At 38.7% G+C, this 60948-nt stretch overlaps 1 protein-coding gene, 1 non-coding gene and 1 pseudogene across 2 annotated transcripts; 1 reads left to right on the top strand and 2 right to left on the bottom strand.

The window, feature by feature from the left end:
- Positions 1–10233: 10233 nt before the first annotated feature.
- Positions 10234–26546, bottom strand: LOC133041076 (guanylate-binding protein 5-like). The gene is made up of 11 exons (XM_061121447.1): positions 26346–26546; positions 20120–20323; positions 19477–19604; positions 18230–18339; positions 17776–17972; positions 16967–17209; positions 15425–15705; positions 13253–13465; positions 12379–12481; positions 11899–12074; positions 10234–10459 (listed from the first exon to the last, which is right to left on the bottom strand). Exons 2-11 carry the CDS (start codon positions 20313–20315, stop codon positions 10346–10348), a joined length of 1761 nt encoding a protein of 586 aa, XP_060977430.1. The 5' UTR covers positions 20316–20323; positions 26346–26546; the 3' UTR covers positions 10234–10345.
- On the top strand, positions 20474–20580 carry LOC133041754 (U6 spliceosomal RNA). Its single transcript, XR_009689329.1, has one exon. It is a non-coding gene; the product is annotated as a U6 spliceosomal RNA (small nuclear RNA).
- A 16110-nt stretch (positions 26547–42656) lies between the features above and the next one.
- On the bottom strand, positions 42657–51792 carry LOC133040244 (guanylate-binding protein 6-like; annotated as a pseudogene).
- Positions 51793–60948: the final 9156 nt, after the last annotated feature.

Below are 60948 nucleotides of genomic sequence, written 5' to 3'. Positions count from 1 at the left end.
AAATCAAGAAGGGATGTTATAGCCCTCCTGCTTGGGGAAGAGGCGAACCGAAAGAAGAGCTCATTTTGTGGTTTAACTGTCGGAGTTTTTAACGTTGGTGGTTTTGTTTTTTCATTTTTTTAAAAATTGGGGAACGGATTAAGGGATGAGGCTGGTGACAAGTCGGCTTGGCTCCTCTACACCTGGCACTGGAAACCCAGGTATCCCCAAAACAGACCTGGCCCGTTTTTTACGGTTGGCTTGGGTTTCTTTGGCCTCGCAATACAGAGCAGCAGCCGTGAATGTGACAAAGTAACTGTGGGGTGCAATAGGTCAACAGACCGTTTCTCAGGGGTGCTTTGCCAGGAAAGAGGTTTGGGGTTTTGTTTGCCTGAATGGTTAATTTTGGTAATTTTTGCTTAGGCATTTCTTGTCTGTTTTCTGTTAGTTAACATACCTACTCTATTCATAACAATAAAAATACGTGCAGTATGTTCGTGCATATATGAAACCTTGATATTATAGATTACCCAAAGATAATCACTACGATTTTGATGTACATTCTTCCTGATTTTTTTTCTTTCTTATATTAAGGTATATCTGTATTTTGATATCCTGAAGCTTATATAATTTAGAGTTCTGCCTTAAAGAAAATAAAAAATAAAAATTCAAAAAAAATTAAAATTAGCAAATAAATTCTAAGTAACATTTTCTTAAAGCCGAGAGGGCTACAGAACTTTATATTACCTTCTTTTTTTTTTTTTTGCACTTCTTAGAGTACTTCCTTCTTATTTCTTCTTATCATATTTGAATTTCATTGTGCACACTAATTTCTGGCATTCTTAATAATGTTGCGCCCTACAGAAGAAACATTTTTAGTGCATTTTAAAATTTCATTTCATTATACTGAGCAACTGAATGACAGTTATAATTAAATTGACCTTTTACTATTTTTGTTGTCTTCTGAATAGTTATAGGTAGGAGCTGTTTTGCTAGAACAGCGTGGTCTTTGGTTCACTAGCTAGCTTTCTTTTTTAATTTATTTTTTAATTGGAGGATAATTGCTTTACAATGTTGTGTTGGCTTCTGCCATAAACAATGTGAATCAATCATTTTAAATATATATATATACTCCCTCTTGAGCCTCCCCCCATCCTGTCCCTCTACGGTCACAGAGCACAGAGGCTGAACTCACTGTGTTATAAAGCAGCTTCCAACTAGCTATTTTACTCATGATAATGTATATATGGCAATGCTACTTTCTTAGTTTCTCCCACCCTCTCCTCCTGCTGCTGTGTCCACAAGTCTGGACACATGACTCCACCCCTTCATCTGTCTTATGGTTCTTTAGATCTTTAGTGGTAGATCTTTTCCAGAAGGTTCCAGTTTTTTTCATCCATGGTTGTTCTGCAAATGGTTATGACTTTGGTATACCTATCAGAGGAGGTGAGCTCAGATGAGTGTCTTTCTACTCTATCATCTTGTGTGGTCTCCTGAATTTAATATTGAGGTATAAAAATCCTTTTTTCTTTTATATTTGATGTAATGCTATTCATCACATTTTCTTAGGAAAGTTTACCTTTAAGTTGTGATTATATACCATCTTTCCTAATGTTAAAGCTAAAATGTACTTGTCCAATATAGTATCATGGTGAAATTAGATGATAAGTGCTTTCTTTTTAAAAAAAACTTTACAAAATGTATGAAGTAAACATAATTTTCTATTTCAACATTGCCAGTATTTCATCTTTTGACATTAGTCCACTCAGAGTCTGAAAGGACTTTGGGAATTCTGTTAGTTTTTCTTAGCTGCAGTTTATTTATCTCTAAGTGGATTTAGCTAATCTCTAGTATTTGTTTGTACTTTTCCAATTTATGATACTAAAATCAATGCAGATTTTCAATTCACTTAACTCTAAGTTGGCAATAAAAATATTATTCACTCAATATGTACCTCAAAGGTTTGCTACATATGTAAGCTTTTAGAATGAATCTTCCAAGCAATAATTGGCATTAAACTGTAAGCTGTATTTATTTTTTTTTAAACTATTTCAATATTTGGTATGTACCCACAAAGATGGACTCTTTAATCTTTTAGTCAGTTTAAAAAAATCAGTACAAGTAAATGAGTAATAAATGTGATTGATTCTATATTGATTCAGTTCAATTTGACAGACATTTAATTGCATAATTATTATATGCTTATAATAGATATAGACTGTGACATGGTCCCAGATATTGAAGTGTTTACAGTCTTGAAAGGTGAAAGTTTTATAAGAAAAACATACAAAGGAAATCTGGTGGTGGTTTAGTTGCTAAGTCACATCTGATACTAATTCAAATAATAATTAGTATATGAATATGTATGTGTTAACATGAATGTATACACATGAATGAGTATATGCATATAAAATTTCAGGTGAAAATGAAGAATGGTAACAAGTATATGGGTAACGGGCATAGAGGGTAGCTATTCTAGCTCTGTTAGTCAAAAAAGGATTCTCTGAGGAGGTAAATACATAAAAGTTGTAAATAAAGGGAGGGGGTAAACCATTTGAAGAGGTAGTGGAATAGTGTTTCAGGCAGGAGATCGGCAGGTTGCTGAAGTGAAAACAAGCTTGGTGTGCTCAGGAAACCATGAGATAATTTTGTTATAACACCAAAAATATATGCAACAAAATATCACAGACAAATTTTTTTAATGAATCCTGAAACAGTTTGGCCATTTTGAAAGTTGAACCCAAGCTGGGCTAAGTATAGTGGCCCTGTACTTCTGAGACACAGAGATTGATGTAGAAGGAGGGTGGGCACATGACCCAGACCTGAATAATAATAGTCCTTTATCTCCTCACTGGATCCAAGAAGTCCTCCTTTCTCTCTTATGTTTTTAGCTTTATTTTTAATATGCTTTATTGAGGCTATAAAGATGGGTTTCTAAAAAAAGAATAGTCTAAGGAGAGTTAGTTCTTTTTGAATGTAAACAAGATATTTTTAATATTTAATAATGGAGGCAAAAATAAATTCAGATTCTTTCAGATTCCATGATTTGTAAATGTTCCAAAGAATATTTTTTTAATTACACTCAAAAGTTCAGTTATAAGAGTATAATATTGGTAAAGGAAATTTTATTAAAATGGCTTATTAAACTGGTAGAATTTAATGGGGCTGTATTTAAGTGATATGAAATTTTTCATATTCTATTAGTGAATTCCAGAAAAAAATGGTCTAGCATCTTGTTTTAGAAATGGTGGGGTTCTTTGAAACCTAGGGTACTCGGCTATTGGGCATAATGAAAATATTCAGACAGGAGCAATCTCATTATTCAACATCCTGCTACACAAAGTTTGGGAAAGTTGGAAAAGCTGACCTCCATCAGGTGCTCACAGAAAATATTAAGTGTAGGATGGGAGGCATGAGGGAGCTGCCTTGGTGGGGCAGGCAGGCTGGACATTTCTTGGTTTGAGGTTATGCCTCTGTACCTAGAGAAGAGAGATGACTGATGTTGTCACTAGGAGACTTGAGCTGAATTACAGGTAATTGCAGCCCACCATTGGGATAGGAATAAGATCATAAAGAAATAAAAGACCCATATGATGCAGGTGTTCAGAGTCTGCTAAAATTGGGAGTAGAACAGCAATACTGAGAAAAACCTTTTGACACTCCAGGTTTTACATAACGAACAATGTAATTGCAGAACTCCATTGGAGAAATTTGAGGCTTTATTCACTTAAATTAGCTATAGAATAAACAAAATCCATGTCTACCTGAACTGCAACTATACTGAATCATCTTAACAGAAAAGAGATGTACCCATTTCTAAGCATAAGTACTATGTCAGTCCCAACTATTTTTTACACAGTCACCAGCATTCAGTAAAAAATTGTGAGACACAGAAAAAAAATGAAGTAAAAGCTATCCATTGTGAAGACATAAAGCAAGCAGCAGAAATAGAGATAGACCAAGTGCTGGAACCATCAGACAGCCCTTTTATTTATTTATTTATTTATTTTTTCCACTCTTTTTTTTTTTTTTTTTTACTAGTTGGAGGCCAATCACTTCACAACATTTCAGTGGGTTTTGTCATACATTGATATGAATCAGCCATGGATTTACACGTATTCCCCATCCTGATCCCCGCTCCCACCTCCCTCTCCACCCGATCCCTCTGGGTCTTCCCAGTGCACCAGGTTGGAGCACTTGTCTCATGCATCCCACCTGGGCTGGTGGAGATCACCAGCCCAGGTGGGAAGATCACCAGACAGCCCTTTTAAAATCACTATAATTATTATGTTAAAGTATCCAGTGGGAAGATAAACACAGTAGACAGATGTGAATTTTCAGTGGAGAACTGGAAACTATTAGTAGAGTCAGATGGAAATACTGTAAATGACAATTAAGGTGTCCTTTATAGCCTTGTGGGCTATAGTCCATGGGGTCCGAAAGAGTCGGACACGACTGAGCGACTAACACACACTTTAATGGGTTTAGCAGATGACCGAATGAGTACACAGTGGAGGAAAGAATCAGAGAACTTTAGATAGGTCAATAGAATTTAAACTGAACCGTGAAGTTATTCAAGGAGTGAAAGAAATAGTTGAGCATCCAGTAGCTCAGTTATAAAACAATATCAAAAGATTTGCTATACATGTAATATTAAAAAATCAAAAGGAAAGAGAACCTTCCAAAATTACTGAAAGACAGCACACTACAAGTTCAGAAGTTCAGAGAAACCCAAGCAGGATAAATACAAAGAAAAACACAATATAGGCAGAGCAATGAGATCTAAACAAAAAGATCTTGAAGGCTATGAGAAAAACAGATGCTGCTGCTGCGGAGTCACTTCAGTCGTGTTTGACTCTGTGCAACCCCATAAATGTCAGCCCACCAGGCTCCCCCATCCCTGGGATTCTCCAGGCAAGAGTACTGGAGTGGGGTGCCATTGCCTTCTCCAAAAACAGACGCTACATACAGGGAAACAAGGGTAAGAATATGAACAACTTCTTTCTGGAAACTCTGCAAGTTAGGGAAAGTGGAAAAACATTTCTAAAGTACTAAATAAAAACAATACTAACTCAGATTTCTTTACTCAGTAAAAAAAGTCTCCAAATGGATATAAAAATCCAGAGATTTTCATAGCACAGCTGATAGAAATATATTTTAATGGACTCAATGTAAATCCAATGAAAATTTATGCTATTTTTGGTGGAAGAAAGGTGACTTTAAAATTTATATGAAGATTTCTTATTTGTAGGATAGATACAAGAAAGTATCCCTCTAAATGTGGCATCACATATTTGTGAATGTGAAGAAGACAAAAGGCTCTCTTCTGTCACTCCTTGAGAGGCACTGATGTTCCTTCTGTCCCTTTTCCTTCAACACAGGTTCAGCTGTTCTTTTCTAAGGCTGAGTATATTCCTGTTAAGCCACATCATTGATGGTGACCATAAGCACTACTGCAGATACAGCCCTGGAGTCTTGAGTGTTCCTCATTTGCCCTAACACCATCCTACAAGAACAGATTTGGTGGAGAGGGTGTGGAGAAAAGGGAACCCTCTTACACTGTTGGTGGGAATGCAAACTAGTACAGCCGCTATAGAAAACAGTGTGGAGATTTCTTAAAAAACTGGAAATAGAACTGCCATATGACCCAGCAATCCCACTTCTGGGCATACACACTGAGGAAACCAGATCTGAAAGAGACACGTGCACCCCAATGTTCATCGCAGCACTGTTTATAATAGCCAGGACATGGAAGCAACCTAGATGCCCATCAGCAGATGAATGGATAAGGAAGCTGTGGTACATATACACCATGGAATATTACTCAGCCATGAAAAAGAATTCATTTGAACCAGTCCTAATGAGATGGATGAAGCTGGAGCCCATTATACAGAGTGAAGTAAGCCAGAAAGATAAAGAACATTACAGCATACTGACACATGTATATGGAATTTAGAAAGGTGATAACGATAACCCTATATGCAGAACAGAAAAAGAGACACAGAAATACAGAACAGACTTTTGAACTTTGTGGGAGAATGTGATGGTGGGATATTTCAAAAGAACAGCATGTATACTATCTATGGTGAAACAGATCACCAGCCCAGGTGGGATGCACGAGACAAGTGCTCCGGCCTGGTGCACTGGGAAGACCCAGAGGAATCGGGTGGAGAGGGAGGTGGGAGGGGAGTTCGGGATTGGGAATACATGTAAATCCATGGCTGATTCATATCAATGTATGACAAAAACCACTGGAAAAAAAAAAAATAATAATAAAAATTAAAAAAAAAAAAAAAGAACAGATTTGGTGCCTCTCAATTGAGGCCAATTGGAAGTAGTATCTTCACCTCTTGGTCTTAAGATCCAATCTGTGAAATTAAAACAACAGTTATATAATTTGGCTTCCTTTGTTACCTGTGACATCTATTTCCAAAGGTGAAGATGTATATGAGAAGATTATCATAAATTTGAAAGTGTCCATTATACATTTCTAAAACATTTCAAGGCTACTTCATTTTAGGTTAAGAAATTTTCAAATTTTTGACTTGGGCCTCATGTCACTCAAACTTCTCTGTCAAAAGCAATTGATTTGCATCTTGCCTATTGCTTCCCTGGTGGCTCAGATGGTAAAGTGTCTGCCTGCAATGGTGGAGACCCAGGTTCAATCTCTGGGTCGGGGAAGATCCCCTGGAGAAAGAAATGGCAACCCTCTCCGTATACTCTTGCCTGGGAAATTCCATGGACTGAGGAGCCTGGTAGGCTACAGTCCATGGGGTCGCAAAGAGTCAGATAAGACTGAGCAATTTCACTTTCACTTTCATTTATATGTCGTTATTATAGCTCCAGTGCCATCAAAACCAGCATTTGTATTGATAAACAGAGTTAATAGACACAGCATAGTCTATTGCTGTGTCTTACTTAAGAGCAGTAAGTATACTGGAGATCTGAGTGTTTGTAATATGCTCTATGTTAACAGTACCAAACTTGGAACTTTCGATAAGTGACTTAATTTTACCCAATCTCAGCTTTTAGAAATCTCTATAAGAGAAGTAATAATGAAATCAGTATTGATTTTGAAGGTACTGTTCTTTTCAACCAAGACAGTTCCTTGGATATTAAATTGTACATTATCATTTTCCTTTATGAATTGTACAGCTTGCAAAGGCAGTTATAAAGTATTATTAGTAAGTGCTCCAGCAAAATAGGCTGTGGTCTTTGGTACCTTTGAAAGTTCAGTTCAAGTCTGGAAGTACAGCTAAACAGTAAGAACAAGACCCTATCTGATTATGGGAAAGTCAGCATAATAAAACTCAGCAAAGAACAGGAAAAAAGACAGATGTTAAAATATTTGCTTTTCTTCCTTTAATAATAAATCATATTTTGAGCAACTAAAAAATTTCAGACTCCTATAATGTAACCCAATTGGGTAATTCATATAAAACCTCACCAGGGCTTCCCTGGTGGCTCAGTGGTAAGAATCTGCAAATTGCAATGCAGGAGATCCTGGTTCAGTCCCTGGGTCAGAAAGATGACCTGGAGAAGGAAATGGCAACCCAGTTCAGTATTCTTGCCTGGAGAATCCCATGGACAGAGGAGTCTGGTGGGCTACAGTCCATGGGGTCGCAAAGAGTCCAGACACACTGACCTGCTACGTTTCACTTTTTGTGTAATTTTTCTATAGGCTTCCCAGGTGGTGCTAGTGGTAAAGAACCTGCCTGCCAATACAGTAGACATAAGAAATGTGGGTTCCATCCCTGCGTTGGGAAGATCCCCTGGAAGAGGGCATAGCAACCCACTCTAGTATTCTTGCCTGGGAAATCTGTAGACTGAGACGTCTGGTGGACTACAGTCCAAAGGGTTGCAGAGTCAGATATGACTGAAGTGACTTAGCACACATGCACCATAATATTTCTATAACTTTTAAGACCTATTTTGCTGGAACTCCTTTTTTCATGAACTTCTTATTGCAAAATTCAGACTTAAATAGAAGAAAGTAGGGAAAACCACTAGATGATTCAGGTATGACCTAAATGAAATACCTTATGATTATATAGTGGAAGTGAGAAATAGATTCAAGGGATTAGATCTGATAGAGTGCCTGAAGAACTATGGATGGAGGTTTGTGACATTACACAGGAGGCAGTGATCAAGACCATCCCCAAGAAAAAGAAATGCAAATGGCAAAATGGTTGTCTGAGGAGGGCTTACAGAGTTGAGAAAAGAAGAGAAGCAAAAGGAATAGGAGAAAAGGAAAGATATGCCCATTCGAATGCAGAGTTCCAAAGAATAGCATGGAGAAATAAGAAAGCCTTCCTCAGTGATCAATGCAAAGAAAAAGAGGAAAACAATACAATGGGAATGATTAGAGATCTCTTCAAGAAAATTAGAGATACCAAGGGATCTTTTCATGCAAAGATGGGCACAATAGAGGACAGAAATGGTATGGACCTAACAGAAGCAGAAGATACTAAGAAGAGGTGGCAAGAATACACAGTAGTCGTGTATGGATGTGAGAGTTAAGCTATAAAGAAAGCTGATCACCGAAGAATTGATGCTTTTGAAATGTGGTGGTGGAGAAGACTCTTGAGAGTCCCTTGGACTGCAAGGAGATCCAACCTGTCAATCCTAAAAGAAATGAGTCCTGAATATTCATTGGAAGGAATGATGCTGAAGCTGAAACTCCAGTATTTTGGCCACCTGATGTGGAGAACCAACTCATTGGAAAAGACCGTGATGCTGAGAAAGATTGAAGGCTGGAGGAGAAGGGGATGACAGAGAATGAGAATGAGATGGTTGGATGGCATCCCTGGGTTGATGGACATGAGTTTGAATAAGCTCCAGAGTTGGTGATGGACAGCAAAGCCTGGCATGCTGCAGACCATGGGATCACAAAGAGTTGGACATGACTGAGTGACTGTACTGAACTGATTATACTGGAGATAAAATAAAAAAAACTAAAAGGAAATAAAATGTGTAAGAAAATATTTAATTTTTACTATTAAAATAATTTTCAGTCATTTTAGGGAAATACAGAAATCCCTGAAGATGTAACTATTGGGAGAAAAAAGCCAAAGTGGTAGAATTATTTTTTTAAAATTTATGGTTATTCACAGCTAAAATATGTATATACATATATTTATAAAACCTATAGTTTTTAAATAAAAATCAGTAGGCGTTCATATATGATTGCAGTTACACTCAGTTCATTTTAGTACTGTAAAGTGAAAGAATTGTCAGTCATTTTAGGGAAATACAGAAATCCCAATAGATGTAACTATTGGGAGAAAAAAAGCCAAAGTGGTAGAATTATTTTTTAAAATTTTATGGTTATTTACATTTAAAATATATATATGTATATATATTTATAACCTATACTTTTTAATAAAAATCAGTAGGCTTTCATATATGATTGCAAGCAGTTGTACTCATTTAATTTTAGTACTGTAAGCAAGGCTCAAAATTAAATGCCAATATTTGGGGCTTAAAATTAAATGAGCCCCATCATATTGTTTGTCACATTATGTTGCATTCCTTTTACTATTTATTTACAGACTTAAAGGATTATAAACAAAATCCAATAGAAACTGGTTCATAATATAAAATATCCTATTTAAGTTATGCCCTTGGTGAGGATAAAAGGAGGGTTAGACTTCTTTAGCTTTTCAACTTTTGACATAATTTCCATGCTGGTAGTTCTTTCCATCTTCTAGAGTACTTCTGTTTCATTAAGATGTTATTTGCTTACAGCTTAGAGTAATCTAAGCTGATTGTCCATTAACCATGACCAGGAATCATATAATTGCCCATAAACTGTGTGTCCTCCATCCAGTTGGGAACCATACATTGTATACTGTCTGCACTAAGAAGCTAGGTTAGTTTTTGTTTGTTTTTATCATTGATGCCTCTCCCTGATGGCCTCCAGCACAAAACCATTTGGCAAGAGTGATGTCCACCTGAGTTCAATCAAGATCCTTGTGATTTGGGTTATTATAGAAATATTCCCCACTCCAGGTCACTTCCAATCCCCACTGAGAAAATATGGAAAATTAGAGGTACAAGAGAAAGTTTCCCTGATACAACCTGCCCAATATCACTGCCAAGAGGCAATGATAAAATGTCCCTTATAATAAAAGTCATAATCTTTTTAAGGAAGCAATCAATACTTAAACTATTTGTGCATTTACTAAGAAATTAGTAAAATGCACGTTTTACCCATTGAGTATCATAACTTAATAATTCAGTACAAAAGTTCAATATAATTATCGAAGTTTATTTAAATGATGATTGTATCAAGTTCTATAGTTTCTTGTTCCTTTGCATCTTCAGTGAAAATGAATAAGTAAATGAAATTCTAGTGTTCAGCTCTTTAGAGTAAGATGCATGTAACATCTGGTGAGTCATTCCTCGGAAGATTCTGGAGCTCATTGAGAAGTTGTCTGTTCTCAGCTTGGAATCTCTCCTTGAGCCTTTTCACCTCTTCCTAAAGAGAGATACATAAAACAAAAGAGCTGAGCAAAAAGTGGTGTCCAGATCATTGTTTAGGGAAAGTCCCAGTCACTGACTTTCCCTTACTTATTTTAAACAATCAGTAATAAAAGACGGTCCCTAATTCCTCCTTTCCATTCATATTCATTTTACCTCTTACTCTTGGTTTCCTACTTGTGTAATTCCTATTCCCAGTCTGTTCCTATAGCTGCAGAAACATCATCTCTCAATCCCTGAAATATTGGTATCCCAAGAATTATATCCTAAGGCTCCTTCTCCCTTTGTCCTTACGCAATCTGAATCACATCTTGACTTCAGTTCTCATGTACACACAAAGGAACCTCAGATCTAGTATTACAAGGAGAGGTTGAAATTAGTAAAATGCACATTTTATCCATTATGAATATCAATATCACAACTTTATAACTCATTACAAAAGTTCAACTGGGTGGTCTAGGTGATATCCTCAATCAGGTGACGGATCTGAGCCTTAGATAAGGGAATTTGTTCTGGGTCTCCACAGTAACGGGGTTAAAATAGAAGGAAAGGATGAGATCAGAAACCCTAGATTGAGAATACTGCCCTTCGGTGCGGGTCTGTAATCTCAAAATTGTCTTGAAACAGTCCCTGGAAAACAAGGACCTACAGGTAGATCAGCCATGATGGGAAGGATGCCCTTTGTCTCACAGAAGAATGTAAGACTAGGTTTGCAAATATGAAAGCATTGCAGATCCCACACACTGAGAAGACTGTTTTGATAACTTGCTAGGCTGTGTGATAGTGGCATTAATTATCTCTTTGGAACTTAATTTTTCTAATCAGAAAAATGGGGACATAATGGCCCTGATTCACTGAATAGACTAGGCTAAAGAATGTGTGTATGGTGCTTTGTACAGTGCTTGGTAGATAGAAACCACTGCCAACTGAGTGATGATAATAGCAGAGGACTGGATGAAACAAACTCTACAAGTTAAAGGTCTTCAGAACCAGCAACAATTAAGGTAAAGACAGGGACATGGACATAGTAATATGAGATTAATTCAACAAGGTAATCTATGACCAAAGGAAAAGACTAGCTAGAAAAATGAACAAAATAACAAAAAGACTAATCACTGTGGGTTAGAAATGTCCTTGGATTTTGCTTAACAAATTATAGTGCTTATGCTGTGCCAAGCACCATTCTAAACTCAAATATTGACTCATTTAAGCTTCAAAATAGCCCTATAAAATAAGCAATATTAATATAACTATCTCCAAACAATGTATTTAGTAAGAGGTAGAGCTGGGTTTCTCACCCACACTATTTGATTCCAGAGTCTTTGCCCTAGGCCACAATATTATGCTGCCTCTTCCATGTTGTTGTTGCTTCATGTTCTCATTGATACAGAGAAGGGAGTGTGACTAAAATCCCGAGAAGAAATAATTGATGAGTACCTGGAGCTGACGTTCCATGGCCCTCTGTTGCAGGGCCTCCTGGTATACTCTGTTTGTCTCCATTAGTCTCACTTGTTCCTGATGGACTGTCTTCCTTGGCTCCATCATTTGCTGATGCTGCGTTAGACTTTGCATCAACCTTTGTGCTGCAGCCTTCATAAACTCTTCTCTTAAACCTACCTCAGAGAGGAAGAAAATGACAAACCTCTCTAGGATTAAAGTACCCTTCCTTCTGCCCCCCTCCCTTATTTGTTATTGCCGCTACTTCGTAGATAAAATTTCCTGGTCACTTTTTCTCCCTGCAAGTAATCTTATGGTAGCTGAGGGTATATGCCCTATTCAGGTATAGACTGAGGAGCTAAGAATGGTACATCTTTGCCATTCTAGCTCTAGTTTAATGATCCCAGGTTTAACCAGGTCAAATTAACTTAAAATGTGTAGAATTTCTGTGTTGCATTTTTTTTTCCATTTTTTTCTCACCTTTGATCTCCTTTTCGCTTGCTGTGAGAGCAAGGTCTGTCTGCAAAATCATAACACTCACAGACTCCTTGGACTCTAAATATTTCTGAAGAGCTTCCTCAGCCTAAGAACCCGAAAAAATATAATCAGAAGTAAAAAATGATTAGAAATGTTGTAAACCTCTTTATTTCCTTTTCTTCCCAACATCTTTTCCTCCCTAGAAGTGCTCAGCCTGTACTTAGTGAAACTGTCAGTCAAGCTTCTTCTGTCAAGGAGTGGACACAAGCTCCAGGCTGGCCTGTTGGAGTACCCAAAGCCACTTGATGCAGAAGATTTGGGTATAGGTGGGAAAATACTGCAACTTGAGTGTTTTAAAGACTGATATGGATGCCGGAAAAGATATCTTCTCTCCCATGAGACTGAGGTCATGAAGGACTAGTTAAGCTGGGAGCTGTCGGTGTCATCTTTTCTGCCCTGTGGGGTGAGGCTGCCTGAGAATGAAGTCAATGGTGAGGAAAACAGAAAAAGCTGGATTTTGGATAGGAAAGAAAGAAGGAAAGGGGAACATTGATTACATTGTTACATATAATCAACTGATTAAACTCTTGGACATATCTATATTAATACTTACAACTAAATTTAAACATTTTGCCTTTAGTTTATGTGCATCAATGAATTGTTTTCTTAGGTTAGTTCATTTACTGGGATTCTGTCCTGTGTATCCAAAAACATCCTTTTGTTGCAATGAATGTTGATGGTTGTAATAAAAGTCTGGTGATTATGGCAATAGTCTAGTTTAATTCCACCACTATTATTCTTCCTGTCTGTCATCATTGATTCTTCAAAGAAGACCCTCTACAGTTCCCCCATAATTAATACATAAAATCAAGGATACCTGTATTCCTTTCCTGGGCTCCTGATTGTACTTTTCCTTCAGCTCTTCTATCTTCTGAATGAAGAGACAATGCCCCCCAGGTTTTGCATAAACCCCTTGCTTCACATTTTCTTCTAGAGGATGAAAAATATCCTGAAGTAAAGCTGAGCAACGATTCAGTGATGCCTCCGAGTTTCGTTTATGAAAGTCATTCAGTTTGGCTGCTAGCTGCATCTTTAAGGGGACAAAGACCCACGGAAAAGGTATTACCAACACGTCAGTATTTTTAGAAATGATTCACAAAGAGAATCTCTGTATTTGGGTGGGGTAGGGGGGATTCAAAGACTACAAGCAATACTATATTCTTCCTACCAAACCTATTGTAAAAAAGTTCCATGGATAATACACTGTAGAAAAGTGACTTTACTTTTATACTTGAAGTCTCTGGACACCCCTTTCTTTTGCCTCTTCTACTTTAGATAGAATCTTCAGACTACAGATCTCTAGCCTCAAGCCCTAATTTTAAATGCAACCTACTGTTACAACAGACTGGTTCCAAATAGGAAAAGGAGTACATCAAGGCTGTATATTGTCACCCTGTTTATTTAACTTCTATGCAGAGTACATCATGAGAAATGCTGGGTTGGAAGAAACACAAGCTGGAATCAAGATTGCCAAGAGAAATATCAATAACCTCAGATATGCAGATGACACCACCCTTATGGCAGAAAGTGAAGAGGAACTAAAAAGCCTCTTGATGGAAGTGAAAGAGGAGAGTGAAAAAGTTGGCTGAAAGCCAACTTTCAGAAAACTAAGATCATGGCATCTGGTCCCATCACCTCATGGGAAATAGATGGGGAAACAGTGGAAACAGTGTCAGATTTTATTTTGGGGGGCTCCAAAATCACTGCAGATGGTGATTGCAGCCATGAAATTAAAAGACACTTACTACATGGAAGAAAAGTTATGCCCAACCTAGATAGCATATTAAAAAGCAGAGACATTACTTTGCCAACAAAGTTCCGTCTAGTCAAGGCTATGGTTTTTCCAGTGGTCATGTATGGATGTGAGAGTTGGACTGTGAAGAAAGCTGAGTGCCAAAAAAATTGATGCTTTAAACGATGATGTTGGAGAAGACTCTTGAGAGTCCCTTGGACTCCAAGGAGATCCAACCAGTCCATCCTAAAGGAGATCAGTCCTGGGTGTTCACTGGAAGGACTGATGCTAAAGCTGAAACTCTAATACTTTGGCCATCTCATGCGAAGAGTTGGCTCATTGGAAAAGACCCTGATGCTGGGAAGGATTGGGGGCAGGAGAAGGGGACGACAGAGGATGAGATGGCTGGATGGCATCACCGACTTGATGGACATGAGTTTGAGTAAACTCCGGGAGTTGGTGATGGACAGGGAGGCCTGGCACGCTGCGATTCATGGGGTCACAAAGAGTCAGACACGACTGAGTGACTGAACCGAACTGAACTGATGTTACTACTGTTTCAATATTATATTGGGTCTGGGATTTCCAGATCCTGGGATTTCCAGGAGGTAGAATGGATAATTAGCCTGAATAATGAGCATATGCTATTAAACCTGAGGAGATAATCTTTTAGTAGAGCCTTTGGCAATTCTGTATGTTTGATTAATAAAAAAGGAAAGTTAATACTTTATGAATACAAATTTTTAAGGGATAAGATTGCTTTTAAAAAAACTAGTCTATGGGCATAACATAATAAGATGAGTTATCTGTGTGTGAAACTTTCAGAATCTATAGTGTCTAGGGGCTTCCCTGGTGGCTCAGTAGTAAAGAATCTACCTGCAGTGCAGGAGATGCAGATTCGATCCCTCTGTTGGGAAGAGATCGCCTGGAGAAGGAAATGGCCACCCACTCCAATACTGTTGTCTGGGAAATCCCATGGACAGAGGAGCCAGGAGGGCTACAGTCCATGGGGTTGCAAAGAGTCGGACATGACTTAAGACTAAATAATGACAATAACAGTAGTGTCCAGGGTAGTTATAAGCTTTTTTGTTGTTACTTGTCTTCAGAATAATAGTGAAATCTTGGTCACATAAGTGATAGTCATTATCTCTCAGTCTAGTAAGAATTGTTTTTCTTAAGTCCACATTTTGTATTTCATAGCAACATTTTGCCTTTTATTGTGCCTAAGTCCCATGACTATAGCAAAAACTTAATCACCTCTAATTTTTTCTGGTACCCTTGGTCCTCATCCTTGAAAGAGTTCTTCATGAAGACTTCAATGGCCTCTTTCTCACTGGCCCTGTGCAGGTCCAGCAGTTCCTGGCGGGTTTCTGTGGGCAGCTGCAACTTCTGGTCCATCTGCTGGTCATAATGGGCAATGGCCTTTTGCACTGCAGCCGAGTTCTTAATCTGGGCCAAGGTCAGGACTTCACTTTCCATGCAGGGCAGATCCCCACTGTTGATGGCATTGACATAGGTCTGCACTAGGTTCTTTAGATCTTCACAGGGGGGAAAGATGCTTGAATTATTTGCAGAGAAAAAGTACATGCTCTGAACTAATTCTGAGAATGTTAATTTAGCATATTCAGCCTTATGCACAGTGTTTACATGGCCCAAGTAAGTTCCTTTGGGAAATTATGTGATCAAGAAGACAGATATTTCATTCTCTGAGAAAGGAAAGTGTTCAAAGGAGAAAATTGAAGATTTGTGTGATGATCCACATTTCATCCCTTTCTAATTGAGCAATGAGAAGATAGTTATACAAACTTGTGTGTATTCATTTATTTAGAATACTATAGACTTTTTGCCTGTCTACTCTTCCCTTTCTTTCTCTCTTCCTCAGGTTTCTATTCCCTTTAGAATTCCCTTTTCTCTTCCATTCAACATGTAAAGCTGGTGTGAGTGTTACCCTCACCCAAAAAAGCACAGAGTAGGCAAATTAAGTCAGGTCACCTTACTCTTTGTTGGAACTTTCCTGTTTGTCTTCCTATGCCTTTGCCTACTTACGTTTGCCCTCATCTTTCCTTTAGATTGTAGCAATAATTTACAATATGGACTTCCCTAGTAGCTCAGACTGTAAAGCATCTGCCTACAATGCAGGAGACCCGGGTTTGATCCCTGGGTTGGGAAGATGCCTTGGAAAAGGAAATGGCAACCCACTCCAGTATCCTTGCCTGGTAAATTCCATGGACAGGGGAGCCTGGCGGGCTATAGTCCTTGGGGTCGCAAAGAGTGGATATGACTGAGTGACTAACACACAATAATTTACAAAGTTCCAAGACATAGAATATTTAGGAACAATTGGATTGAGAAGTCTGCTTAGATTTCTTGAAGGGTTTTAGACAATCTGGGCATCTGTTTGTTTAATGTTTATGTTAAGTATGTTCCATTTCTACAATGAATGTCTTCCCATTTTCTGCCTATCTAAGGCTGTGGCACTGAACAAGTACCCACTGTATTGGTGGGACAAATGCTGCCAACCCATGCGGGTTAGTCTAGGTCAACAGTGGATCGTTTATAGGCGTAACTTTTTTAACTTGACCTTTTCTTCAGGTTATTCTTCCTATTTTATCTTATTTTGCAAGCATTACTAAAAACATCTAGAAATATTTTTTGAAATATTTAATAAATGTGATACCTATGATTTTCTTGGTAATATCTGACTATGCATTTTTAGCATTGACAGATGGAAGGAGAAATTACAACAGTGCTCTCATTCTCTATTTTGAATTGAGGGAAAACCCTTGAAAAGGTACTCACGAGATCCACTGGCCTGGATACCTCCTGAAAGAGTTTTAGTCTTGGAATAGCTAAAGATGTAGGAACAGAATTCTGCCACTTGTTGTACAAACTTAGGATCCAGATCATCATTATGCAGTGTCTCAAGCTGGGCAAGCTTCTTCTGGTGAGTGGGCAAGTCAAAAATAAAGCATTTCTTTACTGGAAAGAATTTCTGTATACACAGACGGGGCAGATTAAAATTCTGAAAATGTTGGTTGGTGCCTGAGGAGGGAAAAAATAGGATTTATTTAGTATCGAATTACATTCATTTTAATCTGTTCCCCACAAATAAATGTGTCCTCTACCTGATGTTGGGCTTCCCTTCTTCAGCTGGTAAAGAATCTGCCTGCAATGTGGGAGAACTGGGTTCAATCCCAGGTTACAAAGATCCCCTGAAGAAGGGAAAGGCTACCCACTCCAGTATTCTTGCTGGAGAATCCTATTGACTGTATAGTCCATGGGGTCACAAAGAGTCAGAAATGACTGAACGACTTTCACTTTCACTCCCTGATGTTATTTGTGTCACTACAATTTCACAAACCCTAAGCAAAAGCTTAAAAGGTGATCAACCAGGGAAAGGAAAATGGAAAAGTTATTTGCTCCAAGAACAGGGAATAATATAATTTAATATTGACTCTATTAGTTCATTTAAATTAATAGTATTAATTATTTATATGGTCACTTAGTCAGCTGAGTAAATATAGGAAACTCTAAGTTTAACCAGCAACATACAAGAGATAACTTCTTGTGCTACTTTTCTCCCTCTTTCCAAAATTGGAGTCTGTTACCTTGCTTTGGCCTCAGTGAATTCTCCAGGTATTCATCTGCTGTGATGAGTTGCCCATTTGCTTCCAGGTCAAGGTAGAAATCTCTCAAAGTCCACACTAAGTCTGGACAGACTCTCACAAAGTCAGCTGCATCATCTACCCTGTTAAGAGCAGGTGAGGTATCTATTCTGAGCAGTTGTGACAGTTCTGTCACATAGCTGAGATGCAATTAAGGAAAACTTTTGGAAACAGGACTGCATCTGAGCCATATTTAATTCCATGCCTTTATATGCTTTTATATTCTCTTTGGGTTGTAACCAAGTCCTCATTGCATTCAGTAAACAAAAGGACTTCATCTTGTTCTTTCAATGTTCACAGTGTTTTCATTTTTGTGTTTGATACACAAGGACTCATGAGCTGGTGAATGGAGGAATTCTTTCTGGCTTTGGTGCCATCCTGGACCACAAAAGGATACTGCAAGAGGTTGATAGCCCCATGGTCAATTTTGTTCATGGTATTGTAGACAAAAGTACTACTCAATAGTAGTGCCAGTACAAATATATGGGTGTCATTTGTCTTGTCGCCCTAGAAGTCAGAATAAATTTCAGTCATGTCTCATGGTGCTCCCATATGAGCAGTTACTAAAAACAGGCCCTTGATCTACAAATGTTAAACAGGACAAACTAAAATGGTTGTGAGAAACATGGGAACTTTAGTTCTGTCATTAGCATTGATAATTTTATATAAAACCATATTTTGTTAATTTATTAGTCCCTCTTATAACTGGTTAGGTATTTGCAAAATCGATAGTCAGATTTACTGAAGGTAATCAGAGGATTTAAAATCAAGATTTTCAACTGTGTGGAACAAAGTTGGTCTGTATGTATAATACATGCATCTATTTTATTGAATAACTATTATACACAGGGAAGTTCACATTACTGATCTTATCTAATACTCAGTGCTGTGAGAATAAGGTTTTAACTTCTGTCTCTATGTTACAGGTAAGCAAACTAAAGCAAAAATGGGTTTATCATTTTGTGGGATATCAAAAGCAAAATAAAGACATAAAAAAAAAGAGAAGTACAAGGGAAAGATCCCGTTTTGTGCTCAAACCATCTCATACCAGCTTACAACAGCCGGTTGTGTACATCTTTTCTGAGCCTTGAGTTTAGTGACTTCACTTTGGTAGCTTGGAGTCAGCTGTGATAGGAGCACTTAGAAAACTTGAAAGTACTACAAATCAAGGCTTTGTTTCTTGCCAGATAGAAGTGGAAAAATAACGTGCATCTCCTGTGCAAATGATAAAATGGATCAGACCAAAGGGGAAATAGGAGATTTGAGGAGACTTATTCTTGTTTGTCAAAGTTTTAAGAGCTGCAAGTACCAGGATCCTGATTTGGACTCAAGTTCTGCTGCCCTGAAGCCCACTGCTAACCTCTGTCCTCTGCAGGGACAGACTTATGACGGTGACTTTATTTGCACTGTCTCTCTTTTCAGTTTGGTTAACTGTCTAGCTCCACATTAGCACAATCTCCCAATTGTGATTCTGGGATTTCACACCTATTTTTCTCACTTCAGGTTTCTAAAATTTGACTATTAAAAACAGAAAGAGGAAAAAAGTATACCCTGGTCAAGTAGAAGTAAAAAAAAAAAAAACTCCCTGTGTAAAGAGTGTTCAGGGATGAGGAGGTTGATTAAAAAGAAATTCTTGTTAATTACCTTCTCTACGTCGCCGAGTCCCTCAGTGTCAAGAAGAACCAGGGTGTGGTTTGGTTTCTTGGGGTGAGGCACACACCACATCCAGATGCCCTTCGTGCTACACTGCACTGTAGATCCAACTGAGAATCCTACAGGGGGAGTTGAAACGCTGTAATAGAGGAGTGGATCTGGAAACTGGAGACTGCCTTAATAAGTGAGCTACCATTTAAGGAAAGCAAGGCGAGGCTATGGCAGAAAATATAACTCTGTATTGATCTGAATTACAATAGAGGAATGCGATAATAAGAATGCCAAGTACCATAGGGCTGGAAATTTGACATTTCTTTTTTTGCAAGAATATTATACTATCAAAATTTAGTCACTTATAATTGCATATGTAGAAGTTATTTCATTGATATCTTCTTATAATTGGAAAGTACTGTAATTTTTCTAAGTAGATACTGAAGGGAAAAAATGAGGTGATATATCAGAAGCAGAACTCTACCTTTCATCTCCCAGAAGATCATTAGCTAGATTTGAGCCAAGCATTAGCTTTCAATATTCCTCCCAGGTCTCTCCCTTCCTCTCCTCACATCACTGTGCTGCGTGCTGGGAGTGTGGGTGGACAGAAGGGACTTGGCTGGGCTCTGCCCATGTCACTCACCCTTTTTCTCCCCAGCCAGCTTGTTCATCAGGTAGGACTTGCCTGTGCGGTAGGGGCCCACGATAGCCACCACCACAACGGGCTGCCTGATGGCAGACAGGATCTTCAGGGCTTTCGGATTAACCAGCAGTCGCCCATTAGTGTTCTCGATGAGGCACAAGGGTTCTGGCATGTGATTCAATGGGGCCATGTCCATAGTGTCACCTGATGTTCAAGGAAAGACATGGGATAGACTGAAGTTTCTATTCTTAAAGCAGAGAAACGTCATTTTGTTCCTCAACCTGTGGACATACTTCTCCCAAGATGGTCTAAGTTTCTGAAGAAGTGAATAATAATATATAAAAAGATAGTAAAGTGCTCGCTTCGGCAGCACATATACTGAAATTGGAGCGATACAGAGAAGATTAGCATGGCCCCTGCGCAAGGATGACACGCAAATTCGTGAAGCGTTCCATATTTTTTTTAAGAAAGAAAAAAAAAAAAAAAAAAAAGATAGTAAAAAGGGTCATAGTAACATAAGTCCAAGCCCTTCAACACAAGAGAAGTCCTAGACCCAACAACACAAGAGAAGACTCTAGACATGGACATTATCAGATGGTCAATACCAAAATCAGATTCATTATATTCTTTGAAGCCAAAGATGGAGAAACTCTATGGAGTCAGCAAAAAAAAAAAAAAAAAGACTAGGAGCTGACTGTCGCTCAGGTCATGAATTCCTTACTGCAAAATTCAGACTTAAATTAAAGAAAGTAGGGAAACCACTAGATGATTCAGGTATGACCTAAATCAAATCCCTTATGATTATATGGTGGAAGTGACAAACAGATTCAAGGGATTAGATTTGATAGAGTGCTGGAAGAACTATGGATGGAGTTTCATGACATTGTACAGGAGGCAGTGTTCAAGACCGTCCCCAAGTAAAAGAAATACAAAAAGGCAAAATGGTTGTCTGAGGAGGCCTTACAAATACCTGTGAAAAGAAGAGAAGCAAAAGGCAAAGGAGAAAAGAAAAGACATACCCATTTGAATGCAGAGTTCCAAAGAATAGTCAGGAGAGACAAGAAAGCCTTCCTCAGTGATCAGTGCAAAGAAATAGAGGAAAACAATAGAATGGAAAAGACAAGAGATTTCTTCAAGAAAATTACAGGTACCAAGGGAACATTTCATGCAAAAATAGGCAAAATAAAGGACTGAAATAGTATGGACCTAACAGAAGCAGAAGATACTAAGAAGAGGTGGCAAGAATATACAGAAGAACAATACAAAAGAGATCTTCATGACCCAGATAATCATGATGGTGTGGTCACTCACCTAGAGTCAGACATCCTGGAATGCAAAGTCAAGTGGTCCTTAGGAAGCATCAACATGAATAAGTGAGTGGAGGCAATGGAATTCCAGCTGAGCTATTTCAAATCCTAAAAGATGATGCTGTTAAGGTGCTGCACTCAATATGCCAGCAAATTTGGAAAACTCAGCAGTGGCCACAGGACTGGAAAAGGTCAGTTTTCATTCCAGTCCCCAAAAAAGGCAATGCCAAGGAATGTCAAACTACCAAACAATTGCACTCATCTCACATGCTAGCAAAGTAATGCTCAAAATTCTGCAAGCCAGGCTTCAACAGTACATGAACCATGAACTTCCAAATGTTCAAGCTCATTTTAGAAAAGGCAGAAGAATCAGAGATCAAATTGCCAACATCCGCTGGATCATCGAAAAAGAAAGAGTTCCAGAAAAACATCTACTTCTGCTTTATTGACTATGCCAAAGCCTTTGACTTTGTGGGTCACAACAAACTGTGGAAAATTCTTAAAGAGATGGAAATACCAGACCACTTGACCTGCCTCCTGAGAAATCTGTATGCAGTTCAAGAAGCAGCAGTTAGAACTGGACATGGAATAACAGACTAGTTCCAAATGGGGAAAGGAGTATGTCAAGGCTATATATTGTTACCCTGCTTATTTAACTTATATGCAGAGTACATCATGTGAAATGCCTGACTGGCTGAAGCACAAGCTGGAATCAAGATTGCTGGGAGACATATCAATAACATCAGATATGCAGATGACACCACCCTTATGGCAGAAAACAAAGAAGAACTAAAGAGCCTCTTCTTGAAAGTGAAAGAGGACAGTGAAAAAGTTGCCTTAAAACTCAACATACAGAAAACTAAGTTCATGGCATCCAGTCCCATCACTTTCTGTCAAATAGATGGGGAGACAATAGAAACAGTGAGAGACTTTATTTTTTGGAGGGGCTCCAAAACCACTGCAGATGGTGACTGCAGCTATGAAATTAAAAGACGCTTGCTCTTTGGAAGAAAGAAAAGCTATGACAAACCTAGAGAGCATATTAAAAAGCAGAGACATTATTTTGCTGAAAAATATCTGTCTAGTCAAAGCTATGGTTTTTCCAGTATTCAGGTGTGGATGTGAGAGTTGGACTATAAAGAAAGCTGAGCACTGAAGAATCAATGCTTTTGAAGTGTGGTGTTGGAGAAGACTCTTGAGAGTCCCTTGGACTGCAAGGAGATCAAACCAGTCAATGCTAAAGGAAATGAATCCTGAATATTCATTGGAAGGACTGAAGCTGTAACTCCAATACTTTGGACACCTCATGGGAAGCTGTAACTCCAATACTTTGGACACCTGATGGGAAGACTCATTGGAAAAGACCCTGATGCTGGGAATGATTGAAGGCAGGAGGTGAAGGGGATGACAGAGGATGAGATGGTTGGATAGCATCACCAACTCAATGGACGTGAGTTTGAGCAAGCTCCTGGAGTTGGTGATGGACAGGGAAGCCTGTCGTTTTGCAGTCCATGGGGTTGCAAAGAGTCCTACAAGATTTAGCTACTGAACTGAACTGAGGCCCTTCAGAGTTCTACTAGAGACTGCCCCACTGGTTCTTAAGTATTTGGTGAATGTATAGAAAAGCATTTTCTGAATCTAAACTACTGCTAGTTTGAGTCTCGCTTTTCTCCATTGGCTTTTGTCTTGGTTATGTTTCTTAGTTTGTATCTCCCTGAATCCCCAGATTGAATATTTATGACCACTATTTGTTCTATTACACTTTTTTCCTTTACCCAATATCAACCTGCTTTTCTCTCATTTAGGACTATGTCCAGCCAAAGTGCATTAAACTAAATCCTGCCAGGTCCTTATGTACCATTGTCTAGCAAATAGTAATTGTTTACTTCTTAAAACTTTACTTTTAAAGAATTTTTATATAACTATTAATATGTGTTATTCAATCAAAGCTTCAATGAGTGGTCATTTTATGAATGAGAAAGTGAGTGAAAATATTTTCTTAACACTTAACCATTATAAGATTCAGATGATGGAATAAAGCATATAAAAACCTAAATATGTGTGAGATTCCTTGAATTCTATTATTCATAATTTTGATCTTGCTTGTTAAAATTAAGCCTTTTTTCCTATTCACTCAGGACACTTTTTATAATTTGAAAAGTTATATTTGAAAAAAAATATATATATATATGTATGTTTGATTCATTTTTAGCAATTGAGAACTCTGTGGCAGCATTTTCTTTTTTGTTTAGTATGTCTGGACTTAATAGCTCTTCAGAATGGTCCATTGAAAATCATCAATTGGTATCCCTGACACCCCAACTGGTTCCCCAAACTGCCTTCACTGTAACAGCTACTTTCTAATTTCTTAATGTTAATTCTTGTAACCTAAAGAATCCCTGATAAAACGGTTTTAATGCTATCTGAAATGTATACAAAAGCTTGCTTTTCTGCCTTGCCATATTATAAAGAATGATTATCTTCCATTTTAGAAGTGATTATTTACAACAGAAGCTAAAATCTCACCATCTGCTTGCCTTTTTTTAAAGGGATATCCTACAATAAAAAGGTCTGGATTCCCTTGTTATCTAAAGTGAAAATTCCTTTTTAAAAAAGTGTGAAGATCCATTTCCCCCTTTCCTTAATTGCCAATGCCCCAGAGATTATCCAGGTGACAGATAAATAGAAACTGCTTGGGAGCAGATAAGAGATCCATTGCAAATAACATAGCCCCAGGACATGGGAGCTAGAAATGCCCAGTCCAAGCCAGATCCAAAAAGAGAGGATTCCCCATAATTTTACATTCCCAAAGGCCAAATCTCTTTTTACTTTAACCCATTTCCAAAACAATATTGGCATCTTATGTTTGTTGAGTCCTATTGTCTGATTTGTTTATAGCAGGAATCACAATCATTTTTAGATTAGAAAGATATGGAGACCTGGCAGTTATGACTTAAAACAATTAGCTAGAAAAACAGAAGATAAGCAATCAAAATTTATTTGTAGATATTGAGAGCTTACCAGATCTTTTGCTGTGAGATGATGTCGCTAACGAGAAAGGAAATGAAATTGACTGAATTTTCAGGCCACTTAATAAATATCATTAGGGCTGTGTATTTATACTAGTGGAAGTATTTTATATATTGTTACCAGATGTTATCTGGGTAACATCTTTAATGTTAATCAAATAACCCAGCCTCCAAACCATCTTTGCTGATTCACTGTTTGAGCCCCATGCGTAACTGTTGCTCTGCTATCATAACTCAGTTTATGATGTGTGGTTTTGTTATTGTTGTTTGCCTTCACTTTGCTTTGTGTTGTTTTTGGTTTGAATTTGTAGAGGAAAAACTCCTATAAAGGAGAAAATGGAAATCAAACAAGAAGGAGATGTGCAAAGTATGTGCCATGATAATGAAGGAGGAAACAGACAGAATAGACTCTACCTTGAAAGCAGGACTCCTCTTGGGCCGGACTGTGGACTTTGAGCTATATGCCCAGTATGTATGGAAATGACATACCAACTGGAAAACCAGGCCCCCCAGGGCTTGTACCTAGACTCTCCATGCTGCCTAAAAGAATACCCTGATTATCTGTGTAACCGAGTAGAGTCATACATTCTATTATGCTTATTGGGGTATGAACACAGGCCTATTGATAATTGTTCACTGTTAACTACCTAGCTTAGAATCATGGGTTAACTTTAATTGTATCTTCCTTTTTCCTTAGTTCAGACTAGTTTCAGGGAATTTGGGGAGGCGGGTTTGTGCACTTAGTGTATATAAGGTTTTCACAAAAACTGGAAGGGGTCCTTGACTAAGAGGAGACTCTGCCTTGTCTGTGTTGTCCTTCTGAGTGAGTTTGTTTCCCGGAATGCGTGGCTACAAACAACAATACATTCAAAGGAGGAGAGAGTTCCAAGGAGTGAAGAAAATTGCCAGACAGTTTAAAGTGCTCAAGGAGGCAACTGTTATATCAAGTGATTCTTAATAGTAACATCAATAGAGTAGCAGAAACAATACAAAATACAAAAGGCCTTAAGGAATGAAAGGGTGTCAAGAAATCAAAGCTAATTAATTTAGGATTCTTTCTGAACAAAGAAATCCATCTTCAAACAAAGTACAAGACTAAGAATAAAATGTATAGCCATTTTCGTGAAGCCTTATTTCATTGTACTTTCTAGGAATCAACTGTTTTCCTTTTTTCTCTTTTGTCTTTAACGTAAGCAAGCCATTTACATTAGATCTCATTCAATGCCGTTTCTCATGAAAATAATTCATAGTTCTTGAAAAATTCAGGCTGCAACTTGAAGGATCTTAATCAGGTTTTTTATCAAAGACAGTTTAAGTGGCAGTTACAATCCCCATGGATCATAAGGTGGCAAAGAAAGAAAAACAGGGTGAAAACCTTTCACACTCTCTGTCCCCGCACATGCTCCTGTCTAATTCAACCATAAGCAAAAGGAACTGACAATGAATTCTGCTGCCTGGCTGACATCACCACAATTTACCTTTAACGGGGCTCTGACAGTCCACGTCGAGCTCAGCTGCATCATACCATGAACAGACTATTTTTAACTGGAGGAAAATTGCTTTACAATGTTGCACTGGTTTCTGCTATACCAAAATGTTAATCAGTTATAATTTTATATATATTTATACAAAGCCCCTCCCAGTGGAGCGTCCCTCCCCTCCCCTCATCCCACTCCTCTAGGGTGTCACATAGCGCCAGGCTGGGCTCCCTGTGTTATACAGCAATTTCCCACTAGCTCTCTATTTTACACACGATATTGTATATATGTCATGCTACTTTCTCAATTCGTCCCACCCTCTCTTTCTCCTACTGTTCCGCGGGTCCATGAATGGCTTTTTTAAAACATCCTGCCCCTTGCAAACATTTTCCCACCCTTCCCCCGGTATTACCTTGACTGTAAATTCAGTAGCAGAAATCTTTTAGAGCTGTTCAGAAAGCTGCTTCATTGAAAACTTGAGTTCTCGCTCCTTCTCTTAGTTTATTTGTGCTGGTTTCTGATATCTTTTTTCCTTACCAATCCTAGGGATTTCTTTCTCTTCACCCCACTCTGCCAGAGGACAAAAGATTAGACTATGAAACGGAAACTCATAGTGAAAGGGGTTTTTGAAACGTCGCTGAAGGAAACTGAAACCAAAAGCCAAAGTCAGTGACTAAATGATTCCAGATGGAGCTTCTTGGTCTGGATATATTTGGATTGATTTCCCGGAAACTGTATATGGTCCATGGAAGAGAACTTTGAAATCATTTGCATTTTTCCCTTCTCCAAACTATCTTCAAGGCTGTGAAAAAACCACAGTAAGTCTACAGTAACAGTGATTATAACCCCAAAGTAAGGAAGCAGCCATCCTATACAATTCAGTTCCTCTCTTGCTAAATATTTAGGAATTTTGATAGAATTTTTTCTGAGAAAACCTGAGTTTGACACACAGAATAAACTGTTGTGTAATTTCAGTAAAAAAAAAAAGAAAGAAAGAAAAAGAAAAAGACTTCCTAAATAAATAAACCAGATGCTAAACAGTTTTAAAGAATTTAAAAAATAATGTCATTAAATGGTCAACAAATGGATTTTTGCAACTGTGCCTTTTATTGGTCAGGCAAATATTCAAAGCAGACAGTTTGCTTCATGAACTTAAATGTCAAGTTCCTTCTTCAGGCTTAAGAAGTTCTCAGCTATCATGTCTTTAAATAAATTCTCTGCTCCCTTGTGCTCCTTTCCTTCCGGGAAACCCATTACCCTTATGCCTTTCTTAAAGGAGCCAGATAATTCTTACAGAATTTCCTCATTTTTTAATTCTCTTTCCACTTTTGCCTCTATTATTTCTAGATTTCTATCTTCAAACTAATTCTCTCTGCCATGTGGTCTGCTCTATTTCTAATACTTTCTAATGCACTCTTTATCCTATTTATTGAGTCCTTCAGTGGCAGAATTTCTATTTGACCCTTTTTTAGTGTTTCAGTCTCTTTGGCAAAGTATTCCTTCTGTTCACTTATTTTATTCCTGAGTTCATTGAACTGCCTTTCTGAATTCCTGGAGCACTGTCATTTTCTTTGTGTGATACAGTATTACTGTTCTTCATGTAGTGAAGAGTCATTGATTCTTATGTTGATGCGTTTGAAGTGGTGAACACTTTTCTTCTTTATGTAAAGCTTGCGTGTGTGTCTCTGGTTCTACCTTTTTTTAAAAAATGAAAACTGTTTATTTATTTTTACAGATATTCATGCTGTTTCAGATTCTTTTCCCATATAGGTTATTACAGAATACTGAGTAGAATTCCCCATGTTATATATCCTTTTTGATTATCTATTGTATATATAGTAGGGTGTATAGGTTAATTGCACACTCCTAATTTATCCCCCCTACTTGTCCCCTTTGGTAACCATAAATTTGTTTTTGAAGTTTGTGTGTCTGTTTTTGTTCTGTAAGCAAGTTTATTTGTATCCTTTTTTTCAAATTCTACATATAAGTGATACCACAATATTTTTATTTGTGGGACCTACTTCACTTAGTTAGATAATCTCTGGGTTCATCCATGTTGCTACAAATGGCATTATTGCATTCTTTCTTATGGCTGAGTAATATTCCATTTTATTTATGTACCACATCTCCTTTACCAGTTCCTCTGTCAGTGGATATTTAGTTTCTTTAGAAATAGGAGCCCATCTTTTGTTTTCCCATAGGTGGCACTATGGAAAACTTGGCACTAGCTAAAGTTTTTTATTTATCTGTACTGCCTCTGGTTATACTTGAGGGTTAGCACTTTCCACCCTCCACTGCCTCTGGCAGAGTTGCCCCTTGGTGTCTACTTGTCCAGACTTGTGCCTCTAGGGTTGCTGGGGCCTTGCTGCTGGCTGGTGTGAGGCTGCCAAGGCTAACACCATGACAGGTGGCCCAGACCTAAGTTGCGGTTTCCCCCGAAATGGTAAGATTCCCTACCCCCATCAGGCCACCTGGAGCCAGCCGATCAACATGCGCCCAGTAAGAAAAAGGGAACCTATCAGGGGAAAGCTGAAAAGCCCACGAATGCCCAAGTTTGAAAAAAGGCCCGCGAAAGTTTGGACCAATAAAATTGCTTCACAAATATGTAACCAATCCGCTTAAGCCAGCTACCAACTGCTTATGCTCACCCTATAAATTTGTGTAACAGCTTGGGCTCGGGGCTCTCTGACCCCGCACCACTGCTTTGGCTGCGGCAGGAGCCCTGACTCGGGTCAGCAATAAACTTCCCTTTTTGTGAGTTGCATTGTCTTGGAAGCCTTCTCTCTTCCCGCTCGGGGATTCAGACATCAGGCATAACATTTGGGGACTCGTCCGGGATCCCTTGACTGGGGGAAGAGAACACTTCCAGGACAGAGGGGAAGGATAGATAATAGCACCGGTGCTCAGGCAGGACAAAAAGTCCAGTGTAAATCCGAGGCCCTGCTGTGAGGCAGGAAGGTATCTGGCACAGGAGAAAGCTTTCTGTAAAGGGGGGAACGGATTGGACGTTCCAGCCGGTGTAAGGCCGAGGCCAGCGGATGCGCTGGAAGGCAGCCGGCTCTGCGGGAAAGAGAATTCCTCTCCTGATCCCGAGTCTGGTGAACAGTGGACACCATTCGGTAAGGTGAACCTAGTACCAGGGGGCAAGACAACTCAGGGGGCCCAAAAACCCAGCGCTGTGTTGTCGGCCAACATTTGTCTGTCTGTGTGTTTGTCTACGCCCCTCCGTGTTTGTGTGTGTCCCGGCATTGTCTCTGGTCTCGTTCTCTTCTGGTGTATCGTTCTCTTCTCTCTCTTCTGACTTATTCTCCTTTTCTTCTTCTTCTCTGATCTGCCCTCAACTCCTTTTCTTTTCAGGAGTTTCAGAGAACAGGCGAATGGTTGTGGGGGCAATTGATGAGTCCCAGCCAGGGCTACACTCTGGCGGACTCTGAAGGCCCTACAATAAGTGAGCCTCAGTAACTAGAGCCCGACCGGGTGAAACTCTCCTTTAACATCCCTAACTGAGGACGTGGCCTAAAATTCTTCGTGTGGGCATGGGGTAGGCACTTAAAGGCCATTAGGGCGCCTGCCACTTGAAGACTCCCGTGAGAGGATAAGGGGGTCACGGAACAGGCTAGAAACCCTTAGGGTGCCCGCCCCCAGCAAGAAAACTTCCGTGCAATGATGCAGGCATATGAACAGTTCCAGAAGCATACCATAAGCCCAACCTCTTGGCCACCCCACTCCCGGTAGGATTTTTGGTGGTCGTTCTCAGTGACTTCTCTTTCTCTCTCTTCCCTACCATTTATTCTTTGACCATGGGTCAGGGAGAATCCACCCCACTTTCCCTCATGACTGACCATTTTTCTGATGTCAGGGCCAGGGCCCATAACTTGTCTTTGCTAGTCAAGAAAAGTAAATTAATAACCTTTTGCTCTGCAGAGTGGCCTGCCTTCCGGGTTAGATGGCCTCCGGAAGGCACCTTTCAACCGTCCATCATACAGGCTATGAAGGAGAAGATACATATCAACAAGCTAAATGATACACCCATCAACATTGACTAAATCTGACCAAATGTTCTAAAGCTTTTAATTGATCTTTTCAATAAAACTTCCTAAATTGAATTCTTTTGAAGTTCCTTTGACATCTAGCTAACTTTGGGGTGTTTCAGAGGGCCCCTGAAACATCCCAAAGAGAGATATTAAACTGTTTATTTGGTTGGTTAAATTACATGAAAAAGATTATCAAATGAGTAATAAATCTGCTCATGTTATAATGTATGGAAAATTACTAATACAGATATCTTAGCAATTATATGGAGTTCTTAACATTTTGATATGTCTAGGTATTCTAATGAGAAACCTGATGACTTCACAAAAGTTAACAAAGGACTGAATGAACCAACGAATATGCTTATAACTTTTATGGTTTCTATCTGAGAAATTACAGGTTTAAATCGTGTGTTTTCCAGGAGTAGGGAAAACCTTCCTCTCAAACTAGCTAAAAAAATAATTTGGTAAAATTACACGTTATAAACAAAACAATTATATTTTCTCTATATCTGACTCCTCCAGAAATTTGAAACTCTTAGGTTTCCAGTAAGTTTATCAAATGAGCTAAGAAGGTTATCTCACTAACAGGTAAAAAAATCTCAAGGAATTTTTGAGACCTTAAAAAAGAAAAGAGTTCACCTAGATTTGTTAGGCAAAATCTGTGATAAGCCTTTGGTGTGAGTTTCCCAGCCCTGTTTTATATTAAAAGTTCAGTCTGAGACCCTATAAGTTTTTCAGCAAAATAAAAAGTCTATGATCAATTATGGTTATATAAATCATCAGACCAAAATTAGTGAAAACAGACATATTTTGCAAGCAAACTAGCCTTAATTTGGTTGTATTTGATAAAAATGAGGGTAACTTTAGGGAAAAAAAGATATTTCAAAAAAAAAATGTTAAATCCCAGTTTGTTAATGGAGGTCTGCATGTAGTAAGACTCATTTCTCGGATAATTGTTTGCTGTTATGTGATATTAATGTGAAAGTTTGTTTCTGAAGCTTATCTCAGTAATCTATCTTTGGATGAAGATCAGATACCTCATGACCTGCAACCAGGACTGGAAAAAGACATAATTTAAGAGACTGTCTCCAACCTGGATAGAAGGACTTTTTATCAGGTACTCTTAACTAGCTCATGCACAATGAAACTAAAGGGAAATTAACTCTTAGATTAATTCCCACTTCCAAAGGCCCCTACACTGGATTGGTCTATAGAGAAGACAGCTGACCTGATCTCACCTTAAAATGATGCTCAAACAGGAAAAACTACACTACGCCAAGATGAGAAAACAACAACATCAGAGGTAGACAGCTTGCCCAAGATGCTGGATCTGCTTCTTATGATCATTTATAATGTTTTCTTGACTTCTTAGACCTTTGCATATAAATCAAATGCTTTTCTATCATAGGCCTGATTCTATGCCAGTTCTAGAAATCAATCCAATTGTTGGGTTTGTGGCCAATTACCTGTATCTAGTTCTGGGTTACCTTGGTAAATTTCTCTACTACAAGACTCTAACTGGTTGGCCCTGAGGAAATTTACTTAAAAAAATTATAGTCATATTCAGGTCACTGTGATACTACCAGACGGGATCCCCTCACTGGGCCAATTAATAATGCCTACTCTGACTCTGGCCATAAATTTGAGCCTTTTTCTATTCCTCAAGCTCAATCAGAGCAACAAGAAAAGTTTTAGCAAAAGAAAAAGAAATCTCTCACAATTATGAGATGGATTTATATAGATAACACCAGGCTATGGTAATTTAGGTTTAAAGTCTCCTCTGTGTTAAAAACAATTAAATCATACTAAAGATAATCAGTCTAGTAACACTAGAAAACTGGGCTGTGTGCCTTATAGATGGTGGTGCCAATGTATAATTTCCCTGAAAGATAAAGATTCATACAGAGTAGTCAGATGACCTGGGATATACTGGGCTACATCTAATGGAAGCTCTTAAGTCTTACTTGTGACTTTGCTAGTACTGCTGGCTATGTTCTTTGTATTTCACCTGTTTTACAAAATTACTATTTCTTACAGTGCCAAATGTGTGACTGAGGCCTCTGATAAAATAATATATAGTTCCCTATGAGATTGATGATGATGACAGTGTAACTCTAGATATGAGAAAAAGCAACAAGAAGGAATATTTTCCTGGACCAAGAGGCTAGTAAGACAGGTGGTCCAGAGAATTTTGGATACTGTTTTATGGCCTAGTCCAGTAACAGCACATTGAGTGGCCAGTCAACAAAATCTTTGCCAAACCTGAGAATGGACATTCTCAGCAACATGGGATAAAATGGTCATGAAATGCCCCCCTCAAAGTCGTGGTCAAGTTTATGAGCAAAGAGGAGCTCTGACAACTGAAGATTGACACTTGCCATCTACATCTACAGAGATTATATCATGGCCACTGCAACTGCTGACTTTCAATGGCCCTGAAAGGAGTTCAGGGTGAAGATCAGGAATGAGGCGTTCTGTGCTCTGGGGAAAACTGGCAGAACAGGCCTTCAGATAGTTAGATCTTTTCAGGAGATTTTATGAGTCCCAATTCTTGCATCTTCTCATACCTAGAGAAACACTGACATCATTAATGGTGCCATCTGCTTTGGCTATTAAGGAAAAATTTTACAATTAAAAGTCAAAATAGAGTACTCAGCTATGGTTCAGACATCCTGGGAAATAACCAGGTGTTACTATGGGTGTAATTTCAGATTAGACATTGTATTGCTAAACACTTGAGTTTTCTGAGTCGTGTCTGGCTTAGATGCCACCATTCTCAAAACAATGTCTGCTGGAAGCTAGTAACTTCTACCTTATTTTTTATAACACTAGGCAACTGGCCACCTGGCTACAAGTCTCCCTGAAGTGCCAGGTCCAGACTGGGTTTCAGGCCTATTCTTCTAAAAGAAAGATATTTATTTTGTCTATTAAAACTCCAGTTATCCCTCCTCCAGCTACTACTAATTGGGTATGTTACAACAAAATGGCAGACCAAGGGATTGAGATTTTAATCATACAAGGCTCAGATCTAAGACTTGGAACTCAGGAATACTTCCAATTCAGTGTCTCTTCTCCAAGCTGAGGCAGTCCTATGCCCCAGTTTGACAGGAAGTTATCACAGTCATAGTTGCCCTGTTCCCTAAATCAAAACTGAGCAGGACTCTGTGGGGTGGTGACTCTGGAGTACAGATCTGCTGTACTGTAAGATATAGGCTTTATTCAGCCTCCTTGACCTTCCCTGAGTTCCAAAGGGTGGATTCAAACAATTGCTAATTAGGGAAGGGAGGAAATACAGAAACAGAGGGAAAACAATCAAATGGTGGTACAGCCTTGAGATGGGTCCTGGTTCTTACTCAAAGAAATATGCATAACAATGTCTTTTGAGTTCTTCTACAGAACTAGAGCCCCCACCCAGGTGGAAGATGGTAACTTCAGACTAAACACAAGATTCCTAGAACACAGCTCTGTTGCTTGACCACCAGCCAATCACCCCAAATGTTGCCTCCTGTTTCTGGGGACCAGTGATGACCATCCTGTTAGGTCTCCTGTTTGGCCCCTGTCTATTTTACCTCTGAGAGGCGCCAACAGTTTCAAACTAAGTTGCTGTTATTACAAGAGTAAAAGCTGGTTTCAGATATAAAACACCCCAACTTAGGTCAGGTATAGAGAGACTTCTGCTCTGCTAGGCAGGCCTACGCCCAGGCACAGCAGGAAGAAGTTACAGAAGAAAGAGACCTCCGCCCCAATTCTCAAAAAGCATCTTGAGTATGAAGTCTCTCAGGGGGGAGTTGTTAGGGAAAACACACTGCCTGTCCATCCACCTAATGTTACTCAGATCTCAATATTCGACTGTCCCCACAGATGATATAGAAGACCCATGATTGGGCCTTCCATAGAAACAACAAGACAGGGGGAATGTGAGGCTGCCAGGGCTAACACCATGACAGGCGGCCCAGACCTAAGTTGCAGTTTCCCCCGAAATGGTAAGATTCTCTACCCCCATCAGGCCACCTGGAGCCAGCCAATCAACATGCGCCCAGTAAGAAAAAGGGAACCTATCAGGGGAAAGCTGAAAAGCCCGCGAACGCCCACGTTTGAAAAAAGGTCCGCAAAAGTTTGGACCAATAAAATTGCTTCACAAATATGTAACCAATCCGCTTAAGCCAGCTACCAACTGCTTATGCTCACCCTATAAATTTGTGTAACAGCTTGGGCTCGGGGCTCTCTGACCCCGCACCACTGCTTTGGCTGCGGCAGGAGCCCTGACTCGGGTCAGCAATAAACTTCCCTTTTTGTGAGTTGCATTGTCTTGGAAGCCTTCTCTCTTCCCCCTCGGGGATTCGGACATCGGGCATAACAACTGGTATCCCTGGTATCACCATCTGGGGCACCAAAGTGGCAGATCCTCCTCTAGAGACCCTAACAAGCATGTCTTAAAGGGAAAATCAACTAAGAATGACTGTTTTATTCCTACAATATGACATTTGGTTGGTTTTCCCCGACAAGCTGAGACCATACTGGGTCATTGTCTGATCTATTGTAACATGAATTTTTAGTCACGGTGATGGTGAACACTCAGTTTTTGGACCGGAATTTATCTGAGGTGGAATTGGAAATATCAGCTCCTATAAACTCCACTCCCAAATGCAGGCTATATAAAAGTCATGTGAGTATAGCAGATTCCATTAAAGATGTACTGTAAGACGCATCTCTTTTCCTAAGACTTCTTTCCTCGTCACAACTTTGATGGGTATACAAGCCTTCAGTTCAGTTCAGTTCAGTTCAGTCATTCAGTCATGTCCGACTCTTTGCGACCCCATGAATTGCAGCATGCCAGGCCTCCCTGTCCATCACCAATTCTTGGAGCTTACCCAAACTCATGTCCATCGAGTCGGTGATGCCATCCAGTCATCTCATCCTCTGTCGTCCCCTTCTCCTCTTGACCCCAATCCTTCCCAGCATTGGGGTCTTTTCCAATGAGTCAACTCTTCGCATGAGGTGGCCAAAGTATTGGCATTTCAGCCTCAGCATCAGTCCTTCCAATGAACATCCAGGGCTGATCTCCTTTAGAATGGACTGGTTGGATCTCCTTGCAGTCCAAGGGACTCTCAAGAGTCTTCTCCAACACCACAGTTCAAAAGCATCAATTTTTCGGTGCTCAGCTTTCTTCACAGTCCAACTCTCACATCCATACATGACCACTGGAAAAACCATAGCCTTGACCAGACAGACCTTTTCTGGCAAAGTAATGTCTCTGCTTTTTAATATGCTATCTAGGTTGGTCATAACTTTCCTTCCAAGGAGTAAGCATCTTTTAATTTCATGGCTGCAATCACCATCTGCAGTGATTTTGGAGCCCAGAAAAATAAAGTCTGACACTGTTTCCACTGTTTCCCCATCTATTTGCCATGAAGTGATGGGACTGGATGCCATGATCTTAGTTTTCTGAATGTTGAGCTTTAAGCCAACTTTTTCACTCTCTTCTTTCACTTTCATCAAGAGGCTTTTTAGTTCCTCTTCACTTTCTGCCATAAGGGTGGTGTCATCTGCATATCTGAGGTTATTGATATTTCTCCCGGCAATCTTGATTCCAGCTTGTGCTTGAGGCAGCCCAGAGTTTCTCATGATGTACTCTGCATATAAGTTAAATAAGCAGGGTGACAATATACAGCCTTGATGTACTCCTTTTCCTATTTGGAACCAGTCTGTTGTTCCATGTGCAGTTCTAACTGTTGCTTCCTGACCTGTATACAAGTTTCTCAAGAGGCAGGTCAGGTGGTCTGGTATGCCCATCTCCTTCAGAATTTTCCACAGTTTATTGTGATCCACATAGTTGAAGGCTTTGGCGTAGTCAATAAAGCAGACATAGATGTTTTTCTGGAACTCTTTTGCTTTTTTGATGATCCAGTGGATGTTGGCAATTTGATCTCTGGTTCCTCTGCCTTTCATAGTGAGCTGCAGGTGGGACTATTGCCAGGACTAATGTCATGACATATTACTTTTTATTGTTTTCAATTCATTTTCCATTCAGTAGGCAGTGAATTAAAAAAAATAAAACACCTCAAGGAATCATTTCATTTTTATGTCCAAAAGTTTTAAAAAATTGAAAGCTTCCTGTAGCAGTGAGTGTAACACGCAGTCTCCTCTGCGGCCTACATAATATGGCTCCTGCCTGCCCCCTCTCTAAACCCAAACTATCTCTACCACATGGACCTGCATTCAGGACCCAATATACCACACTGTTGCTCAATGAAGAGTTTTAAACAAAGTCTCCAAATGCTTGGAAATCCATTCCTTTCCTGACTCAATTTTCTCTTAGTAAAAATTCATCTTACATGGACAGAGGAGCCTGGAGGGCTACAGTTCATGGGGTTTCAAAGAGTAAGACATGACTGAGCGCACACACACACACACACACACACACAAAATGGAATATTACTCAGCTATAAAAAAGAATGCAATAATGCCATTTGCAGCAGCATGGATGGACCTAGAGACTGTCATTTTAAGTGAAGTAAGTCAGAAAAAGGACAAATACCATGTGCTATCACTTGTGTGTGGAATCTAAACAATGATATGATTTATTTATTTATTTATAAAACAGAAAGAAAGTTAGGGTTAGGGTTAGGGTTAGGGTTTAGGGTTGCTGCTGTTGCTGCTGTTGCTAAGTCGCTTCAGTCGTGTCCGACTCTGTGCAACCCCATAGACGGGAGCCCACCAGACTCCCCCGTCCCTGGGATTCTCCAGGCAAGAACACTGGAGTGGGTTGCCATTGCCTTCTCCGAGGGTTAGGGTGAGGGATATATATATATATATATATATGTATGTATGTATGTATGTATGTATGTATATGTATATATCGTTAGGGTTAGGGTTAGTATACACATATATATGTGTGTGTGTGTGTATATATATATATATATATATATGTCTCCCTGAATTTCTCAGGGAGACATTTCCTACCAACTCACGTACTTTGGGTTATCCCTTTACCCTCAGGTATCCTAGTCCTTTTCAGTGCTTTTCAGAAATTGAAATACTACACTTGTTGGGATGCCAATTTGTTGATGTCTTACTTGTCTTACTTGTGAACTAAAAAACTGCATGTACAAGGGGGACCATAACTGTTTTACTAACCATAGTATTCCTGCTGCCTTCCCCAATGCCTTCCATAGTGTCCAGGACATGGTCAGTAGTCAATACCTGTTTACTGAATAACTAAATGCAATCATGTTTAAAAGTACATGTGCTTTATCAGTCAGGTATACATTTGAGTTTGGTTTACAGCATCTTGAGTGTTTGATCTGGTAAAACAAAATGTGGGAAATCCACCCCATGATGTTCGAACATGACTTCATGAATGTGAGCCCTTCTACTACTGTACTTGTTACTGTCATTGTCTTCGTCATCACCATTATCATCTCATTTTAGATTTAGCTTCATGGTTCTATGACCCAAAAGAAACCCTTTTCTCTGTAAAATAAGTATGTTGTACAAGAGGCAGTAACCTTAGAAGTTAGATTTGTCTTATCATCATTTAATGATGGTGTTAGATTTTATTCCGATACCAGTTTTTTAAAAAAAATATTTACTTTCTTATATATTTATTTATTTGACTGTGTCAGGTCTTTGTTGCAGCTCTTTGGATCTTTGGTCTTCGTTTCAGCATGGGGGATCTGTAGCGGTAGAGTTGCATGAAAACTTTTTAGTTGTAGCATGTGGGATTTAGTTCCATGATCAGAGGTAGAACCCAGGCCTGCCCCCTGCATTGGGAGTGTGGAATCTTAGCCACTCAGCCATCAGAGAAGTCCCTCAGTTCTTTATTTAACATTATTCTGAGTAGAAATAAAAAGAATTACAAGAGACTTTTGATACCAGCAATATTTTCTTTTTCTTTTTAAAATTAATGTTTATTTTATGCTGGGCTTCCCTGGTGGCTCAGACAATAAAGAATCCACCTGCAGTGTAGGAGACCTGGATTCAATTCCTGGGTCGGGAAGATCCCCTGGAGAAGGGAATGGCAACCCACTCCAGTATTCTTTCCTGAGAAATCCCATAGACAGAGGAGCCTGGTGGGCTACAGTCCATGGGGTCACAAAGAGTCAGACACAACTGAGTGACTAACACTTTCACTTTTCTTTATTTTGAAGTATAGTTGATTTACAATGTTGTATTAGTTTCATGTATACATACAGTAAAGGAATTCAGTTATACATATATATATATCAGGTCTCCTGCATTGCAGGCAGATATTTTATCATCTGAGCCACCTGGGAAGCCAATTATGGTAACCCCAAATTAGAGTGTATTCATAGCTGAACAGTAATTTTAGCTTCATATATAGCAATATGGCTTTTTCAAACTTTTAAATGATAGAAATAATCCATTGTGTATGTGTGTGTGCTCAGTCATATTCAACTCTTGGCAGCCCCATGGACTGTAGTCCACCAGGCTCCTCTGTCCATTAAATTTCCAAAGCACGAACACTGGAGTGGGTTGCTATTTCCTATTGCCTCTTCACTAATTCCACTCATTTTTAACAAATATATTTATTTCTGACAATAATTTAGACATAAGATGGAAAATCACTGAGTATTTTGCAAGGGTCAGAAATCTTTTGGATTAGCCTCATCCTGGGACTCTCAAGTTCAAAGATTAAACCCTACTTTATGGGAGAGTTTACACATTGTACCACTTCCCCTAATTCAGCTATTGAGAACCTTACATCAGTCTAATATAACCCTTCTACTTGAAATCATGTCTGTATTTTGGTCTATCAGTCCCAAGGATACAACATCTTAGCAAAAAGTTTTTACTTTTATCACGACAAATAATAGAAGAAATATTTATTACCCCTTGAAATGATTTTAAAAAATCACACTTATTCATTCATCCAAGCAGTCATCCATTCTTTCAAATACCGTAACCCCTGAGTTTTACTATGTTTTAATTATCATATTTTGTCCTTAGGACTCAATAATGAATATTTCCTCAAAAAACAAGCAGTTATATTTCAAACAAGATAAATAAGTTCGAAGCTAAACATAAGTATTGTTCTCAACTTTGAGTCTTAATCTCTATCCAGAGAAGAAAAATGTATATATTAATCCCATTTATTACTACCTGAAGAAATCTTATGCAAAGTTCCTATAGAGGACAAACTGCATGAGGACAAGAACTTTACTTTTCTCTCTTCATACAACCTGGAACAACAGCAGGTAGAAAATAAGAATTTAGCAAGCAGTGCAAATATATGTTGGTCTTAATATTTTTATTGAAAGGAAATAAAAGCACCATTCTGAGGAGACATATGCACTCTCATGTCTATTATAACATTATTCATAATTGCCAAGATATGAAAACAACCTAAATGCCCATTAGTAGGTGAATGGATAAAAAAAAGACTTGGTACATATACACAATAGAATATTATTCAGCCACGAGAAAGGAGGTTATCCTGTCATTGGAGACAACTTGGATGGACCTTAAATATATTATACTAAGTGAGATAAGTCAGGTAAAGACAAGTACTGAATGATACTCTTATATGTCAAATCTGAAGAAGTCAAGCTGCCTGCCTTTTGTTCTTCAATTTAGGGTGTTTCTACGTTAAGGGTGAAGACATGTTTGATTTGAGCTCTCAGTAGGAACAGATTTGTATAAAATAGTTTGCTTTTACACTTAACTCTTCAATTTATTAGTCACATATTCATAAGAGTTCTTCCTTCAAGAAGGCAAGGCAATTCTTCCTTCTGAACACTTCAAGCCACAGCAGGATAGAGTGATTTAAAATTTTTTAGTGGAGACATGTTAGCATCCTTGCAGAAGCAGTGACTGTGGTACATAAAGTGGCGGAGGACGAAACAATACTAGGAAAGTTTTGTTCTGCTAGCCCTTAAATCACTTTAGAGACCTTAATCTAGTGTTTAAAATTCAAACTACTACCTCATGGAGTGTTCATGGAATTCTGGCAGTTGATAAGAGTTACGCATGTGTGAGCCTTTTGTTTTTCCAGCAAATGCTTATTCAGTACATTTCCTCCTATTTATACTCCATGGAGATGTACAGAAAAATATCTAATGGTTCCTCAGATGAACTTTACTTTTATTTGAAAGCAGCAGACCACAATTAATTGTCTCTGGGCCAGGACCACATTTATTACCAAGATCCCATGTGCCTCTGCTTTAACAGGGAGACTGTGATATCTTTCCAGTATCTAGATATCTTTCCAGTATCTAGGTATCACTAACTTGGATCCTGATCCTGAGAATCCTTGTAATGTGACATTCCCACTGCCCCTGTACACAGGTACCAAGTATATGTCCAGAGGTCCCTTAGGAGGTGAACTGGGAAAATCATTATCATTGAACCTTGTTCCAGAGTATAGGGTACTTTCTCTTGGGATCCTGCCCCCTCCCTCAAGGTGATAGGTTCTTGGTTTAAAATTGGCTCAGGTCAGGATAGGAAATTGACTTTTTATCAGGGCTGTGTCTCAGCCTCCTGATAAACTTATTCGATTCCATTTGGTTGTTTTCTCTTCATCCCTTTTGACTCTACAGATGTCCTTTTTGATTCACCATCTTCATAATTTTCTCTAGTCAAGTCTAACTGGCTGTAACTACAATCATGTTATGGAATGAATGTGTGTGCTTTCCAAAATTAATCAAATGAATCCTTAATTGACAATGGTTTCCCAATATGATGGTATTTGGAAGTGGGGCTTTTTGGAGGAAATTAGGTAATGAGGGTGAATCTCTCATGAATCTGGTGAGGACCCTCATAACAAAGAAATGTGAATTCTCTCTCTCTCCCCCTCTCCCTCTCTCACTCCCTTCTCTCTTCCTACCATTTGAGGACAAATGTGACCATCTATGGGCTTCCCTGGTGGCTCAGCGGTAAAGAATCTGTCTGCAATATAGGAGCTACAGAAGACACAGTTTCCATCTCTGGATCAGGAAGATCCCCTGGAGAAGGGCATGGCAACCCACTCCATATTCTTGCCTGGAAAATCCTATGGACAGAGGAGCATGGTGGGCTACAGTCCATGGGGTTGCAAAGAGTCGGACGTGACTGAAGTGACTTAGCATACACACATGTCACCATCTATAAAGCTGGAAAAGGACCCTTACCAAGAACCCAACAATATGGACACATGCTTGTGGACTTGCAGCCTCCAGAACTGGGAGAAATAAACATTTGTAGTCTAAGCTGCCCAGTCTGTGGTAATTTGTAACAGCAGCCTGAGCTAAGACAAACTATGATTCTCATCACTATCATTGTATGTCCTCTACTTCTGATGTTTAAATGCCAGCACCTGGCCTCCATGTGTCAAGGTATTATCCCCAGTATTATCAGGGCATCTAGTTCTGAAATGGTGTATCACTCCTGCTCTTGCCTGCAGCAGAGAGGCCACCACTGAACATTCAAGGATGATGGGATTCCTTTCACCAGGGCATACGCCTAAGGTTTAATAATTTTTTTCCAACACCTTACAAGTATAATTCAAAGATAGGAAGTAAAGACTAATCTAGCTAAGATATCAAAGGGTAAGAGGAATGTTTATACCTTATTTTTGAAATAAATATAAGGGATTAAAAACTAAAGCCAAAATGAAAATAAGATTAGGATGCAAATTTAATGCTTTCTAGTGTTCTGATCCAACCTGTTGAGAAGGCTGATATAGTTTCTAGAAATAATAAGCAAATACATTATATAATAGTCAACTTTACATTCTGTTTATTTGTATCATTATTAGTTTTGTACTTTATGTTTTCTCTGTAATTTATTAATGAAATTATAATACCATCTTTTTAAAATTCAAAAGACAGACTATATAATGAAAAACATGGGTCCCTTTCACTTGTGATGCTAAGTAGTTCTCCCCAGAAGAAAACAATGACTCCAGTTTCTAATGAATCTTCCCAGAGATGTTGTATATCTACATATATATGAGTTCATATAATAATTATATTTTTTGCAGTGAACACATTATACAAAATTTTTCTCATTCTATGACATATCTTCAAGATTGCTCCATACTCATACAGACCTCTACTGTTAATTTGTTGACCAAACACATAATGTTTCAGTATATGTACATGCAAAATGTATGTTACCAATTTACATAGATGGACATTTACATATAATCAGGTCTTTTGCAATTGAAAGTGATGCCTTGGGACTTCCCTGATGGTCCAGTGGTTAAGAATCCGCCTTCCGATGCAGGAGATGCACATTTAATCCCTGGTTGGGGAACTAAGATCCCATATGCCTTGAGTCAACTAAGCCCATGTGCCACAATTATGCAGAGCCTGTGTGTCCTGAGGCTGTGTCACAACTAGAGAAAAGCCCGTGTGCCACAACTAGAGAAGCCTGTGCTTGGCAACAAAAATGCAGCAATGAAGATTCCACATGTAGCAACCAAGACCCAACACAGCCAAATGATTTTTTAAAGTAATGCTTCAGTGAACCTCTTGTATGTATGTATGTATATACATAAATGTATGTATGTACATCTGTATGATTTGCACACATGTATTTCCTAAAGTGAACATGCTATATCAAGGTTTCCATTCACTTATTTTATCCAACATGGGCCAGGCATTGATACTTTCTAGTAGACACTTTTCATATTTAAAGCTTTGCTGAATGAAATGAAAAGCAATACACACCAAAAATAGGCCAGAGAATATGTCCACATTCTATAATTTATTTGAAAGGAGAGCTACTTTTTAAATACTAAGCCTCGATGTCCCACAAAATTCCAAAGAAATTTAGCTGGAGTACTCAATATTGAAGTGATGTCATCACCAACTTTGTTCAAGGCTTGTGTAATCCATGGAATATTCTCATTTTTATCACTTTCAATCATTTCTTTCAAGTGATATATCTCTGCATTTATCACCTCGGACTTCATTCTAAATCTTTCATTAAGCAGAGCATCTTAGATCTAAAAATAAAGTGAGGAGGGAAGTAACATTTTTAAAATCCTTATTTTTTCAAGGATGACAGTTTGTATTTAAGAAATTTGTTGAACTATCATTGTTTTGCCCCTAAATTTGTTCTCTTTTACACAATCATAAAAGGAAAGTTTTGCAACAAACAATATCTCCTGGACTTGATCTTTGAGAGAAAGCATGATTTACTGCCTTACTAATATTCACACACCATTAAAGTTTTCCCAGGAGGCTAAACCTGACATGAGTACATATAACATGCTCCAGTCAAATAATGCCAGTTGAGAGGTAGCCTTTATCTGATTGCACTAAAGATGGTACAGTTACTCAAATTATAGAAATATGTTATAATAAGTCCAAATGGACAGTGAGAGAATTCCCTCTATGCCATAAGATAACTTGGATATTTATGCACACCTGGAGATAATGCAGCAAGTTTAGAAGCTGTCACTTGCTTATGTTTTTATGTCTGGACATTTCTAATAGTTTCATGTCAGCGTAGATCTACCTCAGGATCTTTGGGTGATAGCAGGATTCCTTATAATTGGCAATGATCTTGGTAAAGAAAACCAGTTTCTGCTAATATTAAATACATATGGTTAGCATATCTTTTAAGTCAAGCTTTGTGGGATCATTTAAAACTCTCCCGAACTGCTGAGAGATGTCCATCTCTCAAACCCTTCTTATTCAGTATATTCTCCAAGGGTGCACAGGGACCATACTTACCTTGAGCTCTCCAGAGTCTACTTATACAGTAAAATTCAAAGATTTTGGAAGGGTTCAAAGAGTTCAGGGTTTTAATGAGTCACAAGCAGTAAATGGCAATGGTTCTTCCCTCCATGGTCTTGCTGCAAACTTCACCCCTGCCTTCCTGAGGACCCAGGATAATGACCATCAAGCACCACTAAGGCCACAGCCTGACTTACCTTCAGCTTATGCTCCAGCATCATATTCTGCTCTTTTTGGAGGTTTTCTCTTTCCCTCTTCAGCTTCTCTGTCAGCAGGGCTATATTTTCCTGGAGACTCCTCTCTTTTGCCACCATGTGCTGATGCTGCTCCTGCAGTTTCTGTACTGGCAGCTCCTGTTCCTTCTCAATTATCTCATTTCTAGCCCGGTCCACTATCCTAGGAAGGTTTTAGAGAGGAAGGAAAATAAGGTAAGGACTGATCTCTACCCTCATTACCTCAGAGACAAACAGAGTTGGAAAGGGAGGTGAGAACTCTCTGAATTCTGCCACACACTCCCTGACACCCCCCACCTCCCACCCCACCCCACCCCCACCCCCGTGTCAACACCACCAAGAGCACACTTCAGAATGTGATGGGAAAAGCTCGTCTGGCAGATGTCTAAACCCATCCAGCCACAACTCCCCTTGCTGTTTCCAGATATAGCAGAGTTCTTCCACAGACAGAGAGGAAGCTCCTTGTATCAGGGTTGTACTCTCACACCTGTCAGAGGGCACAGCAAGAATCTACCCATTCCTCTTTGGGCCAAACCCTATCCTGTACCTACCACAGCCTTCTCCCCATCACTGAGGGCTTCATCTTCAAACAGGATGATTCTCTCTATTGCAAACTGTGACTCCAGAAAGTTCTGGAGGGCCTCATTTGCCTGAGGAACCAAGAAGGAGCACAGAACTTAGATTTCCATTGGAGACATTAGTGCTGGAAAACAAGCATTCCATGTAATTTTTTTTCAAGTCTAAAATTCTACAACGGTTCCTTACAAGTCTAAGATTCTCAGAGTGATTTGCCTTTCTCTGGCCTCTCCCAGTGCTACTTACTTCCAATCATTCTCGGTTCCAACCAGTCAGACTATGTTCAGTTCTACAAACCCAAGATCTCTGGTTTGTTGTTCAGTCGCTCAGTCATGTCCAACTCTTTGTAACCCCGTAGACTGCAGCATACCAGGCTTCCCTGTCCTTCACCATATCCTGGAGTTTGCTCAAACTCATATCCATTGAGTAGATGTTGCCATCCCACAATTTGGTCCTCTTTCTTCCCCTTCTCCTCTTGCCCTCAATCTTTCCCAGCATCAGCATCTTTTCTAATGAATCAGCTCTTTTCACCAGGGGGCCAAAGTATTGGAGCTCAGCTTCAGCATCAGTCCTTCCAATGAATATTTGGGACTGATTTCCTTTATGATTGACTCCTTTGATCTCCTTGCAGTCCAAGGGACTCTTAAGAGTCTTCTGTAACACCACAGTTCAAAAGTATCCATTCTTCGGTGCTCAGCTTTCTTTATGGTTCAACTCTCACATCCATGCATGACTACTGGAAAAAAAACATAGCTTTAACTATATAGATTTTTGTTGGCAAAGCAATGTCTCTATGTTTTTCATAGCTTTTCTTCAAAGGAGCAAGTGTCTTTTAATTTTGTGGCTACAGTCACCATCTGCAGTGATTTTGGAGCCCAAGAAAATAAGTCTGACATCTATTTGCCATGGAGAGATGGGACCAGATGCCATGAGCTTAGTTTTTTGAAAGTTGAATTTTAAGCCAACTTTTTCACTCTCCTCTTTCACCTTCATCAAGAGACTCTTTAGTTCCTCTTCACTTTCTGCCATAAGGGTGGTGTCATCTGCATATCTGAGGTTATTGATATATTTCTCCTGGCAATCTTGATTCCAGCTTGTGCTTCATCCAGCCTAGCGTTTCTCATGATGTACTCTGCATAGAAGTTAAATAAGCAGGGTGACAATATATAGCCTTGACGTACTCCTTTCCTGATTTAGAACCAGCCGCTTGTTCCATGTCTGGTTCTAGCTGTTGCATCTTGACCTGCATACAGATTTTACAGGAGGCAAGTAAGGTGGTCCTGTATTCCCATTTCTTGAAGAATTTTCCAGAGTTTGTTGTAATCTACACAATCAAAGGCTTTAGCATAGTCAGTGAAGCCAAACTACATGTTTTTTGTTTTTTGTTTTTTTTTTTCCTGGAATTCTCTTGCTTTTTCTACAATCCAACGGATGTTGGCAATTTGAACTCTGGTTCCTCGGTCTTTTCTAAATCTAGCTTGAACATCTGGAAGTTCTTGGTACAGGTACTGTTGAAGCCTAGCTTGGAGAATTTTGAGTATTACTTTTCTAGCATGTGAGATGAGTGCAATTGTGCGGTAGTTGAACATCCTTTGACATTGCCTTTCTTTGGTATTGGAATGAAAACTGACCTTTTCTAGTCTTGTGGATACTGCTGAGTTTTCCAAATTTGCTGACATATTGAGTGCAGCACTTTCACAGCATGATCTTTTAGGACTTGAAATAGCTCAACTGGAATTTCATCACATCCACTAGCTTTGTTCATAGTGATGTCCACTTGACTTCACATTCCAGGATGTCTGGCTCTAGGTGAGTGATCACACCATCATGATTATCTAGGTCATGAAGATCTTTTTTGTACAGTTCTGTGTATTCTTGCCACCTCTTAATATCCTCTGCTTCTGTTAGGTCCATACCATTTCTGTCCTTTATTGTGCCCATGTTTGCCTGAAATGTTCCCTTGGTATCTCTAATTTTCTTGAAGAGACCTCTAGTCTTTCCCATTCTGTTGTTTTCCTCTATTTCTTTACATTGATTGCTGAGGAAGCCTTTCTTATCTCTCCTTGTTATTCTTTGGAACTTTGCATTCAAATGGGTATATCTTTCCTTTTCTCCTTTGCCTTTCGCTTCTCTTCTTTCCTCAGCAATTTGTAAGGCCTCCTCAGACAACCATTTTGCCTTTTTGCATATTTACCTTCCCAATGTGAAATATTGCCTCTAACTTGCTCTGCTACTTGCTGCCTATAACTTTAGACAAGGTAGTTTAATATGCTAACCCTCTCAGGTTAGACCTTTAAAATATTGACAATAAGTATAAGTGCTGCTTAATGCTATTAAAAGGATTAAATTAAAGAGTATAAAGGAAAAACTTAACATTATGGCTACAGGCAATAACAGCTCAATATTCATTAATTGGATTATTATTATCACTATAACTTTTAAAAATTATTTATTTATTTATGGCTGTGCTGGGTTTTCATTGCTGCATAGGCTTTTCTCTAGTTGTGGTGAGTGGTGGCCACTCTCTAATTGTGGTGCACAGGCTTCTCAGTGCAGTTTCGTCTCTTGTTGTATAGCACAGGCTCTAAGGTGCATGGGCTTCAGTAATTATGACTCCCATACTCTAGGGCACAGACTCAGTAACTGGCACACAGGCTTAGTTGCTCCACAGCATGTGAGATCTTCCCAGATCGAGGATAAAACCTGTGTCTCCTGCATTGGCAGGTGGACCCTTTACCACTGAGCCATGAGGGAAGCCCTATCATTATTGCTCATTATTGTGTCTATTCCTTCCACTTATGTAGCACATTATCAAAGGTTCATGAGTATTATAACTTTATATTCAATTGTCTATATATTTCACTTCCTCTCTCATTGTTGTTCAGTGTTAAGTACATAGACTCTGACTTGTAAATTTACACAATTAGTACATTAGATGTCACATTGTTGGATGAAGAAATAATAATGTATGTTCTGTCTCTCAGGATTTCAGAAATATGCTGTCATGTTTTGGGAAGGAACTTTCCTACTCTCCTCAGGAATAAAGAGCATGTATGGAAACTAAAGCTGTCATGGTATCCCTATGCTCTCTCATTATCCACACCTGAAGCTATGCTCTCAAATTTTCAGGAAATCACCCTGGATTCTATTCTGTAGGCTCCCAATGCTTCCCTTATTCTTCACCTTCACTCCTTTCCTGGGCACTTGGCAATAGTCCTTTTCAAGCATTTCCTTTGCTTTCCTATAGAGTTCATGACCTCCAGGAACAAAGAAAGTTCCTGATGAAAGGTTTTCCATTAGGTCCTTGGAAAGCTCATCAAGTTTACCCTGGCAGTATATAGCAGATGTCTTTTAATTCTGTAGCAGGAAATTCTCATTATAATTCTTTATGATTCTCTGCAAGAGAAAGGTACAGAGATGTCACCAGAAGCAAAGAACAGAAGTGATAAATTTGCAAGGAATCTGGTAGAAGAATTGGTTCTCATGAGAAAAGCATTCTGTTGGTAGGTGTGGAATAAAATAACATTCACAAGAATTGATCTGCTGCCAACCCTGAAAACTCTATGTAAGACCATGGGAAAATTTCTTAGCATCCCTTCAGGTTCTTCATCTGAAATGTTGGAGTTGAATTATTCAGTCTCTATGATTCACTGCAGTTGCAATATTCAGTGATCCTATCTTCAGTGGTACAAAAAAGAGCAACCTATGTTGAAAATGGCCTGAAATGAGGGTCTGAAAAGAGAAATTTTGGTTCCTGGCTGTGGGTTTTTGTCCACAGAAAAAGAAGCCACCTTAAAAATGACTTTTGCATAGGCTTGGAATCCATAAAATATATATTTCAGAAGGATATCTACACTGATTTTGCATTAGAGAATCAGAAACATTTCCAAATAAACTTCCTGAGATTTGGCAGAGAAAAGGAGGAAATATAGTCATTTGAAACTCCATCCCTGATGAGACATAGACTACTTCCTCCTTGAGTGAGAGACGTGCCATGGGGTCAATAAGGGCTCTAGGCTTCATTCTTTAAGGGGAGGGGACAGATAGTAACTACTAAGAAAAAATACCGCTAGCCTCTTCTAGGAATTCCTGATTTTTGTCCTGGAAGGAGCACTCCATGACAACTGTAATGGCTTCCCTCTCACAGGCTGCATGCAGCCCCAGCAGCTCCTGGAGCATGTCTGTGGGGAGGTTTAGTCACTGAGCCATCTGCTCGCCATAGTGGTCAGCTGTCTTCTGCATGGCTGCTAAGTTCTCTAGCTGGGCCAGAGTTGTCACTGCATCCTCCAAACGAGGTACAGCTCCATTATTGATTGTATCCACATACATCACAACCAGAGTCCTCAGTCCTAAATAAGCCAGAATAAATATCAAGTTATTAGTCAATAGGCTCCAAAATTCTAAGACTACGTTTCTTAAGTCACACATACATGCATGGACACATGTACACACACCTACCTCTTTTACTGTCATCACCTTCATTTTCCTACTAACTCATTGTTATGGTTTTCCAGACAACATGTCTAAAAAATAGTCTACTTTCATTTAACATGCTAGGGAATATTGGGAAAATATAGTTTCTCCTTAAAAATTTAAAAGAAAAATAGATTTCAGAGGTATTCAGATGTGGCAGTATATATCAGATTATATTTATTTCTAATTTTGAGGTTTTGAGTGGACTTTGAGGGATTTGCAAGCTAAATTTTTTGGACCACTCTAAACTCTCCAAATATTTTTTGAATTCCCCTTGCAAAAAACATTTATTGTAAGGACTTCTCTTGAGAAAATAGTATATTCTGTTTTTATACCCAGATGGTGATTTTATTCTCAGTGGAGGAATTTTTAAGATAAATGGAAGCCACAGATAATAGTGAGAAAGTTTTCAGTTTTGGAGAGAAAATTGTAAACCCCTGAAAGTGCTATAATTATTCATATACAATGTATACATTTCTTCATGGAGTATGAATATCTATAAACCCAGAATTCCATACAGAATAAAAATACTGAAAAATGCATTATTTGAAATATTCAACATGTATTAGGCCCCACAGAAATGGAAAAAGGGGACTCAACAATTCCCAGTGACTGTGATTCCCTCTCTAAGTGTCTTGGTCTTTACACTTGTGAAGATATAAGAACAGAAATTGCTTGTTTATTCCAGGAATTTAGGATTCAGTTCGTCTTCAGACACATTCTCAATATTGGATAAGAGTTCTTTGTCATTTGTAGGCTGGTCAAAAACAAAACACTGCTATGCTGGAAAAAACCCTTGATGCGCTCTCTGCATAGATTGGATATTTGGGCTTTAATATTCTTGCCTAAGGGACACAAACAGAGATTAGAGTGGGAATATTCTTGGGACAAGGGAGGTAACAGCATTTGTGATAGGGATTTATATGTTTTTGTTGTCTTCTCTATTTACAGCTCCTATGTTTATAATTCAGGACTTCTTTGCACATCAAACTTACACCAAAGATAAAACTCTGGAAAGAAATTTGGGGAGACATGTGATACAGTAAAAGAAACTTATGACTGATATCCCCAGACCTACACACAGTAGAGTAGTTGCCAATTAGATGTTTATTGCACTTATGGCTAGAAGAATGAAGGCCAAATGTAACTTTTTGCGCTACTCAATCTCATGTAGAAATTGAGCTGTGGGATCAAAAATAAGAGTCACAAACAGGCGATAATGGACAATATTAGGAATGACACCTGATCATTTAAGGAAAACTATTTTGATGCTTAAAACTAATTGTTACAGAGTTAGCTAACTTTTCACAAAAGCCTCCAAGGGATATAAACAGCTAAAATGTAATTTTAAGATGCCACCACTAATCTCTAAACTCTTTGAGGGTTCATCTTTGACTTAACAGTGATCCTTTTCTGTCTTGTCAATTTCTCAATAAATGTTTTAAGAAAGCATAAATAGAAACATGGGAGCAAGAATGAATAAGTCAGAAAGTATATCTCTCCCTTGTTTCAACAGATATTCAGTCTTGTAAATATAACCTGTTAAAGTAATTTACTATTTTGAAGTTATAGAATGAATATGTAGGAATTAAGAAAAAGCTATGATATTCAAAGTAAAATGACAGTTCTGATATTTATCAGAAATAGTGAAAAGGTATAGATTGAATGGGCTTCCCTGGTGGCTCAGATGGTAAAGAATCCACCTGCAATGCCGGAGACCAAGGTTTGATCCCTGGGTCAGGAAGATCCCATGGAGGAGGGCATGGCAACCCACTCAGTATTCTTGCCTAGAGAACTCCCATGGACAGAGGAGCTTTCCGTGGGGTCACAGAGAGTCAGATATGACTGAGTGATGAAGCACAGCACATAGATTGAAAAGATACTTTTTCAGGTTTATTTAGACTATAAAGTCATTTCAGAGTAATATAATTATACAGAATTTTTTAAAAAAATATATTGTTATTTGAGAAGAATAATATCAGTGTGAATTTTTTTCACTAGATAGACTTTTGACTGTAATTTCATATCTAACAAGTCATAAAACAAGGTCCTTTGGTTTCCTCAATGGAGAAAAGCCGAAGCCAAAAGAGGGAAAGCAAGGATCTGGTTTTCAAAAGATTTTATCACCCATTATAATCAGTGTGGTAAGTCACAGACTGAGTTAAAAACAAATTGGTTTTGTATAATTTCACTTTACACTTTACTTTTCTTTGGTGAACTTCAACTCTAGTCCCTAGAGCTTTGCAACCCACTTTCCAGCCATGATTTCTACAGATTTTGATCTAGTCTCAAATACAAATGCAAGCCCAGAGATGATGGACAGTAATTTAGTAGATCCCACCCTCTATTCAACCATCCACTACCCGTGTCATGCTCTGATACCTGGAATCAGCTTCAAGGAATTCTCCAGATATTGGTCTTCTGTGATAGGGCGACCCTTTAACTTTAGCTCCAGGGCAAAATCCTGTACAGTCCAGATAAAGTCTGGAAAGAAACTCACAAACTCTGTGGAATCTTCTACTCCATCAGGTCTTGGAGAAGACTTGGCCCTAAGGAGTTCTGTGAGCTCTGTCACAGAGCTAGGACTTAGTTAAGGAAAAGCAACCCCTTACCCACAATTCCTACATTTCTCTAATTAAAAAGTATAATCACTCTCTTTGACCCTGGGTCCCTTTTGCACCACCAAAGACAGCCAAAGGACAGGAAAGGAGAAAATGACACTATCTCCATTCCCATAATTCATGAAACGTGTTGGTTCAGTTCCTGGATGGATACTGCAGGTGTTCCAGGGGTACTATAGCTGCTCCAGGATACTGCAGCTGCTGCAAATTGATGGTGCTCATGCTGTTATAGACAAAGATGCTGCTCAGAAGAACTTCGAGGACAAAGATCCATGAATCATTCTTGGAGTCACCCTTAAAGCATATAGAACAAGAGATTTAGGAGTCTACTCCTAAATTAGAAAGTCATTCTTACACTTATTCTGGAACATTTTCATTTATTACTTCAGTTAACATACCATGCAAAGAGATTGTTTGAAGACAGATATATGTTAGCTTTGACAATTACAAAGACATTTCCTGTGATTGCAATTCTTTCCATATATAAAAAGGATTCTTAATCTTCACTTAATCTTCACTTACTTTTTCCTCATTTAGAGAAAATAAAATAACATGTATATAAAAAACTAGTAGAGTACGGGTGTGCAATTATGTATTCATTGATGTGTTAGCACTTATTCATTCTATATATGTTTATTAATCCTAGGCCATATAAAATAACTATAGTTGGCATAACTGGGGATTTAAATTATATCCTATCAATAAATACTTATAGGAAGCTAATCTATGTTTCCCACTATTAATAGATGTAAAAAAGCAAAATTAAAAATGTAATTGTTCCTTTCAAGATTACTACTTCTAAACAGTATCAAAATTCCATAACAATAAATGCAACAATGATGACATGACAGTGTCTATAAACAACTAACATCTTAGTAAAGTATATAGACAGTGGAGCCTATATATCTATAACATTAAATTAAAAATTAGAAGTCTACCAAAGAATAACAAAGCTACAAATGTTGGAGAACGATTGTTTGATTCAAAAGCTTCCTCAAAGTCTTGAGCTAAATACTAAGGAATTGGTAGAATGTGGATTTGAAGGAATGAAGATGATCCCATAAAGAGAAAGATCCAAAGAAGCAAAATTGGAGATGGGAGAATATAGGGTCTTTTAATGAAAATAGAGCTATTTCATTTGACTGAAACAGAGGGTGAGTGGAGAAGTGAAGCTGAGCTCCAGTACAGCCTGATAAAGGATCTTAAATATCAGGCTAATTTGTATAAATTATAACATTATCTAAATAATAGCATAATCCAGAAAAAATTATACTATAAAGAGTATAAAGCTGTTCCCTAGTGCAAATGTGAAAACTATGACTTCTGTTTAGAAAAATCTATATGGATTTTTGAGGGGAAAAAATTTATTCATTACTTTATTTCCCTAAACCTCAGTTTTTAAAAATAATCAATTACAGTAAGAAGAAATGGAATTTACACATAAATTATTTCAATAAGACTATATCACTGTTTGATATATGTCTTCAAAAAATAAATACAGACCTAGGGATAAACCTACCTAAAGAAGCAAAAGACTTATGTACAGAACTGTAAGTTACTGCTGAAAGAAATCAAAGATGACACAAAGAGATGGAGAGATATACCATGTTTTTGGATTCGAAGAATCAATATTGTGAAAGTGACTATATTACCCCAAGTAACCTATCAGTTCAATGCAATCCCTATCATATTAACAATGGCTTTTTAAAGAACAGAACTAGAACAAAAAATCAATAATTTTTGTATGGAAACACAAAAGACCCTGAATAGCCAAAGCAATCTTGAGAAAGAAAAACAGACCTGGAGGAAACAACTTTCCTGACTTCAGACTATACTACAAAGCTACAGTCATCAAGACAGTATGGCACTGGCACAACTGCAGAAATATAGATCAATGGAACAAGATAGAAAGGCCAGAGATAAACCCATGCACCTATGGACACCTTATTTTTGACAAAAGAGGCAAGAATATACAATGGAGAAAAGACAGTTTCTTCAATAAGTGGTGCTTGGAAAACTGGACAGCTACATGTAAAAGAATAAAATTAAGATACTTCCTAAAACCATACACTAGAATAAACTCAAAGTACATTGAAGATTTAAGTGTAAGGCCAGAAACTATAAAGCTCTTGGAGGAAAATATGGGCAGTACACTCTTAGACATACATCAGAGCAAGATCCTTGTTGACCCATCTCCTACAGTAATGGAAATAAAAGCAAAAATAAACAAATGGCACTTAATTAAACTTAAAAGCTTTTGCATAGCAAAAGAAACAACAAACAAGATGAAAAGACAACCCTCAGAAAGGGAGAAAATAATTGCAAACAAAACAACTGACAAAGATTGCTGATATTGTTCAGTCATGTCCAGCTATTTGTGACCCCATGGACTGCAGCATGCCAGGCTTCCCTGTCCTTCACCATATCCTGGGGCTTGCTCAAACTTATGTCCATTAAGTCAGTGATGTCATCCAACCATCTCATCTTCTGTCATCCCCTTTTCCTCCTGCCTTCAATCTTTCCCAGCATCAGGGTCTTTCCTAAAGAATTGGCTCATCTTATCAGGGGCCAAAGTATTGGAGTTTCAGCATCAGCATCAATCCTTCTAATGACTATTCAGGACTGATTTCCTTTAGAATGGACTAGTTGGATATCCTTGCAGTCCCAGGGACTCTCAAGAGTCTTCTCTAACACCACAGTTCAAAAGCATCAATTAACTGAATAATATAGACAAACTCTGCTCCTTTACAGTTCTGTTCCCATTCTTTTCCATTGTTGATGTCACAAAATAACATCTTTATACTTGTGTGTCCAAAACATAAACTAATTATTGTATTCTTTTAAAGTATTAGTCTCTTAAACCATATAGGAGAAAATCTGAATTATGTATCAAAACTAAAATAATACTAGCTTTTTGGCTAATTTTTTTTTAATGAATTCATCTCAAATATAGTTGAAAGCAAAATGTAGAGTTATAAAATGTTGTTATTGTAAAACTAGCTTTTATATCTGGCCATATGAGATCTTTATTTATTACACTGGTGTTTCTGCCATGAAGAAAATGTACCTAGAAGGCCCCTGAGAATATGTGAGTTATTCCAAGCTCTTAATGCTGACATTATCCCTGACCATCACAGGACTAGAGACATGCCTGATGTCCAAACAAAAGACTGACAAAAAAAGAAAATCTTCACTAAAACAAACCTTGGTAACCATAAATACTTGACCCTTTCCCTTTAAACATCCATCAAGGCCTTGACAGTTTTTGAGGCCAACCCACTCAACAGCCTACATTCTGGTCCTGGTGGAAACTCTATTCCTTAATTATATTTCAAGGAAACTGGGAGAAAAGAAACAAACAAAATGAAAAAAATGATAAACCAAAAGGAAACACAGCAGTTCTTTATGGGGTGTCCCTAACCACCAGTCCAATACTAACAGAGATAATCATCACCTGGTGCCTATGTGCAAATAGTCTTCAGATCTAGGATGCTCTTTAGCAGTCTCTGAGTTTAGTCATTCTTTCTAGCTATGTTCTTGACACAGTGTGCATAGGTTAAGGCCTACAATTAAAAATTCATCTATTTTTTGTTCCTCACTTAAAATAAATATCTACAATAGCTAAAGTACCCCCAATGCTGTGAGGATCTCAGATTGGATGTTTTCATTGGCACAGGGCAGCCACATCCTGTGATGCAATAAAGCAACTCTACTAAAGTTGAGGAGGTGGGAGGAAGGGGGAGGAAGAGCAGTCATCATTCAGTTCAGTTCAGGCACTCTATCGTGTACGATTCTTTGTGACCCCATAAACCGCAGCACCCCAGGCCTCCCTGTCTATCACCAACTCCCAGAGTCCACCCAAATCCATGTCCATTGAGTCGGTGATGCCATCCAACCATCTCATACACTGTCACCCCCTTCTCCTCCTGCCCTCAATCTTTGCTAGAATCAGGGTCTTTTCAAATGAGTCAGCTCCTCACATAAGGTGGCCAAAGTATTGGAGTTCCAGCTTCACATCAGTCCTTCCAGTGAACACCCAGAGCTGATCTCCTTTAGAATGGACGGGTTGGATCACCTTGCAGTTCAAGGGACTCTCAAGAGTCTTCTCCAACACCACAGTTCAAAAGCATCAATTCTTCGGCGCTCAGCTTTCTTTATAGTCCAACTCTCACATCCATAATTGACCACTGGAAAAACCATAGCCTTGACTAGACAGACCTTTGTTGACAAAGTAATGTCTCTGCTTTTCAATATGCTGTCTAGGTTGGTCATAACGTTTCTTCCAAGGAGTAAGTGTCTTTTAATTTTATGGCTGCCATCACCATCTGCAGTGATTTTGGGGCCCAGAAAAATAAAGTCAGCCACTGTTTCCACTGTTTCCCCATCTATTTGCCATGAAGTGATGGGACCAGATGCCATGATTCAGTTTTCTGAATGTTGAGCTTTAAGCTAACTTTTTCACTCTCCTCTTTCACTTTCATCAAGAGGCTCTTTAGTTCTTCTTCACTTTCTGCCATAAGGGTGGTGTTATCTGCATATCTGAGGTTATTGGTATTTCTCCTGGCAATCTTGATTCCAACTTGTGCGTCTTCCAGCCCAGTGTTTCTCATGCTGTACTGTGCATATAAGTTAAATAAGCAGGGTGACAATATACAGTGTTGACGTACTCCTTTTCGTATTTGGAACCAATCTGTTCCATGTGCAGTTGTAACTGTTGCTTCCTGACCTGCATACAGATTTCTCAAGAGGCAGGTCAGGAGGTCTGGTATTCCCTTTTCTTTCAGAATTTTCCACAGTTTATTGTAATCCACACAGTCAAAGGCTTTGGCATAGTCAACAAAGCAGAAATAGATGTTTTTCTGGAACTCTCTTGCTTTTTCAATGATCCAGCAGATGTTGGCAATTTGATCTCTGGTTCCTCTGCCTTTTCTAAAACCAGCTTGAACATCTGGAAGTTCACGGTTCACATATTACTGAAGCCTGACTTGGAGAATTTTAAGCATTACTTTACTAGCGTGTGAGAAGAGTGCAATTGTGCAGTAGTTTGAGCATTCTTTGGCATTGCTTTTCTTTGGGATTGGAATGAAAACTGACCTCTTCCAGTCTTGTGGCCACTGCTGAGTTTTCCAAATTTGCTGGCAAATTGAGTGCAGCGCTTTCACAGCATCATCTTTCAGGATTTGAAATAGCTTAACTGGAATTCCATCACCTCCACTAGCTTTGTTTGTAGTGATGCTTTCTAAGGTCCACTTGACTTCACATTCCAGGATGTCTGGCTCTAGGTGAGTGATCACACCATCGTGATTATCTGGGTCGTGAAGATCTATTTTGTACAGTTCTTCTGTGTATTCTTCTTAATATCTTCTGCTTCTGTTAGGTCATCATTATTGAGAAGCAAATTCATCACCTCATTGACCATCTTCTCCCCAGACCTAAGGCACATGCTAAGAGAAAATTAATCAGTGAAGCCAAGGCTGAGGGATGACCTGGGACTAGGTCATCCTAACAGAAAATGTTAAGACAGAGGTTTCATACATCTTTTGTCTCTTGGTCTTAGTTGTTGATTAGTTTTAGAACTAGTGATGAGGATAGCAAGCATTCATCAAAATCTGAGTTTTAAAGCTGACAATTCTGGTTTGACATATGATAGTTCAATGAAATGCAGTATCTATAGAACCATTTATGCTATTTAAGGGGCTGAAACAGTCTAAGCTTTGAAAAAAGGAAACAGAATTTGGTTCTTCTCCTTCTTTGCTGCTGCTAAGTCGCTTCAGTCGTGTCCAACTCTGTGAGACCCCACAGACAGCAGCCCAGGAGGCTCCCCTGTCCCTGGGATTCTCCAGGCAAGAACACTGGAGTGGGTTGCCATTTCCTTCTCCAATGCAGGAAAGTGAAAAGTGAGAGTGAAGTTGCTCAGCCGTATCCAGCTCTCAGCGACCCCAAGGACTGCAGCCTACCAGGCTCCTCTGTCCATGGGTTTTTCCAGGCAAGAGTACCAGAGTGGGTTGCCATTGCCTTCTCTCTCCTTTAGAAGTCATCAAAATTCTTTTGGCAACAAAGTTTAAGAATCATCCTCTGTTCAGGGACATTGAGAATTGATTTTGGTTTTTGTTTCTTTTAAATAAAAATGTGCATCAAAATCAAGAAAAGGATATATAATAGATGCCAATGAAAATTGTATCTTAATTAAAAAGTTAATGAAGACTAATAAGATCAATTTCTATACTTTCTATGTATCTGTTCAACAATATCCATGAGAAAGGATTCAGGATCAAACTCTACCTTCAGTTGGATCTGCATAACTTAGACATATCTACCACAAGACTTCATTAAGGAAGAAGAAAGAACTACTTATTTTCCAGGAATGCTGAGTTGGTCCTTCACCATTTTCAAACTTTACCCAGAAAGAAGCTTCTCCCTGGGGTGTCAGAGGCAAGCTTGGGCCGGAGCAATGACTTATAGCCAAAGCCAGGAGACAACATGCTTTTTTCCCAACTTTTAAGGTGTGACTGGGGGTAAAAGTGTGGCTGCCATGCTTAGGCTGCCCATTTGTTTTGAGGTCTCATTTTTCCCTTATTCAATAAATAAAGGCAACCAGAACTGCCTGAGTCAAGTATGATTTTCGCTCAAAAAAAAAAAAAAAAATTGTGGGCAGTGAATCTAGTGTGGAGCCCTGGTTGAGAACCAGTAATGAGTCTCTCTTAATGCATATGCAAGTGAGGAAACTTGAGGTCATGGATGGAGAAAATGCCTCCTGCTCCTACCCTCCCCGCAAATATTTAAGAGAAGATCTTAATTTCCCATCTCTCCAGGCAGGGTTCTCTCCACTCCATCTGCTGCTGTCTTGGTTATATGACAGGATATGAGACTGTCACCTCCCAGCTACCATTGGTTTAAATGGAAAAGCCAAGCTTTCCCAGAATAAAGCCAGCATCTGAACCTTGAAGTCCAGATCATCAGGCTACATTCTCCCTCTCGTCTCCATTCCTCACATACTTTACTATTTTGAATCAGAAATTGAGATATCTCATTTCAAGACTAATGTGCATGCATAAAACAGCTGTTTCTCACTCATCTTTGTACTCTTTCCTCCGCCCATTTTTCTGTTGCTATTTTATGGAAATTGAAAGCAAACTAAGGAATTTTTTTTTTTTCACTCTCACAAGGAAAACAGAGCAGAAAAATCAAACCTAAAAATAACAGTAAGTTATGTATTTTTTAATAGGGACCACACATTTGAAAATAATGCAGGATAAAAAACAGACTTAGAACTTATAGATAGTTGATTACAGAGAATGAGAATGAATTATTTCAAATAAATACAGCTTTGTAGAGTCTTTAGAATATTAGATATGGTTAACACAAGACAGAATTTTTAAAATATTTAAATTATATGTCAAGGACCATATTTTCTGGCCATATGCCCAGAGAGATGAGTCAGAATATGTTGGGGGAGGGGAGAAGGGGACAGTAGGAAGCAGTCCTTGCCACAGCCTCTCCAATGGGGTGGAGGTTTATTCCCTTAGCCCTACAAAGGAAGTCAGCTCCCTTTCTGCAGATGAGGGAGGCTATGCTTCCCCTTTTCCCATGCAGGGGTTTTTGCTATAGCCTGCAGAGGTGCTGGAGGAACAGCAGCCCACACCAGGGACATGAGCTGCCTCACAGGGCTCCTCACCCACTGTACACCCTTGTGCCTTGCATTACAGCCCACAGACTTCCCGCTCGCGCTTGCCGCGTGAGGTCAGTGCTGGGGGGTTTATTGTTAAGTTAATAGAAATGTGATTGGAACGCAAAGTTTAGGAGTAAACTTACCTGGTGTGTGCAGACACTGCAGCCTGGGGACAATTCTCAGCTCCCCTGGCTCACCTCTCAAACTCCTCTGGTGTCTGGCTCCCCCTGGAGAAGTACTCATCTTTAGAAGCTGAAGTCCAGCCAGTTTTTTTGTTTTGTTTTGTTTTGTTTTCTTTTGTTTTTGTTTTTAATAGTCATCCTGTAGAGGAGAAGTGAAATTGAAAGAATTCAGGCAAAACCCAGCCCTCCCGTCCAACACAGTTGGCTTAGGTCAAGTTTTCTTGACCCCACAGTGAAGGTAGAACAGCAGGGATAAATGTGAGCAAAGTAACAGTATGCTGAAATAGTTCAACAACTTGTCTCCCAGGGTACTTTGGGGAGAGGTGGTAGAAGATTTGGGGATTTTAATTTAATTATTTGAATCTCTTTTCATTTCTCTCTTTTAAAGGTGCTCTGGTTATTATTAACGTAAGCACTTTTTCGTTAACAATGTGTATGTTTGAAACTACTATTTTTACAGTCCAGAAATAATTGCTATTGTTTTGTAGCCTGTTCTTCCAGTTATTTTTTGGGGTGGGGGGATGGATATGTGGAGGATTATAGAGGTCTGGAGTTTATATATTTTGAGTGTTTGCTTAAAGTAAAATAATATAAAGGTACAAGTTAAAAGTGAATAATTATTCAAATAAGCAAAGAAGTCATATCCATAAACAAAATTTTGAAAGCTGACAAATGCCACAAATATTTTCTCTTGGCTTTCTGGTTTGATATTCTATTAAGTTTCTTCCCCTCATATTTGAATTTTAGTATCAAAAATTTTTATAAATTGTCTTTCTTTGGATTTTTTTAATTAGACAATGTTATCTTTTCCTGCAACACTTGGTAGTGCATTTTACTGGTCCATGTAATACAAATGTGGAGCTATTGCTATTGCATATTCAAATATGAAGAGAGAAAGTTTCTCATATCCAATCTAAAATTTTATAAAATAAAACAAATGACTGGGCGTTAAAAATGATGTTACAAATAAAGCACTTATTTTCTAAAAAAGCAACAGTTAATTATATCTGGAAGTTTATAGATAGCTTCACTGAGGAGGTGTCATTTCTTTTGGATCTTAAAGGATGATTCAGCTTTCAAAAAGGGTAGCTAGAAGAAATATGCATTAAAGCAAATAAAGGCAGAGGGCAAATATACAAATGGGAATAGTATTTAGGGACTAAATGCTAGGAATCAGCCAGGTCCACATAGCCAGTGAAATAGGCTCACTGAGAATGAAGTTGAAAGACCTGGCTCATGAACTGTATTCCACAAGCAGGTAGAGACTTTGAAGATTACTAGGCATGCTCAGAGTCGTGTTTGAGCTTCCTCATGCTGATAGCAGGAAGAGAGAATAAAGTGAGGATACCGGAGATAGAGATGGTTTAGGGGGGTGGTGCTACAGCTTAAAAGACATTTTATGATCTCACCACCCTAGGTTCCAAAAAATCATTCAGAGATTCAGATTCCTCCAATTCTGTTGTTAAGTACCCACTAAGATGTTGTATACATCAGCAAAGTCAAAGATTGACTCCTGTCACATTTTCTGATATCCCGACAATA

The sequence above is a fragment of the Dama dama genome, chromosome 20 (assembly GCF_033118175.1).
Source record: "Dama dama isolate Ldn47 chromosome 20, ASM3311817v1, whole genome shotgun sequence".
Taxonomy (NCBI): domain Eukaryota; kingdom Metazoa; phylum Chordata; class Mammalia; order Artiodactyla; family Cervidae; genus Dama; species Dama dama.
This window is presented reverse-complemented; position numbering and strand designations above follow the sequence as displayed.

Coding starts and splice junctions, on each gene's coding strand:
- LOC133041076 (XM_061121447.1), bottom strand. CDS start 20,315: ATGGACATGGCCCCATTGAATCACATGCCAGAACCCTTGTGCCTCATC. Junction 18,340..19,476: donor GACTCGGCGACGTAGAGAAG/GTAATTAACAAG, acceptor TCTGACTTCTAG/GGCGACAAGACAAATGACAC. Junction 12,075..12,378: donor AAGCGAAAAGGAGATCAAAG/GTGAGAAAAAAA, acceptor TCTCTGAGGTAG/GTTTAAGAGAAGAGTTTATG.